This window comes from Phalacrocorax aristotelis, chromosome 13 (assembly GCF_949628215.1).
Source record: "Phalacrocorax aristotelis chromosome 13, bGulAri2.1, whole genome shotgun sequence".
NCBI lineage: Eukaryota > Metazoa > Chordata > Aves > Suliformes > Phalacrocoracidae > Phalacrocorax > Phalacrocorax aristotelis.
In genome coordinates, this window is record NC_134288.1 from 6657238 (window position 1) to 6711144 (window position 53907).

General features: G+C 44.4%; 1 long non-coding RNA gene across 1 annotated transcript; it reads right to left on the reverse strand.

Annotated features, from left to right (window-relative positions):
* Window positions 1-5083: 5083 nt before the first annotated feature.
* LOC142064172 (uncharacterized) lies at window positions 5084-27628 on the reverse strand. The gene is made up of 4 exons (XR_012663022.1): window positions 27474-27628; window positions 21930-22032; window positions 8722-17223; window positions 5084-7689 (listed from the first exon to the last, which is right to left on the reverse strand). It is a non-coding gene; the product is annotated as an uncharacterized LOC142064172 (long non-coding RNA).
* Window positions 27629-53907: the final 26279 nt, after the last annotated feature.

The window sequence follows — 53907 nt, forward strand, 5'->3', positions numbered from 1 at the left end:
TGGGTTTTCAAAGGGAGGATTTTTCAAATATTTTTAAATATAGGAACCATGGTTTGGAATTTTAGTTTGGGAGGAAATATATCTTCTCATTTATAGGGAAACTCCCACTGTTCATTTTTTCCCTGTTTTAAACCAAAATGAAAACTAACAGGAAAAAATTAGATATGTCCCACAAAGAAAATTTGTAGTGACTGTTTTTAAATCACACTTTGTAAATCTTAATTTGATCACACTGGGATAAGGCATAGCTCAACTGAAACTATACCCTTTTCAGAGAAGCGTGGTGATTTTCCAGTGAGATGGGGTCATTTTTGTGTTCAGAATGAGATACAAGAAAACAATACAGTTTCTTCAACATAAATATTTCATGTGGCTCTCAACAGATGCTAAAGTTAGTGCCTGTACAAACATCTTGGGTGAAATCCTGGCCTCTGAGTTGTCAGTGATAGAACTCTTATTGACTTCAGTAAGGCCAAGACTTCATCTTTTGTCTTTAAATTGAACTTAAAGCTGTAGCAACCACTGGCAAGGGGAAATCCACTTCAAAGGAAGGCTCTGACAGTTGGATGCTTATCTCCCACTGATCTAAACTATAGCAATCTCTTTTTGTTTCCCAAGCTAACTTGGAAATCCCATTGAGAGCAAGTTCATCAAAATAGTTCTTTTGTTCTTCTAATTTCCAGCAAATCCAATGAAGAATACAACTTCCCTCGAGGAATTTTCAGTACGGCAGGGGCCAACCCCAGGCAGAGAGAGCAAGTTTAGTAGGAAAAAAATAACAACAAAATGTTCATGACGAAGAGTAAGAAATGCTTTAGCATTAGTCAGAGACCCAGGACACCGGTGATGCCTTTGATCTCTTCTTTGCCCCACCATACTGCATTGCTTTTGTGGCTTTTGGATTCATAACATAAGTTATAGACTCTTTAGGGCTTGTGTCAACCATGTGAAAGGGATATATCTGGACTCTTCTAGCCCAAATATCTATTCTTCGGTGGCTATGAGGGGCCTGTCTTCCTAACCAAATTATCTGTTTCAGGCCCATATTTCTTCAACCCACCATTCTGCACATTCTTTCTTTGCAAGGGAGTAAGCTGAACTGAGCTCACATGTAAATACCAGCTCCAGAGTCCATGGTGTACAATGACACGAAGCAGCCACCCAGCTCTTACAATCTCTTACAAAGTCCCTGGGAGGGCATCCTCCAAAAATGCCTTTCTTCACAAAGAGGGGCATTTGTAGGGTAATTTGTAGGGCACTTCCCACAAACACTTGTGGTCACCAGGACTCTGCGAATGCCCCATCCAAGAACGCGTTCCAGGGAGCTTCGCAGGACAAAGTTGTACACAGGAATTACCACAGGATCATGGTCAATATGTTTTCTGTGTACTTAAAACCTCAAGGAATAAAGTTGGTTTGGAGCAAATCCTTAAGAATCTGCTTGGGTGTTGGTGGGGAGAGGACATTTTGGTACTTTCAAATGGCATTACACGTTTGTGGAGTGGAAATTACAGTTCAGTGTGTGAGCATACTTGATTGGACAATCTTCCAGTTGATGGGTTCTTCTGTTCAATTACTATTAAAATTCATCAAATGGAACAGAGTGGCTTTAATGCCCGTAATTGTTGTACAAAATGCTCTGTAATTGGTCTTACAAATGAAGCTGAAGAGCAAGATCAAACTCCATTGAAAATGAATCTGTCTTTCCACTGAAGAGTTCAAGAGTCACTTCTAAAATCCCTTTCATGGGGAAGTGTTTAGCCAATTCCAATTCTGGTTCGTTTTGTGTGGCAGTTTTTATTTGCTTATTTTGGCCTCTCATATGGAAATGAAGCCACCAACTCTTGAACCTGGTTCTGCGTCCTTCCCTCGCTCACAAATCCAAAGCGAGGGCAGCGCTGCAGTCAGTCAGCGGTAGGAAAACTTCAAAGCCACCTCAGGTGCATTTTGGGTGCTAAGGGCAGTCTGGCACTAGGGCGATGTGAGGTGAGGAGCCCGCAGGTCTGTGCCATGCTGCCTCTGGTACAGGAGCCAGTTTCAGCAAGTGTTGCCGACCTCTGCCTGGTGTGTTTTTGTGAGTGGGAGGGAGTTATTTTTAACCTGGGCAGATGAAAGGAGAGGCAATCTGAGAGACGGGGGAATGAGAAGAAGGTGAGAATTTCTTATGCTACTTTTGCCACCAGAAGCAGCATAACCTGGAACTACACTGTTATTCAAGAGAGTGGGAAAGCAAGCAGGACATTTAGGGCTTCAGTCTTACTTGGTGCTCCACAAAGAATTCTTTGAATCATTCACTCAGAGGTGTCCTAATTTTTCACCTAGAAGCTTCCCTGAATGCCAGTTACTTTCCCCGAATGTGGAGAATGTGGATGCAAGTCTAGTAGACTGCCACTCAGTTCCTCAGTGTCACTGTCATTTCTCCTTCCACCCCTCTTTTCTGACATGTAAGGTATGCGCAGGGAACGTTGTGAGTCTCACACCAGTATTGGTGTGATGAGGATATGGAGCAACGAAAGCACTTGGGTGCTCACTGGGGCTCTTCGTGACCTGCCTGCATTCAGGATGTGTTTGTGCTTCCTAGAAATGGCAGAATAAAAGATTCCCCAGACATGATGGATTTAACCACTGGACCCAGTACGTTAGGAGCTGATATTTAATTCTGTTTTCCATTTCTTAAAGATTCCAGACAAAATCCCCTCTCTGGCCCCCCTCCAAAGCCCTCTTCCTCTGCCCCTCACCCCAGCCAAAAACTTCCTGTTTTTCATCATTGATTCTAGAAAACGTAGTTTATTGTTCATGCTGCTTCTGTCGGGTTTTTTCTGCTTTGTCTACTCTCAAAGAATTAAAAAGAGGGCTCAGAGGGGATCATTCCTCTTTGTACAGTGAGTAGAGAGCTTTCTATGTCACCTCCTCCAATGAAATGAAGTGATGGCTGTGGAAGAAGAGCAAATCAGAACCGAAGCTGGAAAAAACCCTACATGCTACTGTCCCATACCCATTTAAAAGGCACAAATCCCTCTCTGTGTTCCTGATTTGTTACCAGGGCATCTTATTTACGCACGTACACACTGATTCTGTCATCGTTAATCTGCTGAGGGTGAGAGTGAAAGAAGTTCAGTACGGCAGCTGCTGGGGACAGCAGAGAAATTGTGCGAAAGCACCGTGCGTGTGTGCGTTCCCGTACATGCCTACGAGCAGGTAGGCTATGGTAAAACAACTGACTAATTAAACTGCAAGTGAAAATTAAAAGAACAGAATTTCAGATTGCATCCAACAAAAACAAGAAAAGGTCATGGACAAGACTCTATTTTTTAAAACCTACCAGCTCTGTTTAGTAAATGTGATTGCTTCATACACACTCAGCACTAATTGGATTGCAGGTTATTTTGTATTTAGGTGGGGGTGGGTGAAAGCAGTGAATACAATAGGGGAGGGTGAAACCCACTCATAATGGCATCAGTTTTGTCCTAAAACAGTCTGTTAGTCAGCACCCCGACCTTTTCTTCCCCACACAAAACACCTTGATTTTTTGTTTGAATTTTTGTTGCACATACATAAGCAATTCCGGCGTGGCTTCATCCTCTGATGCTGTTTCTGGGATGTGATTGTGTCTATGTGTGTGCACGTACAGCCAGGAAATGCCTGTGAAGCTGCAGGAAAGGTCCTAACTGCAGTTAAATCTAGGTGCCTCACCTTCCCCCACGTACAAGCATTCTTGCCTATGTAGGCTAGGGTGTCCAAGTCTGTGTTTTAAGTCATTCAGTGAAACCGTAGCAAAACGAAGGAGTTGCACTGCCAAGAAGCACCAATTTAAATTTTTCTTTATTTTAAAGAAGGCACAGCAGAAATTCCTCTTTGAAGGGCACATCTGGGATGTTGGAAAGGTTTGGGTGGAGCGGCCAGAGCCGATGCCAGTGGATGCCTGAGACCCTCTTTCCTCTCCTGGTGACTACAGGGGGAAGGAGAAAAGAAGAGCAGCAACTCAGCGCAGCAGTGCGGGAACGTATTTCTGTCTGTGCCTCACCTACATTTAATTCATTGGACACGGCACCAGACCAGAAAGCAGGGCCCTCGGGGCCATGGCTGCTTTTATCTTTGCCGAGCCCCCCCTCCCCGGTATTTCGTGCAGCTCAGCACTGGGCATCAGTGGGTTTGATGAGAGACACCCACACACCCTTATTGTCAAATAACAGCGCCCTTTCATCTCCTCTGCCAGGGGATGGCGTTCCTTGTGTCGACTTTGTCTTTTGGCAGAGGGTTTCCTTGTTCCCCTTGCCTCCTCCTTGCCTTGCCCAAGCTGGGAAAGACAAAAAAGCCCCAAAGCCTTAACAGCCGAGGGTGGGTTTAGAAAAGAGCTGGCAGGAAAGATCAGAGTTAATCATTAGTGGGGCTGACCAGTGCTTGGAGATAAATGCACCCCATCCCTTCACTGGCTGGGTGGCTCTGAAAACTCTCCTTTTTTGGGAGAAACCTGCCTAGAAAGGGCACGTTTCCCCATCAGCATGGCCCCTTGCGCGGAGCTGGCTGTGCTGCTCCAGGGCTCTGCTGCAGACGCTGGGATGGAGCGAGGTCCATGGAGGGACCCGCTGGCCCATGGTCCTGCCCTGCTGCCGTAGGGTGGGGGGTCCCCCCCTGTCCCTGCAACTGTACAAACCCTGCTAGCAACTTTTTACCTGCAAAAAATGATGCAAGTGGGAAGTTGCTGGCAGTGATTGCACAGGTCCCAACCTCATTACAGAGAGAATATTTTTTAAATTGCACAGCTGAATGATAAGTGAATTGACAGCCAGGGCTGGGAAGTAGGACACAGGAAAAGCCCTGGAAAATATTGTATTTCCACCAAAAAAATTGCAACCTAGAGCGGCATTTTTTCTTCTGAAAACCAAAGGATTTTGTTTAATTTCAGCCAAAATCATTCCATATTTTGGTGAGGAAAACCACATATCTGTGGCAAGGGACCCTTGTCAGGAAAGGTATAGTTTAACTAAAATCCATTTTTCTGTTTAAACAACGATTTTTATTGCAATTTTTAGGTTTTACAAGTAATTTCTTCTAGTTCATTAAATCACGTGTTTCTTTGTATCCACAAATAATTCATAATTTTATTTATTCATTAATTAAAATTATCCCTGGCTTTCTTCAGGAATTAATTGTTGCTAAGAAAAATCTGAATATTTCTAGTCATCTCCCTGAATCAACACTCAGAGAGCTGTTTCAGTCAGGCAGCATCACTTATTTTCTGTTTCTCATGTAACTGAACAACAAACTGAGAATTGCTTTAGTTGGAATTCAAAAGGATATTGCCGTTTACCGTACGCAGACTCATAACTGAAATGTTGGTAATACAAATGAGGAGAAAAGCAGCTATCTTTGGATCAAAATGCACCTTCAAAGTAAAACAAAAATTACAGACCTAGTTGAGTCTATTTTAATGACAATAACTAAAGGAGTCGGATTAAGCCCTTTAGTGGGGAATTTTGGGGGAAATGGGGATTGCTAGAAACAGTTTCTAAGATCGATTGACTTGAATAATACTCTCAGGCACACAGAACATAAAGAGGTAATGCCTGAAAAGAATAAATCAAATATCTTGTGGCATTTCAGGCATTCTTTCCTTTCCTAGACACTGCTTTTAGTTTTCAGAAATATGAACAATTCCAGGCAAGCAGAGAACAGCCTGTTCATTCCCCCACCCTGTGATGAATAGTTGCATGTTAGCCTGCTCATTTAATGACAGCTATATATAGTGTGTATAATAAATCAGACTCCAGGACACAAATGCCTTCTGTTTACCTTTGAAATATTTTTTTTTTTTTCCTGAGAACTGTGGTTGTTGCAAAAGTCTGATGTATCCGTCTACATGTACCTGGATCCAAACAACTAATTACCTGAAGCTTTTGGTTCAGTAAGGTCCCCAGTCCTCTCAGAACTGCCTGATGCCCTGAGACCCCAATACCTCGCAGGATCAAAGCCTGCACAGCGTAGAGAAAATAAACTCAGCCCACTGCATGCGGATAGGAGGAAAGCTCGGTCTGAGCTTTGCATGAAAAGTCTCATTTTAATCAGAGATCTCAGTCAATTAGTTTGATTATTGCTTTATAAACACTTGTCAACTTTTATAATATGTGCCTTTGAAATACGATGTCTGAACTCACCAGCCCCCGAAATAGCATATTTTCAACCTGCAGTGCGCTGACTTCTCTGTACAATAATTAAACAATTAGAGTTTTTATATACATATATATTGCTACACATATATGTACTGATAATTTTGGTTAGATTATCATTTCTGACCTTTATAAAATATCTGAAATGTTTCGCTTCTAAGAAACAACAGAGATTCCTTTTCAGTTTAAATATCAACAATTTCATCTGGGCTGGAAGATACAAGTTTCAAGTCATTCTCTGCTATCCTAAGTTACACCTGGCGCTTCCCAGGCAGTTGGTACAGCACTGATAAGATGATCTGATGTCCCACCTGCAGGATGAGAAATTCACGGGCTGGATTCCTGCTCTGGTACAGCCACCATAATATTGTTCTCCAGAGAAAAAAAAAGGTGCAATTTCTATCTTTTTCTTTATTTGGGGAAAACTTTTCATGCAGAGAAATGTAGTATTAAAGTATTGAGAATTGCCGAAAGACATACAGATTATGTATATTTTTATAGCCGTGAAGTCACTCAAATGGCTTTGTCTCCATTTCATTGTTTGGCATAGATCACTTATTGTGCATATGTTTTCAGATGGAAATGCTGAATTAGACTATGGCAAAATGGATAATGCAGCCCTAACGCTAGCATGAGCTAATAAGGAAACAGCAATGAATCTACTGTTGCAGATTGAAGTACATGCATTTCATATTATTACTCAAGGCTTGTCTCTCCGATTAGATGATTGCATAACCTTAATATTATAAATCTTGCATGATGTGAATTGTTCAGCTGTAACCATAATCAGTTTTTACTAAGGTGGCATTTCTGTCGTCTTGTTAAACACAAACATTATATATGCGCTAGTCATAATTTTATAACAGTTGCTTTTAGCAGGAGGCGGCTTTGTCACTCAGGAGATGCAGTTTAGCACAGATGCAGCGCAAGTGCTTAAGACGCTCATAATGTCAGTATTTGCTTCAGAAAATATCGCTTTGTGGATCCTTTAATTTTCTGACTGTAAATTTCTCTTCAGAAGTAATGGAAAAACTTGCAAGCTTTTAGAAAGAACTCTCTAAAAGCCACTTTTCAGATCTTCCAAGAATCAAGTTTATTTAATCAAGTGGAAATGGCTGTATACTCCACAGAAATCACGGCACACTGTCGGCATTCTCAGGTGCCACTGCTCAGCTCTGAGCTCCCACTTATTTCAACCCAATTTTCCACAGAGGAAACGTGGCAGAGCTCGCTGTGTGTAAATTACCAAAGGCACGGCTTTATGGGGAATGCGCGCTGCCGCCAGCTTTTAAGGGTTTAAGACCCACCATATAAACCTCAGCAAGGTTCTCTTCTCCCATCAATTCACTGGGGATTTACGCAGTTAAAGCTCACAAGCGGGTGATAAATTTCAAGGCATATCATGGGAAGAAGGGGACCCGACCGGTGCGAATATGCTCCCGATGCTGTCCTTTGTGCAGACCTCGGGGATTATTTAGTCCAATTTATCTCCTTGACAAATTTATTGTCTTCATCAGATGCTCTGTAGAGGGGAAAAAAAAAAAAAGCGAAATCTCTGCCTTGTTCAAGCAGTGGACACTCTCCTATTTTTTGCTGTAGGTCTTGTGCTGAGATAGTCCTCAACAAAGAGGAACATGTTGAAGAGATAAGGACAATACTAGCACTTCCACGTGCTGTCACATGTAGGAAACCCAGAGACTGCATAATCAGGGAAACAGGCATAAAACAAGCGCTATCTCACCTCTCTGGCTCTGCAGTAAATCTAATCAAGGGAGATTTCTTATTGGTTTTAATGGCAGAGTAATTGGCTCTATACTCAATAATTTTATACTCAAAATTACATCTTAGGTGCAATGTAAAAACTAAGTTCAAATAACTTTTATCAGGCAGTTTGTGGACACGATTTTCTGGTAGGAGATATAAAACGATCAGTTGCAGTGGTCTGTTCTTTGGAGAATAAGAGTCTTTTCTGTTTCTAGTGTGTTAAGCATCCCTGCAACGACTGCTGGCACTTTTGTCAATGCGGAAAGCACAACGTTTTCAGAAGTGGGCATCCTCTGGTGAGAGCTAAAGGCAAGGGGGAAACACCAGAAGTACAAGATTTGAGACAAACCCAGCCTCAGACCTCGAGGTCCATACCCAGCACTTAATGGGCGTCTGGGAGTTTTGTTGCGCATGACTCCATGAGGATGAGAGCTGGATGGTTTGGGTGGCAGCTCGTCCTGCAGGAATCCCTGTCCAGCGATTATCCACAATGATCTGCTAGCTGCTTTACTATGCTGAAACTCTGACTGGCACTGGAGAGGATTTCTCACGTGGTTTGCAGGGAAAAATAGTTTTTAATATCAGTTTAAAAAAAAAAAGAATGTATGGCCCCTATAAACTGTTAAACTTCACTTTATTGATCATAAATCTGTGTTTTGCTCAATGCAAAAGTTTTTCATCTTCCACACAAAAATGCTGAAACAGCTACAAGTATCAAAAACACAAAGTTTTCTCTCCTGGACAATTTATATGGAAGTTATTGGATTTTTTTTTTTTAAAGCACTCTTACCACGCTGCTCTCGCCCACCGGGTTAGGAGAAATTGCCTTTCATTGCCAAGCTTTGTTCCTGCCCTTCTGTGATGGGAAGAGACCTGAAAACTAAGCAAGGGCGTTAGTCTTTTCTACATACCGCTAGGGATAGAAGGGCTGAACTGGATAAGAAATCCAGGCAATGGGAATAAGACCTCAATAATATCAGAGAAGGAGATACTCCTTTGCAAAGGTACTGCTGAAGCAGGGCACAGGCAGCAACAGTGCTACAGAGCTGAGCACGGGGCTCACAGCAGAGGGACACCTCGCATTGAGGTTTGTCCCAGGGTCTACCCCCAGATACGATGGCTGCTGCCAGTGCAGGATGGCCAGACCAGGTCCCATGGGGACATTTCTGGGAATTAATGTGGCCTGGGGGTGCATCCTCTGCTCTGCGGCCAGAGGCGCGGTCCCATCTGTGCCCCAGCCTCTCTGTCTGCAAGTGGGGTGATGCACCCTGAGACCAAGAGATTAACAGCCCTGTCTTGGTATTAACAATCTGCAAAGGATGTAAACGTGCAGGACAGGGCAAAGAAATCTTGATTTATTAATGGCAAAGCAGAAAACTGGAAGGAACAATTAGAGTATTCCGGACTAGCCAAGGGTGCTATCTAGACAGGGAGATTTACCCTGTTGCAGCATGGATTTGAAACGGATCATGTTAGCTAAGGCAGCTGTGTGTTAGCACATTGAATATATTTGGTCTCCTGAGACACATTTTTTTAATATCAAAGCCCATTTGGGGAGAGGAATAACAGGAGAAAGGATATTTTCTTCTTTGCATCCAACTGTACAAATCAGAAGAATTGTGCTTTTCCTTCATAACCTGGAAGCCCCTGCGTCTGCTTGTTCTCCATCATGTGGTACAACAGGTCTCTGTGCTCCCCGACAGTGGTCAGCATCTCGGTAGAGATAATGGACTGGATCATCACCTGGATGCAATGTTTCTCTTTGGTCATAAATCACAATGGGAATACAGTAAACAAAAGCTGTGAAATATGAAGCCACATAAATAAAGGAAGGGAAGGACTGTGAATTGTCTGGGGAAATCTGTGCAAAGAAAGGGAGGAGGAGATGCTTGCACTGTCAGAGGAACCACGACAAATATACATCCTGATTTTAAAGTTAAACTGTTACTATAATTATTTAAAATTGGCCTCCTCCTGTGTCTCACAGGATGAGGCTTTGTTCTCCTTTCCACTAATTTCATGTGCTTTCTGTTCCTCTTGGGCTTTGCTTTTATTTCTGTGCTTTTCCCGCTTCTAGTAATTCTGTTACAAATACCCTTGTTATTTCATAATTCCTCCCAGCACATACAATCCCCAGCTTTTGGGCAGTTTCTTCTTCTTTTGCCTTTGTTCTGCTAAATTCACATACTTCTTGGTACCAACCTGAGAACTCTAAGCAGCTCCTACAGAGGAAAACACAGGTCAGTCAAGTCATGGGCTTTAGCTCTCACCCATGTTGAAAAGTTGAGGTCCAAGCACATCTGCATGTTTAATTAAACTTCAAATGTTAAATCATCCTCACAACTGCCCAGCCCTCACCAATATGATCTGCTCCACTGTTCTGGAGAAGTGATGAAGGACACAAAATTTAGCAGATTGTCCTATTAGGAGGAAAAGTAAAAAGGAAAGGAAAAAAAAATGTCAGAAATTAAAAAAAAAAAAAAGTCCTGTAATCTTGGATGGGGATCCTTAATGCTAAAACTTTGCTTAATCTTGTAGGCACAGTTTCACCTGTTATGTTTCTTAAAATGAGGGTGAGGGGGAGGAATCCTTTTGTCACACTCCAATAAATGGAGCGAATCTATATGTCCATTCCATTGCGGAAACAGCTCTGTTTTCCTCAGCGTCACTGCAGACATATCAGGTAGTCTAAAATACCCTGGGATTTATAATTTGAGCACAGTTATTTTATATATGTCATAACCAGTGGCTGATCTTGCTGTCCCGAGGCTACTTCCCTGTGACAACTAAACTACTGAACACTTCTTCACCGAACTGCTGGCCCTGGGTTCCCTGGGTTCCAATATTTTGTGTTTCACAGAGCTGAAGGACCCTATTTAAAACATAATAGTCGCATTGAAACATGCATGATACAATTTTTAAAAGCATATTTTATTTTCAGTCACCTTGTTGGATTTTATTTTCTCCTTATGGACACAATTACATGTTTACATAGATACTAGTATTTAGGATTTGACAAACTCCCACCTTTAGTGCTTTGTTGAATGTTCAGTTCGGTTTCCTCCTAGTGAACTAAGGGACTTACCAGGATTTTTAACATGGGTGTAATTTTATTTTCTAAAATAACACACGTCTATCTGTTTGGTGATGTGTGCATATTAGAAGGCAGGATAAAATAAACAGAACATAGGACTTTGATTTGAACCACGTTTAAGCAGTACAGGTAGAATTGTGTTTCTTTTGGATCAGCTGCTTTGCTTCAGCTTTGCGGTGTAGTTAATAAATGCTGCAGACCGCTTTTTCAGAGCTTATAAACTTAGCAGAAATAAAAGGAACTAAGGAGTCTGACAACTGAGTGAGGCTTATAAATGCCACTGAAAGCCTTTGGGGCCCCAGCTCCTGGGGAGTATATCAGAGCCCTTGCAGGGTTTATAAATTCTGCTTATTTACTGGCAGGTTTCTTTCCTGACCATAAAAACCATAGGTCAAAAAGCATTGCTAGATGGGGAACATGAAGCCTAGCTTTCATTTAACTCCAACTTCTTCTTACACAAGGCTGTGTAGCTCATGGGTAAAGCTGTGGTGTCTAGTGCTGAATGTCACACGGAGTCTGTCATGGGGAAAGTATCTGCAGCTCCTGCCTTGCTGCAGGACGGATGCCCTGGAGAAGTTAGCTTCTGGCTCCTGTTCAGGCTCTATTTGCACCGCTCTTTGCACTTTGCAATCTGGGGAACGCTGCCAGTTAGCTCAGATGGGGTCATCTTTGGGGTCAATATTTTAGAAGCATATAAGTCAGTTGAGCTGCTCCTCAGCAGGGGACGAGCAGGACCAGCACTCAGCGTTGTGCTCCCACTCCTCTTGTGTTCCCCGCTGCCCAGGCTGGCTTCCTTCCCCCCGCAGTGTGAATCAAAACTGCTGTTTTGCACCCCCTCTACAGATCTCCATCTCAACTTCAAGGAATTTGGGCACATGAATAGACTGATTTGTTCACAGGAACCCAACAAGCCCTTCACCAATTTCGTGCTCCTGAGCGTTGTTATAGGCAAGCATCCACCTGGCAGGAGGAGTAAGAAGCACTGTGATCACATAGGGTTTCTTCCAAGCATCCTGGTCCCAGCTCCGTTCCACCCTGCCTGCTGTCTGACAAGCTGCTTTAATGGATAGGTGGTGGCCTTCAGTGGAGGGGCTAAATTTAAAACTTTCCTATGCTTCCCTTGTCAAAGTTAAAAGCTTTTCATGTCTGTGTTAATGTTTCTTTTTTTTTTTTCCCTCCTGTCTGCTGGCACCAATGACAAATACTACATCTTGCATCGAGTAACAGTATATTGAATGGCTGGCAGAGGCAGAATACGGCACCTGTAATTTATCTCCGGGAGTTTGGGCTGGATGACACTGCTGGGAACAGACAGGGGCTCTGAGCTGTCACCTGATTACTAATTCTAGGATTTCTCCTCCGAGAGTGAGAAGGAGTGAGCTAGGATGAAGGGTACAAAAAGCAAATCAATAAACAGGTTAGTGTTTGCATCATTATTAACACTCGGGCTGTCAACACACCCATTGAAACTATCGCTCAGGGCAGCTTCAGATTTAATGGTCAGTGTAACAGATTTACTGTAAATGTTAGCTAAGTCAGAGCAGGAGGGGGGAACTCATTGACAAATAACAGAGATTTCAGTGGGATGCATGAAGCCGTTTATGTGTGTGCATAAATAACAGCACTATTGCCAGGCAGAGGCGGGTGGCTTTCTGCAGTATTTCTTCCTGTGGGGCTGCAGTGTATCCCCCTGGGCTCCCCTTCCCTGCCCGGAGCCGCTGCCTCCCTCCCCTGTCAGGCAGAAGCTGCACATCAATTAAACCACGGAGGGAGCTTTGGTCTTGGGAACCCGTCACAAACCCCTTAACAGCCTGGAGAAGGGAAGGAAGGGAAGGGTGATGCTGCCATCTTCACACCAAATTAGCCCGTGATGGGAAAAAGCTTTAAATGAAGTTGGGTTTTATTGTCTTTACCCAGGTGATGGGCTCCCGTCATTTTCCCATCTCCATGGGCAAAGTCATCCTTGCAAAGGTTTCTCAGGAAAACTCGTGGCATTGCCCTTTCCCCAGTGATCTGACCACACCCTTTTCACAAGTAACACACAACCAAGCAGCGCCGAGCAATAAAAATGAATGCTTGATCAAGTGTCTCTGTTTAAATTACTGATGAAATGATAAATCTGTTGCAGAGTAAATTGGCTGAAGACGAATCTTGGCGAGACCTGTCGGTGCTGCCACTTCTTCAGATGAAAGCCCTCACAAAGAAATTAAACTGGTTAAAATGAAAGGCACCTAAATTCAAGAAGCTGTTGCAGTGGAGGGTTTCCCAGATTGCACTGTCATCTCAAACACGTCCTTCTTCAGGAACACTCTGCTGCTTTACTTTCTTGTTTTAAACAGTTCCCACATGCACATTTACAATAGTACAGCAATCTCCTGGTTTTCATTCACTGCTGCTGCCAGGAGAAGAAGGGACCTGGAGGCTGAAGCCTCAAAGTGTCGGGATGTACCAGACTCGTGTAGCTCTCTCTGACTCAGGGGCTACTCACCGCCTCGGAGGTTTGAGGCTAATGGCAAAACATGAAGTGCCAGAGCTCACTGCTTTGGTATTCACAAACCTCATCTTCATCTCCTGTCCTCCAGGCAGACACCTCAGGAACTGCCTTGCTCAGTGAGACCTCAGAAAGCGTGGTTTTGTACAATGGATTAAATCTCCTGTCTCCAGAATGAGTCTTTGCTGGGAGTGCCCACCCAGTTGAACTCTGCCTTCGGCGCATGGACTCAGGATGGAATCAAAGATGCTTGAAAGCTCCTAACCACGTCCTAAAATAAGCCAGTAAAGCTATTTCAAATGCCTCTCATAGGAAACTTCCATTCAGAGCAGCTACAGAAAACTCAGCAGAAACTCAGGGCAGTTTGAGACCACTTGAGAGCTGTGTTTCTGCTGGGCACAGACCAGTCAGCAGAGCCCAAAAAAGGTGTGAGCTTGGTTGCTCAGGAGGTAGCTCTAGAGCAAGAGCAGCCCAACTGCTTCTCCCCCCACTCTGGACTGTCCCAGCCCTCACCTGTCTGACACGGCATCTTAAGATGTTTTTTCTGCTTATCTGCCAACAACGATGTTGATAAGCTCTGTCATTAGTGCAACCGCTCTTCAAACACACAACCTGGTGGGGACAGGATTCTCTCAGCCTTTAATTTCATTATAAACCAGGCCAAGATGAAACTCATAACTCACAGCAGAGCTTCCTGAATGCTCTTTCTGCCAGGGAACATTCTTCAACAGGAGCAGAGGATAAACCCATTAGCACCAGCACCTCTGGGCTCTGGGATGGGCCGTGCATCACCTGTGTCTTCCACATTTTGTGGTTTGCATTATTTGCCAGGACCCTATGCCCTGCCCAGACCCCGTAGGAATAGGCAAGAATCACAGGCTTGGTGGGACACGGGGGATGCAGGCAAGGTTTTTTGGTGTTACAGTTTGTAAGTGCAAGTGTTAAAAGCCTCCAACATGTGGCTTAGGCCCCACCAATATGGATCTCTGTTCACATTACTTGATTTTGGGGTGTTACATTGTGGTTCAACCCCAGATGTCCCTCGCAGCAGTGGTACAGTAACTCTGCCCATGCTGGTAAACCCACTGCATGGGGGCAACCTCTGAGTGCCTCTGAGATAACCTGGGACTGTGCCGTCCACTCGAACTGCACTGCCAATGCTGAGCTCCTCTCCAGAGAGCATGTCTGCTTCACGCCACGAAGATGTTAGTTCAGTCACCTAGGCTTCATGAGACTTGCTACATTAGAAGATCAAAAAACCAAATGCAGCAGCTGCAAAACCAACATTAATGTGTTTAGGTTTGATTTTGATTTCTAAAGAGCTAGTGGCAAAGGAAAGCTCTAGCTCTGGAGCCTCTCTGTGGAGTTGAGCTCTAATGCCCCTAGAAGGGAGCAGCCCTGTGAATTCAGAGAGCCTCTTGCTTTCTTTAATCTGCATACTATTGACTAGAGGAAGAACAAACCTCCCTTGCAAGCCTTAATTGGAGCAAGTGGCATCTGACGATTTTTGTTTAAACTGTAAAAGACGACTCCTCCCTGGTGGGAGACGTTCAGCAATCAAAATAAGGAGGAAAAAAAAGCCAAAGCCTTGCTGCACACAGCTTGGCTGTGCAGTAGGTAACCCAGCAGAGAGCGGCCCTGGGAGCTGCTGAGGTATTTGGACAAGGTGACCTCGCACCAAGCACATTAGTTGTATTATCGGCCTATAAACTGTCTCACTGCTTTACACAGCCGTATGGCCCACATATTGAAGGAGAAGATTAGCTTGATTATCAATGGGGGAATGAGCCAAACAATTACTTTCATTATTGAATATCCAATTAATTATTCAGGAGGCAAATCAATTATTCATATCTCATTTAAACTGGGTGGGGGGAGAAGTGTTGCCACCTCGCAGAGCTGTTCACAGCCTCTTTGAATAGGCAGCAATTCTACTGCAACAGGAAGGAATTGTGTTGGGAGCAAAAGCCAGCCCCAAAATTATTTTCCCCAGGCTGTATAGATATCCATCCATGCACATTTGATGGCTGAGGCCAATTCTAGGGAACTGTGACAGTTTGGGGTTCCCTGCAGTGTTGCCTCAGCCGTGATTATTACTACCCTTTTAATGTGATACGAAGCCCTCTCCAGATCAGCGCTGACAGTAGTTCAGAAGCCCGTGGGAGTTAAGCACGTGCCATGGGAGCACCGATGCATTGAGGACTTGGAGATATTTGGCTTTATGTGAAAAAAAGGAAAAAAGCTCTCATCGAGATAGCAAGAGGGAATCTCCCGCAGAAGAGCAGACTCTTAACTGTTTTTCAAAGCCTGATAACATCATACGCAGATTTTACCAGCAAAATATCTGTATCTTGCTTCCCTCCTTTAAATAACGGAAATTAAAAAAAATTATTTTGCACACCTTCTGGCTGCTTTTGCTGTGCGTTTCTTGGAGGGAGGAATGGGTATATTGCACCTAAGCACAGCATTGCGCACAGCCTATTCTGCATCTGGACAAAATCATCCCAGTGCTGCGGTGCCCAGTACCACTACAGACCCTTTGCCATGGCCATGAATTGTGCTCCCATCCCAAGCATCAACAAGCAACAGATTGCTGGGTTCAGAGCACCCGACACCTGCACTGTAGATCAGCGGGTAAGTATGAGAGGAAGGGGAGAGACAGGCAAGGCGAGGAAAGAGGTACAGCCACTGAGAGAGCAGGTCCAGGAATGTAACCAGGGTGCAAATGATATGGAAAGGCCACAGACTGAAAACTCCACTTTCCTGTAAAACTGCCCACACAGGTGATGACAGCTGGCTGCGACTGTTTGAAAAGCAGGGAAACAGGAGTCACAACTCGTGTGTGCATGTGTGTTCACGGCAAATGGGTCCCTGGGACATCCAGTGTCTGGGAACGCTCCTTTCCTCCTTGCTCTCTCACGCAGTCACTTGTCCTCGCTGCGGCCAAGGCCCAGCCCTCTGGGAATCTCAGTTTTGGTTTTTTTTTAAATTTCTTCGCACAAGCAGAAGCAAGATAACATATTAGAAACAAATTGTCAATTACCAAACAATCAAGCCCTCCATTTGTTTGTTAGATTGGCTCTCAAATAGTCCGATTAATTATAACAGCACTAATTATTAAGATACACTGGTAGTCATCTCCTATTTCAGAGAGAAGGAGGAAGTCTTTCCTTCTGCTTTTCCTGTCACAGTAGCAGCCTTACCCAACAGGGCGATTTATCTCTGTCAAGCCAGTAAAATGATAATGCCAATTAAATCACACAAGTAATTGCTGTTGGGGTCCCCATGGATTTATCCCAGCAGAGTCAGGTGGAATATGAATGCAGGCTGCCTGGGGAGGGCTGGATCCTGCAGCAGGGAGCACCACGCTGCCCTCCGCCAGCACTAGTCCCTGTCCCCCTTTGATCATTATGGTGAGGACCCCAGGGCAAAGCTCGCCCCAGTAGCCCCAACAGTGTGTTTTCACAGGCAGAAGTGGGTAAAGTTGCTCAGTCTCAAAGAGTTGCCACAGAGGACCCATGGCATGAAGCTGTCCCTTTTTTTGGTCTCTCCTGATACAGATGGTTCTTCTCATGGCTTTGGTAGTCTCTAGCATCTCTTGCTCCTGGCCTGCTTGGACCTGGGCGGCGTGCCCCATCCCCTCAGACCAGAAATGCAGATGAACCTCCAGCCCGAGTTAGCGTTACAGGCCTCCCTGTACACATACACTGCAAAATATAAAGATATACGTTCAACACACGCAGACACGCAGCCTGGTCCGGAGAGGCTTGAAGAATCACATACACAGATAACAGCAGTAATGATTGCCACGGCTGCGGCAAAAGGCGGGGTCCTTGCCCCCACCTCCTGTCCTGTGCTTTCTGCTTATTGTAATGAATCGGGCAAACCCCACCTAAAAAGAATGGTGTGATCTAACCCAATTTCGCTTCTCATTCAATTAAACCCCGTGAAAGCAGGCACATAACCTTGTTAATATCAGGTTTATTAGAGGGAAGGGGGACAGAAAATTAAGATATACTTCATGTTGTTGCTAATTAGAAAAATTGAGACTTTGCATCTGTGCAAGGCAGAGCAACATGTGGCATTAACAGATGTGAACTCATTACACAGCTGCATGGTAGGAAATTGTGCCACCACAGCGACAAAAATCTCAAAATCAGATTTCTCCCAATGCCTCAGCTTCTCATTGCCTTCTCCATCCTTCTTCTAGAAAAGTTTGTTCTGGGGTTGTTGGGGTTTTTTTGCTGGTTTGTGTTAGGGAGCAGAGGGGGAGGGGAGCTGCTCTTTTTGTAAAGATAAACTGAACCCCCCGGAAGAGAAGAAACAAGCCAGACTGCAGTGTGACAGCACGACCACTGGCTCCTGCTAAAACACAGGCAAAAGGTGCTACATAGCTGGAATAAAATTCATCCTGCTTACCCCCAGTTATAGTGTTTTCTGCAGGGGGGCAAGCAGGTAGGACTGCAGGCAGCCTCTTCCCCAGGGCTTTCCAGACACCGGTTCTCCGCAAAGTAGAGGGAAGTGGGAGTAATACCTTAAATGAGGTGTCACCAATAAAGTGCTTCAAATCCTGCCCTTCATCCCCCTGGGAGCTGTCTAACATCACCAGACCACTTGTCATCAACAGTAAAGAGCAGCCAAATAGCATGAAAATAGGTCACTTTTTTATCACTTCCTCTGTATGTTCTGCTTAACTTTTTGCCTCAGATAGTGGAAGCCAGTCCCTGGGGGCTGGTTTGGAACCTCTGGGAGGAAAGAAGAGGTCAGACTTGGGATTCCTCTGTTATAGAGTTACCAAGAGCTCATTTGCTCTCTGGTACAGCTGAAAGCAGTCCAGCAAAGCAGCTGCGTAAAAATGCAACTTTGCTGAGGCTTGTTTCATTTGTGCCTTATTCAGCTCTGGAGAGGCTCAGCTGTGTTTCTGCACAGTCAAAAAAAATCACAGTGTGATCAAGAGTCATCACTGCAGCAGACTAACAGATTTGGGGATGCATAGGCAGGGCATCAGGGCAAGGGGGTTGTAACCCCCTTCCCGAGTGACTGGGCATTGGATACAAATAAGACATAACCTGGAAAATGAGCACCAAAGACTGTTTCTCCTTCTCCAAAGCTTTTGCAGGGACCAAGTGGAAGTTTTGTTGCAGCAACACAACCTCTTTCTCCCCATCTCATTCACAAAAATTTCCAATGACTTTCAATGATACATCAAATACCTCTCTGACCCCCGGCACTCTGCCTCCCCGCATCGTCTTGGAGCAGTATGCGGTACAAGAGGTATGCTTCAGACAAGATCTGGAAAAGGAGATCCAGCTTTTATCCTGATCATAAGCACATCAGCTTATGTGTTTTGCTAAATTAAGTCTTTCTTTTAAGAACTTTTCTGAAACAAACCTTCAGTAAATGCCCTTGGCACTCCAGTGCAATTTGCCTGCTCCTCCCTCACTGAGTAAAGCATTGAAAAAAAAGCAAACCCTTATTTTTAATTAAAAAAAAACTGGTTAGTGAGTGCGCTACAGGCTGTCTGGCAAAGCTCGTCCCTTCATTTGCACGGGCAAAGAGTTGGCAAACATGGATTTTACACTAGCTGTTCTGAGCAGCCACTGGTAGCAGTGTTCCTCGCTTGCACTGTTTTATCGAGAGCCTTTTATCCTTCCTTTGCCCCATGCAAACATGCTGCGTGCAGCACAGAAACCCGTCACCCTACACACACTGCTGAGGCCTTCAATCCCTTTGTGCAGGCTGTTTCATTCCATAGACTCAAGGGTCACTTTTATTGTGGTTTCCGCTAAATGAAATCACAAAAGCAATTTAAAATCGCTTAAGCAAATCATGAAAGATGCAATATGAGGAAAGGGCTGTGAATAATGGTTAGCCTAAAGCATTGCAACAAAGGGAGTGACTGCGCTTCTGTCAGGTCCTTTCTCTTGGTCCGTATCCTTCATGCTGAATTCCTCATCTTCTGCCTCAGATTTTGGGCAGGAACTCATCAAAGGAGAAAGACACTCTTATCAAATTTCTAACATTGCCTGCTATTCTTCATGGAAAACGATCTCCAGGACATAGAGAGAGCTGCAGCTGAGTATGGCATTTCAAATATGCAGTAGCCAGAAAATAATAACAAAAAAACAGGATATCATCTTTATCCTGGTAATTATTTTTGGGGAGAAAAGACATGTCATTGTACCCTGTGAAATTCATCCTTATCTGACCATCTAACATTCAGCAAAAACTTCTGTCTGCTTCCAAGCTTTGTCCTAGTGGTCAATGGTCTGATATAGAGCAAAGTTAGAGGTGATTAAAATGGCTGTGAGATAAGTTTTCAAGCAACGTTGCTTCCCATCCCACCATCAGGGATATGCTTCATAGAATTTTTTTTTTTTTTCCCCATGAATTACTTTCTTGAAGTGTTGAAAAGGTCTCATGATCTTTCATCAGCCCTTTCACTAATATGGCATTTGCTCCCGTACTGCCATATCCTACAAGCTGATCAACCACATTGGCTCAGATGTTCCCTGGTGTCCTGGATCCCGTGAGACCAGGTTTCCCAGTGCTCAGTATCCAGGTAGGGTTGAGAACCTCAGAGTTGCCATTAATGCAGTATTGGCACTGAGCAGGGAGCAACACCTCACTGTGACAGATTCATTATAAAACAAGATAGGAGATGGCTACTCTCACTCAAGAACCAAAGTGATGGCTGAGGTCTCCTCCAGACCAGGTATCTCTGTGTCAGGACTCATTTCTACCAACAGTTTTCTTGATTTAGGTTTTCTCAGGCAGCTACAAGTCAGCTGTGTCCAAAGGCTTTATGAAAACAGCAGCCAGTTTTGGTGCCTCAATTTCCGGCTGGGAAAGGGGAGAGAAGAAAAGAAGAGGGACTGATCTGGGGTCTCAGTGTGGTGCTCGGAAACCACAGTCAGCATCACAAGTTGTTTTTGAAAAGCCTGTGTTTTTGCTCCAGTGATGCTCAGCTTTCTGCAGGAGGAAGGCACACCCAAGTTTCCCTCCCAAGGACAACACTTCCCAGCTCCCAGCCTTGAGGTTTCCAGCTGGACCTATTGGACAATATTCAAAACCAGATTAAAGTGTTGCAGCAGGCCCTCATCTCTAAAATATGATCCAAGCAGAATCCACACATCTGAAACAGCAGAAATACTGCAGATGGTGGGCCAGATGTGCTTTATTTTTAGCTCAGGATCACATTGGATCTCAACACCACTTTCTCAAGTGGACAAGCTCTGCCAATCACCAAAAGGATCCTACAGAGCTGCTGCCCACAAGCCTGAAGAGCCCCCAAAGGCTGGAGAGGATTCAGTGCTACTGAAAGGACAGGTGAATTTGCAGCTGTTCATGAGGTTTCCAATCCTGCCGCATCTCCTGCTCACTAACCCTAAAAGTCCCCAGAGTGTCTGGAGAGATCAGCACAAAAGCAGTAGAGAAGATGGCCCAGAGAAGACCTTTCTATTTGAAATGACACAATAAATTATTTCAGTATATCCCCCCCCCCAAAAAAAAAAGCCCTTCTAAGCTTATGCATGAAAATAACATTTCCCACATTTTCAATTCACTCAAGTAATCTTGCTAAAAGCTATTAATAACCCACCTTTAGCTGTGAGCACATGTGCACCTGTGTGTGCAAGAAGACAAGCCGACTCTGGTGGAGTGAGAGCATCAATGAAAAATGAACTGCCTGAAATTAACTTTAAGCGTCCAAGTGATTAAACCATTGTGCTGTGATTGTGTACAATACTCCCTTTCTTCAGCAATTAAGGCTGTATTGATCAGATACCATGAGGAAAGGGACTGGCAGAGTAATGCTTATTCAGGCTCCCATAATTAAGAGTGATCATCTATTGTTCTGGAGTACACGACATCACCCAGCTCCATCAGGCTCTTTCCTCTCGCCTCCCTCTCCCCTTGCTGGCCCTTGCTCCCCCATGGCAGCCACACAAACACGTGGATGGAGCATCTGCTTGGAGCAAAAATCAGAGCAGGAGCTGGCTGAAGTTGCTCTGTAGCAGGTTGGGATGAAACCCATACCTTTCCCCAGTCGCTCAGCCTTAAGACAAGCAGATTCTGCTATTTACTAGCAAGAAGGAAAAAAATGGGAAAAGGAAGGGAGCACAAGGGAATACAGCCCATTGCATCTGAGAGTAAGTTTCGGGTCAGACTGGGGCAACCAGACTTCAGCAAGACTTTGGAGAAATTGCACGTCTCTGTCAGTATGGGTCATTCCAGCAGGAAAAAAGACCTCCCAGAAGAGATCCTCCTGCTCCCGAAATTGATCCGGGGGGGATTTTTTGGTTAGGGTTTTTTTTACACACACACACACACACACACACACACACACACACTACTCAAGCCAAACTTCTGCCCGTAGATACAGCTTGAAATTGGCTCCTTACTTATATCTTACCTAGCGAATGCATTTCTCACAGCTTCTGCTGAACTCTTGCTAAGTGGCACTGTGACCAAACTCTTGCTTTGCCTTTTTTCACTTCATGGTGCATGGCTCCAGCCTGTGGAAATTGGCATGGTTTTATCAGCATTTAAAATTTCAGCCGACAGACTATATTCTCATGATTTTTATGACAGCAATCCTTGGACATTTAAACTCTTGTGGTAAAGGATATTTCCTTGTTTAATTATTCTAGTTCCCAGTGTATCATTTCTCAGTGTATTGATGGTACTTATTGTGAGCCCCAGAAGAGTGATGCTTGTCACTCAAGGTGTGTAACTGTTGGCTTGGGAAGGACTTGGGTCATTTCCTCATGAAGACCACAGAATGAAGCACTTGGAAACATACTTCCCCAGAAAGCAAGGGCATGTGGCGCTGAGCCCCATCACTCCAGAATCGATGCAGTGATTTATTATTCATCCACAAGACCTCGCAAAACTTGATGCTGGTATCTAAAACAATGTGATAATCACTGATATTTTCCTTCACCTCTGTGGATCGCTATTAAACTTGGAACATAAAGAGAAATAATTTGCATACCTGGGTGACATTTCATGACACGGCCACAAACCGAACCAAGGTAGCCTAAATTTCAACTTGGTGCTTTAACACCAAGAGTGCCTTTCTTTTCAGTTGGTGTGTGGAACCCGTTAAGTATGACCGCTGCTTTCTCATTGTCAGTATGTGCCCCACTCATCAGGCTAAAAAGATGCCTGGCTAGTAGGGATGGCACATGTGTCCGATCATGCAGCCCACAATCACACAGTACCTTCCTTTCCTAAAAATAAATCAAGGAAGCAGTCCTGCACTTTCAACCTAGGCAGTGCCTATTCACTTTAAATACGTGTCTTACTACTTTATTCACAGTTCTTGTTTTAGTAGATGAGATGTGGCCTTGCCATTGTTTTCCAGTTATCTCAGTCCTGGCCCTCAAAGATCATTGTTCACCCCTGTGTCAGCCAATGTCCTCCACCGAATATAGGTCTCCTGTCTCCCTTTCCATGAAAAGCATTTGCATTTCCTTCTGCTTGACAAAACCCATGCCCTTGATAACTAGTGTGTCCAGGTGCTGCTAATCTGAACCCTCGCACTGTGCAATTTCATTTTGCACTGCCCTAGACCAGCCTTGTTTCCTTGCACACTTTGAATGGTAGAAGCTGCTGCAGGAAGAGAGATGGAGAGCTCTGCTGAGCTTGCTCTCTTTCTTCCTCTCTCACAAGCTCAGTGTTATTCAACAGCTCATGCCCAGGCAGAGTAAAGGGTTAAGCATGAAGAGACTGTGCTGTCCTGACAGTGCTGCCCTTTTGCCTCTTCCTCACACACACACACTGTTCACATAGCCCGCATTCCTCTCCAGTTAACACCATTAAGCTTTGACCTGAACTAGAGATAGAGCTAAATATGTGTGCACCTGTCCTCTTATAATGACCTGCTATTATCATTTTCCACCCCTCTTTTTTGATTGATAGATATTATATGCATAATGACCCTCAGGATTTTTTTTCCTCTCTTTTTGTTAGGCTTTGCTAAAGCAACCTGCAAATTAATTTAATATCCTCTTTTGGTTGGGAGCTATGAAACGAGGGCTCGAGGCTGATGATGCGTAAACCATTTGTGGCATGTATTTAATCTCCGGACAATGGATAGAGATGTTAGTGCATGCTACACTAAGTTCTATTTACGCTGGCTATTAAGTGCAGTCAAGCTGAAGGCAATCGGAGCACATTACAGGGCCTAATGGGAGAGGATGCTACACAACAGTACATTAAAGACTGAAAATGAATTAAGAAGGAAGCATGGTAGAGAAAGCAGACAAGGAAAGGGTTCTGTATACAGATAACTCTTATTGACAGCACAAATATTCATGTACTCTGAGTTCCCAAATCCAATTTTGGTATTGGATACCACTCTAGAGGGAATGTTTTGAGCTCCATTTTCATGCAGATACAAAATGACTTGCAGTCAGCCTGCCCCCTCCCACCTCCGACTCAGTAGCTTGCATAACCCGATGCTGGGAAATGCATCCCCATTACCTACCTTGCAAAGCTAAGCTGGACCACTGTTGACCACCTAAATCAGGCCAAACTTTCTTGGCCTGCTCCCTGAAATGCATCTGGCCCCAGGAATTATAAATATATATATTGCTGCACTCTCAATCCTATTCACTCTCCTTGGCACTCCTTGGCTGTTGCATGGCTGAGAAAATTCAAGCCTTCTGGGGAGGATGGGAGAAAAATACACAATGGGAGAAGCATACGAGTTGTGAACACTGTATCTTTGCTTCTGACTTTTTCTACCCTGGTATCTGGGTGGGAAGAACATAGAGATGACAAAATACTGGCCTGCTGTCTTTTCAAAACCAAGCTCAGAGCCCAAGAATGACGTTGCTTTACTCTATCTCACACACACACATAATTTTATGAGTTTGCTTTTATGCATAAAAATCCCCATATGTGAAGAGTCTGACTTCCTAAGTAAGGTGGTTTCTTTTTCATTTTCAAAAAGAAAAGCCCAGTTTACAATTAGAACCTTGCACGTGAGAAAGAGAGCAGCAGCAACCAACCTACTGAAACCACATGCTTGCACCTACCAGCTCTGCTCTGTATTTCAGCAAGACTCTTCCAAGATCAAGCTCTGATTATTATTATACCCAGGGGTGAAATTCATACCAGAAGCCCAGATTGCAGACACACACCTGACCTACTCCCTGCTCCCTCAGTGGAGGGAAATAAACTGTGCCCTGAAAGCACCTACCCAGTGTCTTTTTGACATTTATTTTAGGACCATATTACTTTGACTCATAGCGTTCCTGCCTGTACTGCCAAGGTCTTCACTGACTGTAAATGAACCCTATGCCTGTCCACCGTGGAGCTGTGCCACCAACACCTGCTCAGACGAACCCCATCCCTGGGTCCTGAAGGCAAGACCAAGGAGTATGTCCTCCCTTCCCATGCAACTCTTAAAGGCCAAACTTGCCTCTTAGATGACAAGCTCCTTGCTACTGTTGGCAGGGCCTTATCTACAGCTTGATTGCATTGGAGAGTATCTTTTAAGAGTCAGAAAAAGAAACCTTATTTATACCCAGCAAATGTACTAAGAGTGGACCAGACCCTGCAAGGAACCAGGTGCTCTCTGACATCCCAGAAGCCTGAACCCAGATTTGGATAAGACAAGAGGGTTTTCCTTCAGAACAAGAGTGGGTTAATGAACAGTTTTTCTTTCTTTAGAGAGCCCAAAGCCTTACCACCTCCTCTTCCCACTTCTTGAAGCACTAGTGTAGAGTAAGAGCATAAAGGAATTATTTTTCACATAGCCAGTTTATTCTAAAAGCATGTCTGGCAATAAAAGGAGAGAATATTAGAATCATTTAGTAACCATCCTGTTTTGGCAGCAAGGGAGAGTTTTGGGCCTCTTAAAATGCTAGCATAGTAAAAAATCAATTCATTGCTAACATAAACAGAAATATACTGAAACCAATACCTGAGCATAAAATACTTACATAGTATTTTATACTGTGTACATAGCGCACAGGAATTTAAACTAGTCTTTTCAAGCGAGGCATTGACTAACCACGGAATTCATCTGGTTTTAAGGAGCAAGCTTTTGAGTAAGCTCGGCAGAAATAGGAGTGCATTGGTTTTCAAGAGAACTTCCCAAGTCCAAAACAAGTTTCTTTCACACTGTATTTGGATAGGGCTGGAGGGAAAAGATGGGAAAAACAATGTTGTTTCATGGAGGTCTTTTCCTTGGCTTTTGGTGGTAGTGAGACACTTTCTCTTCTTAAGGACATTCTTGCTGATGCGTGGATAAGTGTCCTTTCTGTCTTCCAGAGCAAAATGTCTTCTGGAATAGACATCATTTACATTTTCTATGAAATGTCCCTTAATTATGTTTTCATAATTATTTCCCTTGGGAAAACAGCCTTGCTTATGTTTATAGGGATTTGAGACCTTCTCATATTTCTGCAATAAGTTCCTTTGGTCACTGTCATTCCAGTTTACAGCCTACCGTGACACCGAGCCAGTCTGAGTTAACTCTGGGGTGTGTGTAGCAGGCAGACACTACACAGCTACCACGTGTGCTACTGTCCATGACAATTTTAGTACTACCTCCTGCACTATTCCTGTATCCACAGCCCAGGACACTCTCTGCCAGTTTGAGATCCTTCCTATTTTTAAAAACATCTTGAGATGAGGAAGAGTAAGGGAGAACAGTGAGCAAGTGTTTCTGTCTTGCTAGCACTATAAATCTAACCACAGCTTTCTTCTTCACCTTCTTCTTGAGAAGTGCCCTATCATCCCATCCCCACCAGAAGACTAATCAGGATCAGCACAAGAAAGAACAGACAGGGAAGGAAATGTTCCCAGAGCTTTTAAGCACCTCACAATCTCTGTCCAGAAGACTAAGGCTTGGATGGGCATCATGCTGAGAAAAGCTTACAGCCTTGGAGGAAAGGAGAGCGAAGGAGAGGTGAGTCAAGAAGTGAAGCAGCTTCACACACAATCAGCAAGAAACATTCATCAAAGACCTAGAGGAGCTTTTCTCCTGGGGTTAACAGGAACAGATTCCCACTGTGACCAAAGAAGAAGGTGCCTCTACCTAGTTGGCACCCCACATCGCTCGCTGGTAAACCAGGAACATTGCTCTGAGGCCACTTGTATAGTGGCCTGTGAGTAATGCAAGGCAGGCAGTACTTTGCACTTTGCTTTCTCACTGAGTTTTATACAGCTTAACAAGTCCTCCACAGTTCAGTGAGTGCTTAAAAGGTTCAAAGTTTCTTGTTGTTTATAAGAAGAATGTCTGTGGTTTATCACTAATGCAATAAAACTGCTGAAAATAATAATCATAATCTGTGGATCTAACCCAACAGAAATGTCACAGTCCAATTCAGCACCCTTCCCAGCCAAGACACAACAGTCATCTACAGATAATTAAACTCTCTATGAAAGCCAAGTACACAAATGAGAACCCACTGGGCAGTGTCATAACCCTCTGCTAGGAGTTAAAAACATATCATAGCAACATTGCAGCATGAAGGACTTCAAAAATAGCCCTGTGAATACTTGCTTGCTGGGATCCAGCCTCATCTGGAAGCCCTCACCACCATCACCTTGGCAAATATACCTCTCTGCACACCCTCAGATGATGGTTAAACCTCTCCTTTGTGCTGTCTCACATGTGGTTGCATGAGGTAAGGGAGCAGAGTTTCCTAGGCTCAATACTGACATTGCGACACCATCAGTTTGAATGTACTGCTCTGGAATGATAAACATGTTTTTGTTTTAAAAGCTCTACATTTCTAAAACTGTCGCTGTCTCTGATCCACTGACACACTTCAGAGGCTATGCCGTTGCTCACAAAAACACTGGGAAGTCCCCTTTTTGTGCACATAATCAGAGAAACGCAACTGCAGGGGGGAGGGAGGGAACAAACTCATAAAGACAGTAAAACCTTTCATTGAAGGACAGATGAAGACTGGAGAGAAGGACGGGAAGGCAATACCTTAAGCAAAGCACATCATTGCACTGCTTTGTCCAGGCATTTTGCTGCTGTTGCTGATGAGCAGAACCGGCATATTCTCCCAGGCCCCAGTGAGGCAAAATCATTGTATATGATTAACTTAAGATAGTGAACAACTGAAGGTCTGCAATCCCTGATTTTGTTTTCCACATCACAGGCTCACGTGCTTATTGCCCAAAATCTATGCACTGGGATACTCGGCAAAGGGTAGAAAATCCCCAACTCCTGTACAAGTTACAGAATGCTTCTTCTTTTAAAGATAATCCGTCTTTTTAGTTTGTCCCGATGACTTTGTGATTTTTGTATGGATCATAGATACTGCGTAGTCCCCTGATAACCTTCAGGAGTGGGATAAATAGAGGCACTGAGGGTAGGAAAAGCACATTGTCCTGATACAGGAGGTTGATACGAGAGCACAAATAAGCACAAGGGAGAGCATTTGGAGTAGGGCTGGCAAAAGAGGTAACAGCCTGAGTTTTGTAGAGAAAAAACAGTGGTTGAACCAGATTGCTGGAGAAGTAAGGCATGGTTTGCATGAGCTGGCTTATCAGGAGTAAGTTGTATATTTATTTAGCTGACTTTAAATAATTTTTTAAATCCATGCAAGAGATTTTTGATTCTGAGATATCATTGGCAGCACAACGAAAGTGCAGAGGCTTTAAAATACTTTATTAAACAGGAAATTGTTCAGGTCTCCACTGAAAAATCTCTTCCCCACCTCATTTTCCACATTCTTTTGCCGTCTTCATCATTCTGGAAATTGAATTTTTAGGCTTTCTCAAAATGGCCATAGCAGATAGTCTTGGCAAATTCAGCTATTGAGGAGAAAGGCAGATCAAGGGTCTGCAGACCCATAGTGTCCCTTCCTACCATAGCTGACACCCTGTGGCTTGTGATAAGCCTTACTGCTGAAAAGTGGGTATTTTTACTTTTCTATTTTCCCCAAGGAGTTTCTAAGTAACAGCCTTTGCCCTGTAGCCTGTAGGTCAAGCAATTAGCTCAGCTGTATCCATTTACCCAACTGTAGCTTTCTCTTTTCATGTTTTTAATATATTATTCAGAAATGATTGAAATAATTATACCTCAATATTTTGATTTCATATAAGTTTTTGGGAAAGCACCTTAAAAGAATAATTTGTATCCCTTAAAGTGTCTTGTCCTTCTCAGTATTCTTTCCTCAGAGTTTCTGTCTTCTCTTTCTCTTTTCCCCATAAATAACTTCATCCTGTAAATTTTATTTTAAAAAGTATAAAATCTCTGATTATCCATCTCAGCTCTCCGGTAGTTCTTAGCAGCCCATAACAATGCCTGTTTCTCCAAGGGTCATTTTTTCCAGCTTTGTCGTTAAACTAGTAAAATGAGGAGCTGGTTCATCATTAACCCATTTTCCACAATTTCACTTTATATTTTATAACACCTTTGATATTTCAAAAAATAGCCCTCTGCCTCTCTCCTTTCCTTAACATTGCATTTCAGTAACCAGCAGAGCACGATCAGAGCTGCAACATTCAGAAAATCAATAAACAAAAACTTTTCCTCACCCCTCTTGGTGGCTCGCTGAACATCAGGCCATAACACCACTCAGAAAATATGCATTAGTGATGCAGTAAGGTCTGTTGTTACCCAGCTCAGTTCATTTCAGCCCCTTTGTGCAGAACCAACACGCACATGCTCTTTTCACCTACAAAACCCCAGCAGCCCCTGCAATTAATACCTAATTAACAAACAAAAGCAGAGATGCCAGGTGGAACAGCACAAAACCATTCACAGCTCACAAAAGGGAGCAATAAACTCCTGCCAGCTAAGGACAGTAAGAAAAATATTTTGTTATTGAATGAAGCAGTGTTGCCAAGATTGGATGTGTATAAAAAAAATAAAATAAACCATGCTCCACCTCAACTGCAAGATGTAGGCTTTGATTCAGGAATTGCTTATGGTAGGCCAGAGGCTGGACCAGAGGGTCATTATAATCCCCTTCTGGCAATAAGAGCTATAAATCCACTGTTCTTCCAACAGCTTTTAAAACAGATTATTTATGTCTTTTCATGTAAGCCATGAAGTCACTCCCACAAGAGATAAGGCAGACTTCACCACTGAATGAGCTAAAAACTGCACAAATTGGCTTCCCCCAGCAAACTTAACACTTGCACACGGCTAACAAATTAGCAACAGCATCTGTGGAGGGGAAAAAATACCCTTACTGTTCCCAGCTTGAGTGAAGACATGCTTGAGTTCAGGCTGAGGTTAGCTAGCGGGTTTTGGCTGCTGGAGCCGTGAGCCCTGTGCACGTGTATGTCCCTGCAGGGTAGATCAGCCCTGTCCCCACCGCTGGTGACCAGAGGTGGCTGCCGCAGGCTGGCCCCCAGCAGAGCTGTGTGTGCCTTCCTGCTCCCTCTGCATCCTCCTTCAGGGTGAGCAGTGGGAAATGTCCACATCCATCTCCCTGACTCTTCTTGTCCCATTTTGTCTGAATCTGGAACACTTTTCCTAGCTGATATACCTGGCCACAGAGCCTTCACTCTGCTTCGCCTCTCATCCCACCCTCTACAACTCCAGGAAAACTCCGGGTTTGCACATGTAAGGGTGAAAGAGCATCGGTTTCATACTCAGCAAGGCGAGGATGGATCCTCTCCACTGAGAGTGCTGCGAGTGGGCAAAGGGCATGGTCAACCTCTCCTCCTGCTCTCTGGCTGTAAATGACATATTAATTATATTTAAGGTTAAGAACTCTTTCTGTGCCTAGATCCAAAATTTGAAATTCTTAGGGAAGGAATATCACTCTCACTAATAAAAAAGGGTAATTCTGTGAAAAATCTGCTTTGCTTTCAAGTCTGAGTCCTCTTTACACGTATTGTGTTTCTATCGGTGCCGGTACCAAACCAGGACTTGGCAGCTCCCCATGGGTGTATGCTCCCCAGCCCCGGCTGTCGACTGCCCTTCCCTGCACACCACGGCAGATTAAACTCTGTTATTACCATTAGCATGTTTCTCACCGAGTATCCAGGCACTGTGCCTAGGGTTTTAACTCCCAGGTATCAGATCAGCAATTGAATATGTGTTTGGAGAAGAACAGACGTCAGCGGAGCAGCAACAGTTGTCCCATCCATCCCACCCCGCCGCAGCTCATGTGGTGACACGCAGCACCCACCTGCCAGGCACTCAGATTTTTTTTCGGATACCGTGATGCAATGCTGCAGTTTGCTAAGTCCTACATGGCGGAGCCAGTCGCAGTCGCATTGCAGCCAGTGCACGCACAGTTCCCAAGTCCTGCACGGGCTAGCCAGTAAATCAGGCCTGTAAAAGTATTTTTGGCCCCCTGCCCAGTATGTGTACCTCTTAATCCCTAATTCCAGTTGTGTAAACAAGGCATGACATAACGGGTGTGCCATGGAAATATGCTCTATAAAGTTGATTACCACGCTTTATCCTATTAGAATAGCAGTCACTGTAAAACTATAGATAAGGCTAAAGCAATTTATTTGTGTTTCTAAAGGAGATGGACACATTTTGTCTTTTCAGAGCATGATCAAACTTGACAGGCGGACTGTAGAGCGACTTGGTAGCTCTTATAACAGCACATTTCAACCTATACTGGCTGGGAATTTTTAAAACAGATATCTCAAAAGGTCAGGTTGACCATGGCCTTTGCTCAAGTATGCAAAGAGGGAGAGTGTAAAAAGCATTGGATTGCTTGGGTGACCTCTTTAGCTAGATGTAGTTTCAGCTCCTGCTCTCTCCTGAATGCAAAAGGCAGCTCTCTGCTCTTGGAGGAGGTAGGGAGCTCAGCAGCATTAGGGAAGGAAGAGCTGGAGCCTTATCCCCAGGCAGCCAAGCTGACTGTCATGAGGAAGATTTTGTGCCAGGATGACAGGAGGCAGCTGTGCTCCCTTTGTCCATCCAGTAGCCTCCAAAAGCCTCATCCAACTCACGGTTCCTGCCTGCAACGCACGGGCCAAGCCTGAAACTACCTGCTCGGGGTCACCCACCGCATCTTGACTCAGGTCAAGGCTTTCCTACAACTCCACAACACACACAAGGCTTCCTTCAGGGCTGTCGTCCATCCAAGATCCTTCAGCAGGGTTAAACATTTCCTTAAAAATGTTTCAGGCATGACACAGATCCCCAATCTCCAAATCTGTACCTGCAGGTAGAGAACCCTCTCCCTGGAGAAAGCATGGATTCACCCACTGTCCCTCCTACTTCCCATGGCATTGCAGCTTCAAGGGGAACCAAACACCCGGCACAGACCTCAGTTACAGGGAGGACTTTTGCTTGCAGTCAGGCAGAAGCCAGAGCTGCTGAGCCTGGGGGTTTCCATCCCTGCTTCATGTCTGGGGCCAGACTCCTCAAAGAACACATGAAACCTTGAATCTGCCCCAGGTTTGCAGCAAGCAGAAAACGGTTGCAGTTTCAGATTTCACTTACAAATCAGCTCTGAGAAAAACAGCTAGTGTGATCGAAGGCATTAAAAATTGATATAATTAACACAAATCAAGGGTATCATATACATCAACTTGTGCATGAGTTCAAAAGCTCTTTTTAAAAGCATAGGAGCCAAGGAATTTTTCCACTATCTCAAAAAGAGCTAGATAAAGTCTTTTGCTTGTAGAATTAAGCCTGTAACAGCTGGTAAGGTTACTGGACCAGCTACAGCAAGCCTTGTTCTGCTTTATAAAGACATTGCTCTCACCAGAGAAGAAATGCTAACGTGCACTCACATACACATCTTTTTTTTAACCTGATTCTTTAGGCACCCCCCATCTCCCGCCCTCTCCCTCTGTCACCTCTTGAAAAGGTTTTTCAGGCTGGAACTGTACCTGAATTTGGTCTAATTGGAAGGAAATGTAAGACCCAAATCTTGGTTCTCATTGGCATGAAGACACTTGCGTACAATCACAGTATGCAAAGCAGCAGAAGTCTGAATTCATAATTGGACATTCCAAAATGTAATTATGAAAGATGAAATGCTCCTTTCAATGAGAAGGCCGTAAATAGAATAATTAATTTTGTGTTTGCTTGAACAATTCTGTATTATGGACCTTACACTGGAACTGAAATTAATTAAGTGCACCAGGATTTATGGAGGAGGTGAAGAGAGAGGGAAAAAAAAGAATTAATCTGAAGTAAAAGATAGATGACTTTGTGAGTGTAATGATGCGTTAGTCTGGGGTATTCTTTAACAAATTTAGCAGGCATGTTCTGGGTACAAACAGCACTCACTGACAGAATTATCTCAACTAATGCAGCTGCTGGACTCCAAGCAAATTGAGATTGCAGATGAGTACTTTAGATTTAGAGCTATTAACCCTCCGTGTGCTGGAGACTGTGTTTCTGTTCACTTGGTGGGAAGGATGGCTGCTTGCCCTGTGCTAAGGTCTGCAGGACGTGGCTGTGCAGCAGCTCCTTGTGCTTGCATATACACACACACACACACACACGCAGGCACAACTCATGCACTCACTTGTCCGTGCCCCGCGCAGCGTTTGAGTCCAACACAACCCTGGTCTCTGCCCAACGCCTGCTGACACGGTCAGGCAGTTCTGGAGGAAAAGCGGAGGAGAGGCAGAGCACTCTCAAAAAACGGAAATGAAGTGAAAGGGAAGCAAAGTTCAGGGTAACATCTCTCAATGGACTCAGAGAAAGAAGGGATGGTGACTATTGGTAGTTGAGATTTTTAAAGCAAATGAAGCCAAAGTGAGTGCTTGAAAGAATAACTCTAAACCAAACGGCTTAGTTGTGAGGAGCTATTCCTGAGCTCATTTCATATGAAAATCCAGGGTTATTCCTTTTTTCTGCTGAGATCAGGCTATAAAAACCCAGGTGTAAAAATCTCCTCCAATGCTTCATTCAAGACTAAACCATTTTCCAGTCCTGAATGAATTAGGGATTTCAGATTTACCAGCCTGGCAGAGACCCCTGAGACACCGGGGGCAGCGAGTGCTTCCAACATCCGGAACAGTCACTCAGAAGACATTTCCAGTCCCATAAACATTATGCCTTACTGGTATAATTTTTAATAAAATAATGTAATTCACTATAGATCCACGAATAATCAATGCGATACTTCCCCTGCTAAGTCATTCAGAAGCAGCACTTTCTAAAGCGTTGGCTCAGGCCATGCAGTATCACTGCACCGTGCCGGGACACTGTGGTCTTTAGCACGTTATGTCTTTGGAGTGTCAGCTTTCCCTGCCCAAGAGCCGGCCGCTGAGAGACACCCAGCAGCTGGAATCAGCCCCCTGTGAATTTTTTGAGACTCCAGGAAGCGACCAATTAGGATGTGCTGGTGCAGCCCTGGAATGGTTGGAGAAATCACAAGTATTGAAGAGAGGTTCCCTTATCTCTGGTTTATCCTCTGCTCCTCCTCTTCTGGGATTTCTTTGCTAGGGAAAAACTTTCTCAGGTCTGATTTTATTCCTTTGTGGGATCACGGCAGTGTGGGACTGTGACCTCCTTGTGTTTCATGGGCATCTGCTCCAAGAGACCGACAGTCCAATTAAGAACAAATTGTATCACAGTTCGTCAAAGTTCAGCACAGCAAACTTCTCCCAGGTCACTTCTCCTTGCAGAAAGCCCAGTGGAAAGCTGCGCTTGGTCAAGTCATTGGGATGTGAAAGGTGTGAAATCCAGAGGTCTATAACCCTCAGGCAAGACCTGAGGAATCTCACAGCCAGGGCACGTGGCAGGTTGTGAGTCTGAAACACATCCCTGTTCCCAAGCCTCAGCATTACCTCTGGGAGGGAGGATGCCTCACAGCGACGTGATAGCTTTGCCCCAAAACCTGAAGCACCAGAGTGCAGGAATGAGAGTCTCTTTTCCCATGGAAGAAAGAGCTGGGATTGCAGAGTAACATCTTGCTGCTACACAGGAAACCTCCACGGGCACTCTTAGCGTTACAAGCTGCCCGGATGGTGGTTACCCAGTAACATAAGTTGATCTCTGGGTAGCAGAGCACACTTGGGTACAATGCCTATTTGCTTACTGATATTTATTTTCATTTTCCACAATAAAATGCTAAATATGAACTACGGTTACTCGGCTTTAAATTGCAACAAGAGCTGCATTTTCCACTTGCTTGGTTATAGCTCTTTAAGTGATACATTATATTGTTTGCCAGAATACTTCTACAAAGTCTTTGCTTCATTTAACTTGTAGAACAATTCAGCCAGATTGGTCTATAAAAGGTGTACTTAAAATCAGGATTACCCTGGGACTCAAAAGTGCTGGGTGCTAAAATGCAGTCTCTCATTTCCCATGGCCTTCTGAGCATTTGAACATATTTATACCTTCTGCATTGCAGCAAACTTAATCAGAAGGACAGGCTTGCTAACATCTGTGCATTCCATTCACTTCTGGAGTCATCTCAATCTCTTCTGAAACCTGATTCTGGCTGTCAAAACGCATAGCTCTCTGTGCTGGGTATTATTCGGACATTTAGACATCTGTCATCAGGAAGTGTGATAGATGGTTTTATTAACCCTCAGAGGCAAAGAGTGTGACAGCAAAGGACTCTTATGCAGGGAGAAAGTACTCTGCAAACCTTGCAAGTGTGCTCGATACTTTTCCCAGCCTACAGTTGTTGCAGGGACCGACCACTTGGAAGTGAAAGATGTGTTACTCATTAGCTCAAGCTGGGCATATGTCCCGGACAAGCTTTGACCAAAACAAGTAAAACAAGTAACATAGGTGATATGGTATCCCCGGCAGCAGAAGAAACTTTTCACAATGAACTGATCTCCAATAACAAACTCCTGCAAGGAAGAGGTTTTGTAGCAACTGTAGCTAGAAATGAAGGCTGTGCTTTACAAAGAAGTTTAAGGAAAATGGAAATCTGTTTTAATAAAAATCATCACAAAGATTTCATTCAAATTGTTCAGGAAGTAAACACAAACTCACAAACCAGTCCCCACAGCTGGTTATATTTTTTTCTCCTGTTGAAATTCTTTCTCCTTCCAACCTCCCATCTAGCAGTCACCTGCCGGCAGGACTTAGCACCAACAAATGCTTAAGGCAAACTCCAGAGCATTTTGGGATGCTTAGTTTTGGGGTTTGGTTTTCGGCCATATGTAGCTTTAGCCTGAGTAGGGCCAATCCTTTCTGTCTCACAACCGTCCAAAAAACAGTCAAATGCAATTAATCCTCACTGTTTCCCATTTCCCATGATTCTAGGATTCCTGTGCTGAGGCTCTCAGAGAATTAAGACCACATAAGGATAGAGGAACACATCCTTACTACTTCTTTTCCAAAGAGCCTGTTACTACAGCAGCCAGTGGCTCACAGCTGGAAAGGGACGTGGCTCCTGCAGTCACAAATAGAGAAAACAGAAGAACACAGACTCTGGGATGAGATCCTATATGGAGCCAGGCGGAGGGACCTGAGCAGCCTGTCCGGAAAGTCCCTGCAGTAAGCTTGTATTATCTCTCATACAGATGAGGAGGTGGTGCTGGCATGGTTGGCACAGAATTTGGACAACTGTAGTTTAACTTACATCTTTTCCACCAGATTTCCTTTGTGATCCCGAGAAAATCTTCTGAACTGAGTCCTCTAAAGGGTCTGAGTGCTCAGTTAGCCTCAGCAGCTTCACTACTGGTTTCGCTAGCCATGTCATTTGAGCCAGGTGCATTCACAGAGCTGTAGGGCTGGTGTCCGAGGTCCAGATAGGCTCATTTTTCCCTTTCTGTGCTGACCCCATGCTTTAGGCTGAATTTTTTTGTGAGCAACATGGCTCCACCCCTACTCCCTGTGAGCATGCGTTCGAGCTGAGCCCCTGCAAACATATCAGGATACATGTGTGTATTCCGTGTGTATGCAGACACATATATTATATATAGAGATACGTAAGTATATAGATACACACTGTGATGCTGGTAAACTTTATCATTCTAAGGGGACTAGAAAGATTAATAAGATAAGAGCAGTTGTTTCTTTTTGTTTATAAAAGGGAGTGATTGCACTCAGTGTTTGTCTTTGCCATTTGGGACAAGCTGAATTTGAAGTTTTAAATTTGTAGGGTTTGGCTTGTTATATGTATTGCAAACATTGCAGGGGAATCCATGTTGTTAAGTCCCATTGCACTACTGCAGACTTTGAGAGATGGATATATAGTGATTTCCTTTAAGACCTAATTTCTGGAAACAAATGGCTGCCTAGAAACCTCAGCTTTATGTGAAAAGAGAGAAAAAGAGGTTGGTAAAATTTCTATGTATGGGAAATTTGAAAATGTGATTTAAATGGAAGCAGCAGTCTTGCAAACCAGACAGGATTAAAAAGTTTATATGGAGCAATGAACAAGCAAACTCATAACAAAGCCTTGAGCTGATTTTTGTCCACTTGCTTTGACAACGATGCCACACACTACCTGCAAAAATAACATGTTTTATCTCATGCAGAAATACAAAGGCTTATTTTCGGAAACACCCTGTCAATAAAAGCAGAAAGAGGAAAATCTCCCTAATCACTGTAACAGTATAGTTCAAACTAATAACATAACCTGCAGTTCTGCAGTTTTATATTATTACAAGGAATGAAAAAAAAACCTCACCAATCCCCATGACACTGATTCATCAAAGAAATTAACTGTGTTCATCAGTTAACTCTCACTGGTCAAATAGGGTTAAAATTCTTGGATCTAATTCACATTGCTAATTTCACAAAGGGGAAAAAAGCACGCTGGGGTAGCAGAAGCCAAATCTGCTATTTTGCCATAACTGACTGAACCTTGAGGGCTGGTGTTTTATTCTTGTAATATTTCTTTTAATAAAAAAGTGCCTGATTAAAATACCCTTTTAGAAAACATTAATTCAGGAGCTAAAAAAAAAAATTCAAATGAACTCAAATAGATTTTCTCTGGTACGTTAGCATTGCATTTAGGATAATGGATAAGGAGAAGGATGGATTCTGTAGGTATAAATCAATAGGCGAGGGGGCTGATGAAACTGCAACCTGTGAGAGTGAAGCCCTAGTGGTTTGTGATATCATCAGGAGCCCAAGATTAATTCATTTGACAGTCCAGTCTCCTGCATTCATTATTTTAACAACATGCACACAGGACCAAGATACACATGTGAACCAGTCAGCTGACATATATTCACTCAGAGTCCCTACAAGCACTCGGTTTGAAGCAAAAATCCCAGCTGACTTGTTGGTAGGATATGTGAATGGATTATCCTTTTTATTGTTGTAAGAAAACTGATAGAGATAGGGGGTTATGGAGAGATGGAAGCATAACTGGTAGTTTCGGATTAGCTACGCTGCTGGTCACACTGGCTGGGCACACACCAGTCAAGGACCTGGTTCTGCCACTCCGACAAGGCTCAGTGCTACCTTCACTAAAGATGTGTTAATGCTTTCATTAGGATTTCAAGGGGAATGTGATCGGTTGCAGCACAGATAAATGAACAACAAACACTCTGCTCCCAGCCTGCTTTTCTAATGGTTTCCGCCTTTGAATTTTTTTCTGGCTGAAAATAAAAGTTTGTAAAAGAGAAAGTTTTTGGTTTGCAAGAAAAATAAATTAATATAAGTCAGTCAGGTGCTGGAAACCTCAGTTAATCTACTGTACTCTCCATTTTCTATGCAGATATCTCACTGCTCATTTTCCTTGCAGACTCATGACCAAATCCTCATCTCATGCTCCATCTAAGGGCCTCTGAAACCTGTGAAAGGGTGATTGCTTTTAATGGCTATTGGATAAGACCCTCATTCTTAGGTATAGCCCCATTAATTTCTTATGGCCTATTCATGTGAGTAAATTGGCCCCAATTTGGCCCCAAGTCTGTGACTTTCCCAGCCCTGGGAAAAGGCAGAAATCCCTGTCATGTTCTGCTGTTCGGTCTATCCTGTCCAGCTGGAGTTAAGTGTACCTCATTACTCAGGGAAATTTGGATTTGGACTATTCTTCACTGATAAACAACATATTGCCATAATTAGAGAGGGTGGACTGGGAATCCTGGAAATGGAGTCTGTCCAACCTGTCAATTTAGGAATGTATTGTTTAATTTACACAGTGCAGCGCATTTTGCAACCCGAGAAAGTTCTCCCACCCCAGGCCCGAGCAGGGCTTGCTGCTGCGTCCAATTTATGAAAACAGCTATCAGGTTCAGACAATAATTTTGACACTCTCCTTTTTCCTCTTGGACTCCACATCTAGGTTGAAAGTGAACATGCATGTTGAAAGAGGCCATGCACAGTTCCCGTGCAACCACGGCCAAGATGTTTTTCGCAGCTAAGCCCTGAGATTCCTCATTTTCTAGCAGGAAAGTCTTCCAGAAGGGGAGACTTTGCGTAAGAAGCATTGCGAGAGGGAACCGTAGAGCCCGATTGTACTTAAGTGCCAGATTTAACACTCAAGACCCCGTGCTGGTGTACCCATGCTCTGAGGGTCCTGACCTGCAGGATGAGAGAAGCCGACCAACCTGGGCTACAGCATGGAGTCCAAGATGACCATCCAAAATCTGCTCCACAGAGTGCTATAGGTTTTGTTTGCCAGTCACCTCCAGATCCATGAAAAGGCTAACAGAAATGCACAACATATAGTTGTTTTAATACAAATACACACTATTAGATTTCCACCTTGATTGACCAGCCTCATCAAGCATCATGGTTTGCCTCCCATTCTCTAGGCCAAATTCTTCTTCAGTTATCAGACTTCCCTTTCATCATCCTGCCTGTCTTCTAATCAAAGCAAACCACTCTAACTTTTAAATTAAACTAATTTTCATATTGTCCACGTATACATACAGTTAAGAAATTACAGTGACAAAAAATGTTAATTTTTCTTTCCAGATGCTTGTAAAACAGCCTTAACATATGTCCGCTGTTTAATTAACAGAGCGGCAGCATGGTGGAGAGAAGCCAAACTAATAATTTAAAGAAGCATTCTCCCTCCCTTGATTTGAATCCCAAAACACATCCATCATGTGCATTTCTGAAACTGCAAAAGATTTAATTTTCTGAACTTTCAGCAAACATCATAAAACAAGTCAAAGAGAAACCTGGAGTCAGGAGTGATCGCCTTTGAAAGAGTTCAGCTTCAGAACTTGTACCAGAAATTCATTTAGTTAAGTGAATGAAAACTCCAGTGCTTTTTTTTTTTTTTTAAATTAGCTTTTATTGTCATCTCCTTCTGGGTGGCCAAAAGGTGCCATTTTGCTGCTCAGGTTCTAGTCCTGAGCTGCCTCCTTGCTCAGATTGATGAGGATGTAATTCTTTCCTACAGACAGAGCCAAGATGAAGCCAGACATCTCACACACTCACAGCCCCTTTTCCTGTAATACTTGTGCACTGCAAAATATCTGGAATGTCTGTCTTTATCCCCCAGGAGGTACAGACATGCTGCTACCCCAACTCATAGAAGGGGGACTGAGACGGTTTAAATGTTCAGCACATGCATTTTAACTAACTCCACTTTTGAAATCTGGTTGTCCACATGGCCCTCAGCCCAAGTGCTGGAGGGGACAAAATGAGGATGTTGAGGACCTTGGTGCGGGGTGAAGGTCTCACTCTTGCAACCTGGAGCAGATGAAGTCAAGAGACAGCAGTCCAGCACACAGCTGATATCCCAAGCTCTGCTCTCCTACGTGCATCTTTGAGGGCTTGAGCCTGAGCTAGAGCCAGGCTCGCTGCTAGCAGTGAGGATAGAGAAAGGGCTGGTCTCTGAGCTCACATGCGCTCGCAGCGCTCCTCTTTGCCCCCTCATGTAGATGAGGCCATAGGGAGAAATGACCTCAAAACTATCACTTGCAAAATTGGCACAGAGATCATGTCTCCGAAGCCAAAGTGAACTTCGCAGCAGGGAACCTGCCCTCCCTCTGAAAGCACATCGAGACCTTCCTCCCCCCACTGCCCTTCGCATGTCTGGGATGACTCTAAGTTATTTAAAGGTGCAAAAAGCTCTCCTTACCATGTGCAGTGGTTGTCAGCAAGCAACAACTTGTATGTAGAAGGCATCAAACCCCACATGGAGATTACTGTGAGATCCATAGAGGAGGAGGAGATGCCACCACAGCCATTAACCCGTTCTGGGATAACAAGCCATGCAGAAAGTCAGAACCGCCCACCTCTCACAGTCAGAAATGATGCTATGGCCCTCATGCTCTGCAAAGCTAATGAATCCTCCTGAGGGACCAATATGCCTGGAGAAAGGAGGATGTGTTTTATCAACCTGATGGAGGAACCTCCATTCCCAAAGAGACACACGGTGTAAAAGATAAAGCAGCACAGTGCCGACAGGGGAAATCCACCCTTTTCCTCTGTGAAAAGGAAGAGATTTGTCAAAGGTGATGCTATATTTTATTACTGCATTAAATGGAAGAGCACATTAAAAGATTTCTGTTAAATATTAACCAGGAAGAGGAAAGACGGGGGCAGAGCATTTTCCTTCTACACCTTTTGTAGGGAATACTCGGTCATAAAGAAACTCAGAAATTAATCTGCTGATAGATTAGATACTGTGAGTGTTAACTGACCTTTTGATCTCCTGGTTGTTATTTTGGGTCTTTCAGGGAGGGATATTAATGAATCTGAAGGTATTAAATGAATTCCTCACTTGCTGTGGCAGCATTTGTCTCCCAGCAGAGAGCATCCCTTTGAGCTGGCCATGCCATGGCTGGTCTTCCAGGACAGGCGAAGGCACGGAGACAGGCGTTACAGCACGCACACAACAGGCAGGACGACAGCGCCCAGCTCATGCTCTACATGGCTAAAGGGAGTTGAAATAGAGAGCATTTCAGAAACTCCTGGATCAGCGTAACTGCTAATCCCAGCACAGCTCAAAGCAAGTGGATCTGTTTATCGCCTTTCTCTTTTCAGAGCCCACCGGGAAGGTGATACAAACAGAGCTGGGATGTCTCCCCAGGTACCAGTCGTCCCTGGCACAACTCTGCAGCCTCTGAGGGCGTTACACCAGGTGTTCGTTTTGCCTTGTTGTTTTCAACATAGGACCTCAGGCTGTTTTTCCAGAGGTCTTTCTCCAAAATTGCAAAACCCACTGGGCCATGGGCAAGGTCATCGCCTAGTGGCAAGGCCTGAATTGCAGAACTCATGCAAAAGTCTGAGCCAGGCTTGTTCATGTCACGGCCCTGTGTGTTACTGGTATCATGACCAGACAGAATTTCTCCAAGGCATGCAGAGAGTGGGAGGACCATCTTGGATGAAGTTTCTTCTTAATCTAAGAGCTGGAGATAAACATTTGGAAAAAAAATCACAGGGAATGAGTCAGTTAATATAGCAGGGACTTTCTCCAGAAACCTGGCCAGCTCTTTCCATTAAAGAGCTAGTCTTTGGCTATCTCTCCAAAGGAGGCTCTGTGACTGTGTACATTAAAAATGCTATCACCATTATGGTCTGTTCACTAAAGGTACAAGAGCATGACAAATATATGTAATTTGCAAATTGGCTGGTCTTTTGCAATAATTTAGAGACACTAGTTAGAGGCAATAGAAATCTAACAATTACTGATGTTTAAGGTTTGCATTGTTGCTCTGTGAATATTTCATGCATAAATGAACTTCCCCTGGACCAACTGCTGTTTCTGATGAGGCGCTCTGAGGCTTTATTGCCAAATACACAGCAGGGCTCCCCCAATGAGCCACATAACAGATGATGCATCGCCTTCGCAGCTTAAATAATGCAGGGTATCTGCATTTTATAGAGTGGTAGTATACTTTATTTACATATCAAGTGAGTGGCCAGACTGAATATGAAGAAATATGTGAAGGAAAGGACATGGCACTTTTAATATTTCATATTAGCAAGCACCTTGCAGGAAAAGCTTAGGCAGACTGAGATGTGAGCTAAACTGCCTGATTTCTATGTGTGCATGTGTCTCTCCAACAAAACCTCTTGCAAAACTGGTGAAATATATGCCTTTTCCCATTCTTGCAAACTTCTCCAGCACTAATGATGATAAAAGGCATAACCTGCCAATCAGAGATTGACTTTCCAAGTACCATTTGTTTGGAAAGAGAGACAAGCCCACCCTTAAAATCTCGTCCTGTTCCTTCCCAGGGCTGCTGGGAGATGTAGTCTTGCTCTCTATTACTCAGAAGGGAGCCACAGAGGATTTTTGCTCAAAGGGAGGCCACCCACAAGACTCATCAGCCTGCTAGGACTGCAAGGAGGCCCAGAGCCCATGGGAAAAAGCATCATCCAGAATACAGAACTATGCAACGGCTGATGATTCCTCCTACGTAAACCAGTCTGGGTTGATGGAAGGGAAAAATGATATATAAAAGCAAGAGCTAGTTCCTCCCTATGAAAAACAGGGCTTGCACATCAACGTCCATGTGGGACTGGATCTCAGGGTATAGATCCTCCTTCTGGAGTGGGTTATCCAAGCATTCATACTTGACCCGCTCATAAAATCCTACTTCCTCATTCACGAAAGCCCCTCAGGCTCAGCCCAGCGTAGCCGTGCGCAGGGGACTGGTTCAAGCCCAGGAGTGTTGGTTATCATGATTGCCCCCCTGTAGCAACGAGTTCCAGTCACCAGACATGGCACTGATATTAAATTGTTTAAAGCAACAATCTGCTCCCTCCACAGAGGGAATGGCCCAGCAGAGCATAGGCACCAATTCTTCACCTGCTTTTTTGCATGTCTGGTGGGGATATGCCTGCCGGCAGCACACCTCAGCCTGCTACTCCGCCCAGCATCTCTGTGAAAGCGTGCAGCATCTCCCTCGCATTATGCCTCATTCAAAGAAGAACTGATGTGTGCCAGTCCTTTTTTTACAAACCTATTAAAATTCCAATGCAAATGACCAGATTCATAATCCGAGTTTCATTGAGAAACACGGTTTCCTGCTTTCCCCAGTAATGAAATTACTGGTTGTGCAGATGCTCCATTTCTAAACTAATTCAATCTTTGACCCGTTTTTTTTAAGGCTGTATGTGTGAGGGCAGGGGTGTGTGGATGTGCAGGTTTGTGTGTGCGTGCACACACAGAAACACATCTGCACAGCATGTTTCCCAGCACGCAGATCTGTAGGCTATTTAGATAGATAGCCAATTATAATTATAAATGCAATGGGAATACAAGCAGTATATTCTATAAACACGATTAAAAATAAACTGGGAAAGCTAAAAGCAGCTTAGTCACCAGAAACTAATACACTACTGGGGCAAGTTGTGGAAATGCCTGATTATTCTCTTTTGCTCACTCCATCCCTGGGGGATCTTCCTGAACTGTTACTTTAACTGCTCAACTTGCCTTTTCCACTGTGATAGTCAGCAGATGAAGCCCTTCACATTTAAGTGTAATAGTGCCAGAGAGACCAACTGCTCCTCAGAGTTATGACCTATAAATGTCGCTTCTGTGTCAGAATGAGAATGTGCCACTGAAGATGCTGAAGTCTGCAGAGGGTTTGCTTGACAATTCATGCAGGCCATTAAACTTACTCCTCCCCTTGTCTGCCCAGCGTTGTATACACTGGGATTTCTTGTTTGCTTTCACAGCTTTCTGAGCAGTTCTTCCAAAGCTGGCAACAACTGAGTAATTTATCCCTGGGACAGAGTGTACGGCACAGCATTTGTTCAAGCTGCTTTTCTTTTCACCTGTCGTGACAAACAAAAGCTCCAGGACAGACTGCCTGTACTTACTTCCCTGCACCAGGTGTGGGTACCTTTACCCAGAGCAGAGGGGAAATGGAGATGGACATTGGGTGATGCCAGGACGGGACAAGGAGTCCTGTAAGGTGGATATAAGTCAGCCCCCTGTCCTGGCTGATTGCCAGACACAGGATGTATGGCTCGTTCCCTTTGCACGGGAACCTGCACAGCCTTCTCCACCCACAGTCGTCCTTTACTGGAGGTGACTTGGAGCACCTGGAAAGAGAAAGAGAGATACTTAAGTTGCTCCGCAGCACCCAGATGTTTCTAGCCATCTGAATAACCATGTTAGAGTCATTTCAGTCTGGCTTGGCCAGGAGGACATGATTACTTCTCAGCCTGAAGGGTACAGCAAGAAGAATAACAATAGCTGAGCACAGGACTTTTTCTTGGCTCATGAACTGCTCCTGGCCTTAGCTGAAAGCCCACTTCACCACTGCCATAAGCACATCTCAGAAGAAATGCAGGCATTTACATCACATTAACATCTAGTCGAGCATCCACGTTTACTCAGGTACGAGATAGAGTTATTTAATATATACTTATTTCAGTTATCGCCTAGTCCCTGACAACTTGCTCATAAGGAGTGCATGGGAGCCCTTGGGGTGGCAGACCCTCTGCAGTGAATGGAGGCAGATTGTATGGGCAGCTGCTCTCTGGTTAGGAAAAAGGAGTAGGATGGAGAAGTGCGACTGACAGACAGGGCTAACTCTGCTCGGGGTATTACACTTCACATCAGTTTGAAATCTGGAGGAAGAAGCCTGCGATAGCCCAGCCTGTGGAAAATCAGATGCTGCTGTCCAAGTGCTTTTCCTCATCTAAGCCCCCACTCCCAGCTCCACCCCATCCCAGGGTGCTCCAGGAGCCCCACAGTCCTTCCCACAGCACCTCTCCCCCTTCCCAGTCACCCCAGACCAGCATCACCCTCTCAACACCATCCCTTCCCCAGCAGCCAAGGTGGCTGCCAGTCCCACCAGCACGCATGGATGAGGCAGCAGCTGATTTTGCAGCCACTTGACCGGAGACGCTGGTTGAAGCGGGACCAAGATGGGGAGGGGGAAGAGCTGAGGATCCTTTTGAGACCGCCACCTGGGATTGGCGGCACTTCTACTAATGCACAGTGAACAGCTAAATCATACATTATTGATTTGTCAGATGTATTTGCATATAAATAAGCATGATCATTCATACAAACCTTAATGTTGTTGTTCTCCCTTTAGTGTTGTGATCACAGATGAATGACTCTAGTTAGACACAATTCAGGAAAGCTTGTTCCACTGCAGCAAAGTAAGCTGCTGATTTAAAACTACATTTATTGGAGCATGTAAGTGTGACAGTCTATTGGTGAATTTGGGGATAATTAGTCTAAAAGACAAGATAAATGAATCCTGAAAGTGGTATTGTGATGAAGAAATGATCCCTCCATGCTAGTAAAGCTTTGATGCCAGAAATATTGTAAATGATAATTAACTGGGAAACACAGAGGAATTATATTTCAATTGTGTTTTCAAAAGGACTTAGAATTTTACAGACAAATTGATTGGGTTGTCCCCCTCCCCCAGCCCTGTGATTATGAAAGATTGTCTAATTTACAACATGAACTATGAAGCATATGACAAATCGCTGGCTTGCTTTTATGCATCTTGTTTGTACGTTTCTCCCTGGTAGATATCTGCTTATTGTTTTTAAGCAAACCAAGACATGTATTTTTCAATTAGTCTTTCCCTAGGCCTAATCTAGACAGATCTGCAGGCCAGCACAACACACTGACCCATGAAAATTATATCTGCTGTATTAATTCATTAAGCATTGCAGGATCAAGCTGCAAGATCTCACTCCCTGATAACATCAGCAGCATGAGCCGGGTTAGTCTGCATCCCTCCCCTGAAAAGAAAATATTATAGATTGTGCAATGCAGGGGAAACATTGCTTGCTAACACTTCATTTTAATTGTCCTAAATTAGAGCTGAAGACTTACAGAACTGTGCGTGACAGCCAATGAATACCAAATGAATTCATTAGGATCAACGCTGTTACAATGAATAACTAACGAATCTATAACAACTTCTATATCCTTTATGCCTCGGCTGTCAGCTGCAGCAGAGAACACTGGAGGGAACTATCCTGACCCTCAGCTCGCTGAGGCCAGCGCGCTTTGCCCCGTGTCTGCCTCTAATTGCAGCTCTTAGTGAAGCTGGGTGTCACCTGGATTGCTCAGGGTTAGGGGAACGGTGCAGGCGGAAGGAAAAGAGGATCAAAGGGGGCATTGCAGGTGACATGCAGAAGCAGGGCACAGCCACGAACCGCTGAGTTTTGGAATATGCTGCCTGGACATCATGGGGCCAGAGATGCAGCCTGAGCCACCTCCTGCCCCTCGTTCCCAACCCTGGAGATGTGGGGCCATCCCAGCATTGCTGCTATCAGGTCCTGCCCTCCAGCTGGCATTGTCAGTCAGGCCTGAGATGGGCTAAAAATCACCCTATAGCACCCATAACTGATGTGTCAAGCTCAGCACGGGCACTCTGAGCCATCCCAGAGGCTGCAGGTGTCCCATAAAGTTTTGGATTACCAAGGTCTTCTGCCTGTGCTCTGAGGCAGGGACTCCCTGGTGAACACAGAAAGGTGTAGTTAAAGGAGGAAAAGAAAAGAGAAACAGCTTCATTTGCACAAGGTTTGCACCTTGAATTCCTGAGGTGGGAGTCACCATAACTTATACAAGCTTCAGTCAGTTAGGACTGAAGAGAAGTGGAAAAAGGGGGGCTTTTATGACTATGGAGAGGTTTTATACGGTATTGTCTTCCTTAGTGGAGGATCTTATTTTTCTGGGGTGAATATTCAATGAAAAATAATAGAAAAGACAATGACCCCGCTAAGTTGCCTCTCAAACCACTGCAGATGCGTTGGCTAAGGGAACCTCAGAGCAGGAAGGCGTGAAGACTGCCCTTGCCACAGAGCATCTCAGGATGCTGCAGCCGATACCAAACGATGATCAGGTTTCTACCAACAGGGAGGAGGAAAGCACTGTAGCAAAGAATTTCTGCTAATTGGATGTTCAAAGAAACACACAGAACCGTCGGGACTCTTTATTCGGCATCACTACATCAATGCTGTTCATTCCCAAGTAATGCCAAATTCTTCTTCCTCTAGTTAAGGTTCCCACGCTTTTTGCCCAGACCCAGTGCTTGTGAAGGAAGGGGGAATATATCCGAGTTAAGGAAAGATTTCCAAGGAGCCCAGAAATTTGCATAAGGTCTCAAAATAAGGGAATTCGTTTCTTTTAAAGGGGATGCCCTACTGCATGGGGATCCTGTCCCAGCACATGGCAGAAGGATGCCTCAGCTTCACTACCCCTCTGTGCTCGGTGCAGCCTTAGGCGTGTAAGTAATGAAACCTGGCAGGTGAGCTCTTGTCCAGGAGACACTGCCTCCAGATTTCTGCCCTACTCTCTAAATAATGGTTATTCTCCTTAAAAAAGAACATGTTTCTGATGCGAACGTAACTTCACCAGCACTTCCCATGGAGATACCAGAATTCGCACTGAAGCTGCAGAGACTGGGAGACAAGCGGCCGTTTGTTTTGGAGTGGAGCAGGACAGACACCAAGAGGTAATTGCTTCTTAACTTCACTGCAGTAAAGCTTTCTGAGCCAGCACATCTTGGTCAATGTTTCCAAGCCATTTTGAGATCTTGGAACAAAAAGCCTGGGTTTCGTATGAAAAATTGTCCGGCTTTGTAAGAAAGAGGCTATGGAACCTTGAGAAAGGATTGTCAGGCAGCAGACAAGGACATCTGGGAAAATGGAGGGACAAGGGGTAATTTTCTCTGAAATCTGGATTGCAGGAGCAGGGCCCCTGCCCTTGCTGATGTGCTTTTGGGAAATGTAGCTCGTCCTGGAAAAAGAAAGCAAAAGCCAGGCACGTGCAGAGAGCCTCTCTGGTGTGCAGCCTCTGCCTCCGTTCAGGCTGTTTGCAAACTCTCTCTATGCTTATCATCATGTAATTGAAATAATGCGTATTGACAGAGACTTGAAAACAACTGCTCAATTTTCCTCAAAATTCAATTAAACTTCGTTTATTCTGGGGATCGATCCAATTAAAAGGGGGGAAATTTCAGATGGTCCGAGCCTTACAATCCATCTTCACACACTGTGTCTATCACCGTGATGTAATAATTCCCCCAATCAATGCTTTAAAAGCATTTAGCAGTCTTGATAATGAACTTTTGTCAAAATAACCTTACGAAGCAATAAATGAGAGCAGATTAATATGTAGTCATAAAGCTATGAATGGTTTAACGCTTTGAAAGGGTTGCTTCATAAATTAGACTTCCTTATTTATTTCTTATAATCTGTCTCTGTGATACTATTGCCCAAGGTTTTGGTAGAGAAGAAGATCCTGGGCTTCTGAAGTGACTTCCATGTTAGGAAAGAAATGGATGGACATGAGCTAAAGGATATTGTGTCCTGCACCTTTTTATTGACATTACAGACAACTCCCATGGCCACCGTGGGCAAAAACAGAGCAGCTGTAACTAAACTGGTTGTCATAGCACTGACTTTCAGCTATTGAACAAAGGGATCTCTGTTGAACTCTCCAGCAAGGCTGTTTCCCACCCACTGAACTGGCCCCATCAGACTGCTTTAGGACTACCACCAATGTATGAAAGTCCTCTCAGAACCACTCTGCATTGAGAAACATGCCCCATTCTGGTACTGCAAGGGGGGGGTTTGCAGTGGCTCCTAATTGTGGCACTTCTTTAGGAAATGGCCAGTTTATGTTTGCCTTCCCTATTACTGATTTAAGATATTAAATCTTCTTCTTAATATCGTCATGGCTTCAGGCTGACCCCAGCAACTCCCATCCTACTTTATAACAGCTGTGGATACCATGCATTTCTATCTGCAACTAGAACTGGTTCTTGAACAATTTTCTGCTTCTTGCATATAACCGTGTTTAGAAGAGTTACCCGCCTCCCCTAACACACTCTCAGTGTGCTTTTCACAAGAAGGAAATTTTCTAAAATGTATGGTACTCACCAGAAGAGTCAAAATTAGCAGAGACTCAGATTAGAAATAGGAGCTTGGGAAGGTACACGACCACCCAAGAAAGGAGCAGGGAAAATGCTTCTGCTCCAAAGATCATTATCTGCTTGTTCGGAAATACAGATTTCCATTTTAATATTAATTTTAAGTGCTCTGGATAAAATTGGTAAAGCCTTGTAGAGAGCAACCTGTGTGCTAGACCCTGCTGCTGGAGAAGAGCAGGCGGTTTCAAAGAATCCTTTTTATTCTTTTCAAGTGCCACGAAGAGTTTTTTGCCGTGTGTGTGGCGTTGGAGGGTGACAGCTCGCAGGAGACAGGCAGAAAGCAGCTTTGCCCATTCCTCCTCAGGCTCTTTTAGCACTTCATTAATGCACTAGGCAAGCTGACGGCTTCTGGAAGTGACCCCAGATGTTGCAGACCTTCAACTGCACTGAGGGTTTCCTCATCATAGGGTTCGGTATCCCACTGGAGTTGCAAGTGCTGTGAGCTGCAGGCAGACACCGAGGAGTCCAGGTCCCCAGGACCTTCGCCAAATTTTTTGAGCATCTCACAGGAGGGAAGCCTAAAATTTGTGTATCTAAGAGTAACTGAGCTGATTTTCAGGGATGCTGTGACTATTTGATCTCTGTTCTGTGCGTGGGGCTTTGCACTTGCTGTGCTAAGGCAATTCTCCATCTGCCACGAAAAGGCACCTGTCTCTGCAGTGGAGCACAGCAGCCCTTAAACGGCTCAGAGCAGCAGCCTTATATTTTTTAAGACACCAAATGGAGGGAGAAAAGCCATTGCACTGAGTGGGAGCTGCAGGGAGAGTGGAGCCTGCATCCAACTCCCTGACACTGGCAGTCAAAGAGGTTTCATACTACTATCTTAATCTGTGTGACTTGCTAGTTCCTGCAAACTGGATATACACCGAATCTATACAATGCTGATTTACAGACATTTTGCCAGGGCTCAATAAATGTAAAGCACACCAGCACTGCATGACAAATGTTATCTGTGAAAAACCTTTTAGCTCAGCAGAGATGGTAGTAAGTGGCAGCATTCCCTTTTTGCAAACTTTCAGTGGAAACATTTCATTCGCATATGATATTAATTGCAGAAGAAACAGGCATGCTTCTCACCACTTAATCCATACAGCCTTTTATGTGATGTTTTCCTACAGGGGTAAGGGAGCCAGGATGAATGGTATAAATGCAACATGTTCCCTTCCCTCTGCAACCTGCAAAGGAGGTGACCTGTTCAAACTGTTGCTTTCTGAAATGATACAAAGCTAATTGCATCCAGCGCCCTGCCTTTTGACTCACTTTGGATGGCAGCTTTTTCTAGCGCATCAGAAAAATATGTGCCTTTTCCTCAGCATGACCTAGAGTCACACAGATACTTTCCTGAGCAGCTCCCGAGTACACGCCCAAAATTAATGTGGGGAAATTATAAAACCAGGAGAGATCACGGGCCAGATACATGGCCTGTTGACCTGGATGGATCTGAAAAAAAGATCATGCTATGCCTTTACTATGTACAGGCTTGACATTAATGAGTTATTTTATATTCTTTCTGACTACTCAAACCTATTGCTAGGCCTTCACGGAGGAAAAACTACAAGATAAATGTCTCACAGGTTTATCCCACTGGCTAAGGCAGCCACTTTGCCCCCCAGGCCTGTTTTGTTCACAGCCTGGGCATGACCCATGAGGTTCCCTCAAGACCTGTTTCTCCTCAGGGACTCCCACCAGTTCATCTTCCATTTCCACCTGGCCATGGCTGGGTGATCCATCCCAGTTTGGGCTCCAGTGAACACCGCTGCAGCAGGAAGCCAAGGGCTGGGGCAGCGTCCCGGGGGCCGGAGCTGCCTCGGGCACACTGGCGTCCTGTGGGCAACTCAATACCACTGCACTGATTTTTCCACAGGGAAAAATTGGGCCCTTTCTTCCTTCACCTCTCAGAGTTTCTATTTCACATTTTCATTTCCAGTGGCTTGGTAATTTGGGGATGGATAAGGGAGGACTAAAGCGTGTTTCAGAAGTAATCTATTCCTCAGCATTTGGTCCCTTGTGTCTCTTTTGCTTCTCCTTTGAAATAAAGGAATATTCAAACAAAAGAGAATAAAAAAAAATGTGATTTAAGAATCCTTCTAAATCCCAGATAAATGTACATTAAAAAAAAATTCCAGGCGGAATTATTACAGGTTAAAATTAAACTTATTTCTTCTGAGTATCACAAAAAAAAAATATTAAAATACCTCTCCTCCCTGCCCCCTACACACCTCAAAAAAAAGATCATTTTGATACTAAAGGTATTGCAACAGCTTTAAGGGACTCAGGGATCAAACATCATTTGGGAAATTTCAAAGGGTTGTTTCAACAGTATCACTTTCTACCATTCCCCGCTCCACATCCCTTCTTTTTATATTTTGGTTCCTGATGAAGTTTGAGCTGCTCCTGAAGTCAATCTTTGTGTTCTTGGTTATCAAAGAGCATTGCAACATCAACGTCAGAGTTAAACTAAAAAAAAAAAAAAATCTAAAAAAAAGCATTCCTTTTCCTTTGGAGATCAGAAAGTCAAATGAAAGGATGCTGATTTGTGGAATAAAGGGTGGGATTCCCTGCTGAGACGATAGGAATCTTCTGACTTAACTGAGTTAAGATTTGAATACATTTGGCCCAGACAAGGGGAGAAAAAAAATCCATTAGTTTTGAGAAAAGCCTCACACAGTTTCAAAAGGAAATATGTTAATATAAAAAATATTTTAAAAAGAAAAAGATTTGTATGTGTGTTTCAGAGGCCAGGAGTTTAATACTATCAGCCAGAAGCAAAGAGAGAAATTAAATTACATGACTAACACGAAGTCTCGTCTCCTACTGCCATGACATGGATGGGGAAACAAGACAGTCTTCTAGCAACCCTGCTGGATCTGGGGACCCCTGGCCACCTGGCAACCTGCCACGGTCATCCCTGTGGCACTCTTTGGTCCCTCCACAGGCTAAAAGTGACAACTTGTTCTTGCTTTGGCTCGGGGATTGCTCCTGAGCAGCCCCTGGGGTGGTGCCTGGGTCCCGTTCTGGAGGTGCAGCACACCAAGGGGTCGTGAGCCTCCTCCCATCCCACCTCAGTTTCCCCTTCTCTGCAGTGAATCCAAAGTGCTGTTCTCAGCTCCGTGATAGCAGAGACCCTCTGATCCCAGCAGGAATCTTAGTCCCTCCTAACACACCAACCTGGTTTACACCCGCTGACGCCAGACTGCCTGTCCTTCAGGACATGGCAGCCAAGCAAGAAACGCCAGCTGCGTTGACGAGATGCTTTGTGAAGCAAAATTTGCTGGTGGTCCAGATGCTCGCCCCTCTGGCATGTCCCTGGTGAAGGCAATGCGCTCACTAAGTCCCAGGGGAGCTGGCAGGACCGCTCTGCATCACAGGGTGCTGCTGCCATTGCTGCCCAGGTGGTGGGCCAGGAGACTGCCAAGGCCACCAGCCTCTCCCGGCTCCAAAAAAAAAGGCATTTTCCCACTCTGCAGCTTCCTGGGAGAGCAGACAGTAACTTGCACTGGTTGTGGCTTCCTACCGCTTGGAATGTTCCCTGCTCATCACCAGCCTGCGAAATATGTGCTGTGTCCCTTTTTCCCTGCAGAGACCTTTCCTGCTCCTCCCTGCCTGATCAAAGCTGAGGCGTGTGTGAGGACTCTCACAAAAATAGTCATCATAGCATGAGATTGCCCTTCATAATGAGGCCCTGGGAAAAGCTGGTAGCTGGGGAAAGGTTCAGTCTAGCCATGGAGTGGCTGCAGGCTGTAATGTGGGGTTGTCAAAAGAGCAGCTCAGTATTAAATCCTTTTGATGGTACTCCTGCTGAGAGAAGAGATGATATCTCATCATTAATGGAGTTGAATTAATATAAATTAGCCAAACAGCTCCTCGCTGCTTCCGTTCAGGCAGAGAAAAGGGGTTTATTGGGGAGGCAAAAGCAACGATCCCTTTCACCTCACATTCACTCTGCCATCCATAAAGATGCTGCTGACCTCGCAGTCTTATCTCTCCTCCTCCCCTCCCCTGGCAGGACCAAGGGGATGTAAAATGAAATGATTATGTGACATCCCAGGAACATGGGGACTGTCCACAGCACAGACCTCTGGTGACCTTTACACAAGTGACAGGTGACCTCTCTAAATCAGCCCTGGGGAGACCTGAGATAGCCAGGAGGGCTGGAGCCTCCACAGGCCCTGCGGCAGCAGCATCGCCAGCTCAGGGATTATAACTCATGGGCAATCCAGGCTGGGGAACAGGAGACACCTCTCTGGAGTCCCAGGCTGGGCTCTGAGGGCTATTTCATCTCCTTCTCTGCTGCATATCCATCTGAACTGTGAGTTTCATCCTCCCGCCCCCTCACACAAAGGCAGGGACAGCACTGAGCAATTTCTGCAGCCCTGTCCAGACTTACACCCGGGTTTCCAGCCTGCACGGCCAGTAATGAGCACCAGAGAAACTGCTGTGAGCTGATGCAAGGGAACTGCCAAACTCCTGATAAACAAAGACTCAAAACCAATCAGGATTTTGAAGGCAAGAAGGGTTATTTCTTTACTGAGCAGATGATAATTATTTAAGAGCAAACCTAAACCTTAAAGTGTGTTTCAGGCATTGCTTGAAGGTGGCAGAGTGTCTGTCTGTGCATCGAGGTGAAATGGTTCCCTATGTCAGAGCATATACCAGATTCATTTTTTAAAGCTATAAAAGGCAGACAGGACAGACAATGTATATTATATTATGCATTTTTAAAAACT